General features: G+C 46.7%; 3 protein-coding genes across 3 annotated transcripts in view; all 3 read right to left on the bottom strand.

The window, feature by feature from the left end:
• Positions 1-1,138, bottom strand: part of LOC144108010 (chorion peroxidase-like) — a 135,440-nt gene extending 134,302 nt beyond the window's left edge. Inside the window, exon 1 of the mRNA XM_077641272.1 lies at positions 1,016-1,138. Coding sequence (XP_077497398.1) covers positions 1,016-1,068 — 53 coding nt within the window. The 5' untranslated portion in view covers positions 1,069-1,138. The remainder of the gene's footprint in view (positions 1-1,015) is intronic.
• Positions 1,139-22,413: 21,275 nt separating this feature from the next.
• Positions 22,414-51,825, bottom strand: LOC144106370 (astacin-like metalloprotease toxin 5). Its single transcript, XM_077639150.1, has 6 exons — positions 51,492-51,825; positions 41,020-41,093; positions 39,397-39,469; positions 38,000-38,114; positions 36,732-36,907; positions 22,414-22,897 (listed from the first exon to the last, which is right to left on the bottom strand). Exons 1-6 carry the CDS (start codon positions 51,598-51,600, stop codon positions 22,671-22,673), a joined length of 774 nt encoding a protein of 257 aa, XP_077495276.1. The 5' UTR covers positions 51,601-51,825; the 3' UTR covers positions 22,414-22,670.
• Positions 51,826-57,352: 5,527 nt separating this feature from the next.
• On the bottom strand, positions 57,353-67,942 carry LOC144107962 (astacin-like metalloprotease toxin 5). The gene is made up of 6 exons (XM_077641211.1): positions 67,745-67,942; positions 66,549-66,619; positions 63,883-63,955; positions 60,815-60,929; positions 58,678-58,853; positions 57,353-57,666 (listed from the first exon to the last, which is right to left on the bottom strand). Exons 1-6 carry the CDS (start codon positions 67,851-67,853, stop codon positions 57,443-57,445), a joined length of 768 nt encoding a protein of 255 aa, XP_077497337.1. The 5' UTR covers positions 67,854-67,942; the 3' UTR covers positions 57,353-57,442.
• Between the last annotated feature and the right edge of the window lie 3,786 nt (positions 67,943-71,728).

The raw sequence follows: 71,728 nt of genomic DNA, 5'->3' as shown, positions 1-71,728 counted from the left end.
GACCCCTGCAGGCGCCATCAAGGATATCCATGCCGGGCAAAAAAAAAAAAAGAAAACAGATGAAAACATAGGAGGGCATGCGACAGCAGTGAGGAGGGCGGTTGCAGTGCTTTTACAAATTTACAGCGGCTTCATTCAGCGGTATTTCATGAAGTCAGATGGTTCATCATCGCGCAAGTGGTGGAAGTCATCCTGAATTTAGATAGCTAGCCTCATCTTAAGTTGAAATAATCGACTACTGTGAAGAATATTCATTTTTCTGGTAACGCAAGCGTTCGATTTCAACCCCGCAATAAGTCTACATGCTTATTCCACAAGCGGGTGTCATAAACAACTCACAACCTTGTTCCCTTGCCCACTTCGTACGCAGCAGCGCCAGTAGTTACATCACGTAATGAGAGCGTGGCATTCATTACGAAAAGCCCTGAAGTTCGCAATGAGTGAAGGTAAGAGTAAACGGGGAAGGCACAGGCAAACGTGGATTGACAGTCCCATGGAAGCAACCAACATACGCCCGAGCAAGCATCGGAAGGGAGCCGAAGATAGAAAAACATAAGTTCCATTGATAAGCTTTTGAGGAGCCTGAGGCGATTTAGACCAGGTCGCGAAGAATCGGAGACGAACGCGCGATTAAATAATAACAACCGTCACGTACCGTCACGCTAAGGCACGCGACGCCTACGCCACCTACTCCGTCAACCTTTCACCAGAGCTTTTCCGTTTCGACTTCTTTTCTCCACGCCATCAAGCACCTAGCGTGCTCGAGTGTTAATTCTAGCAACTAAAAGGTAGACTAGCGCCCTCCTGTGGCACGGCATGCAACTAAGTTACCGATGCCGCCATCTTTGCCGGCACCGTAGCCGGCACCCACTGCACGCACTCTTATCAAGACACTGGCAGCAAGAACGCGTGTGAACAGAAATGCAGGCCTCATGAAGGAGGCCAGCTCTCAAATAATGAACAAAGAATAAAGCGGGCGAAGGAGAGGAAATAAGTGGCAGCGTGGTGCACTGACCATTTCATGAGCAGCGTCAGCGCCTGTTCGTCCAAAATCTGCGCCCTGTCCATGAGGACGGAGTCCGGGTGCGCTGGCCGGTTCCGCTGGTGGCGTAGCGCTGGCGCGTAGCGAGGAGCATCCGACGGCATCGCTGCAAAGGACCGCGAAGAGCTTAATTCACTGACGGAACTTGAGCTATGTGAACACTTGGGTAAAACAGAGGTGGCACCACACAAACTGAAAACTTAAATCCTACGCTCCTTGCCATCATATACGACCTTTGCCAAAAAATGTATAGGTCACGCTGTTTGATCCTATGGTCCATGCAGTGGGTCGGGCTCGATTTACATAATTATACTGTCCCGCATCTGGATGCGGTGTTAAAACGCCCCACTACAAGTCTTAGAAGCAGACCGCGTGTGTTGTACATTTTGAACAACAGCTGAAAGTGATTATTTATTTATTTGATACTGTCAATCCCATCAGGGATCCATCGTAACAGTCAGGGCATTAAAAAGTACAATAAGATGCAAACGTAGAAACGAGGATTAATCAAAGTACATATCGAAGCATTACACAAAATTATACCTCACTAAGCTCTATGACATACCATTTAATAGCCGCTAGTTCCTTGAAGAGCTCTCCCAGACTGGACTCACTAGATAAGGTTCTAGCGTTAAACGTTGCCAGGTTCAGATTCCAATGGCGGCCTGTCCGGAGCCAGAGATTCTTGGCACTCTCCACTGTGTCACAGTTGCTCTGCAGCCGTTGGAGAGTGAGGGCCGAGGATTAATTGGTTTAGACATATAGGAAGTCGTGGCCAAGTTCTACACCACGGTGGCCAAATCCTATTCCGCTGAGGGAGTGTGTTGTTGATTCTGGTTACCGAGGTCATGCATCCAGGTCCGGTTGTGCATTTCTACCGACACGAGGAGTTTTTTTTGTTTCTTAAATCCGGTGGAGAACTGCGCGGCACCGGGATTCTAACCCCTTTTCTTGCTCGCAAGGCGGATGCTCTACTTATACGCCGTCGAGCGTGTGCATGAAATACTAAAACTATCGAATAAACCATTATTAAAATTATAGGTAAAGTTGCTTTCCGCAACGCCTTCGGCAGCAAAACACGCCAAAGAGGGGGCAACGTGGCGTGGAAAAAGAGTACGAGAGAACGAAGACCATCGCCAAACACACTCTTCGATCGTCTTGATCACGCTGTTTGAGAGCGCCAGCGCATTCAGCAGGGGCCCAAGTCCGCGTAACCGAGTCTTCTCCGCGCGCGAAAAGTGATCGAAGATCGCCATTAGGAGAATTGTCAAGTTCAGGGAATCCGCGTGCCTTTCGTTGTATCGAATGACCAGTGAAATTGGAGTTAGATATACTACTCGGTTTTCCTAGACTTTTACACAAGAATTTCGCGAGGACGAGCTGTGAGCTAGATATAGCAAATAATTCGAAATATACGGGTTCAGTATATCCGGGCTCGTTGTATATTCAGGCGAAGAAAAAGACAGCAAAATGCGTATACATATACGTTTTTGAGCACTCTTTTCAGTTACCTAAACAATCGCTTTTCGAGCAGCACTCATCTCCAGGCCAGCGTTCCAGGCACTCGGCGGTAGCTCTGGCGGCGCGTTTCGCTGCAGCCATTGCGTACGGAGCTTGGAAGCCACCACTCGGTATGCATTCCTCTCTCTCACCGTACTCTCCTACTTCCACTATAGCCACCCTCTAGTTAGGTATTCGTTATGTCTCGCCCTACCCTCCTCCTTCAACGGCAACCGCCTTCGGGTTATGCATTCCTTCGCTCTCGCTACACACTCCATCCACGACAGGTGACCCTTCGGTGGATCCCTGGTCACATGGGAATTCCCGGCAATGAGCTGGCTCACCAGCTTTCCTGCGATGCTATTCACCGGGCGCCGCGCATCCCATGAACAAGCCCACTAACGGTGCGCGCAGTGAGGGCTTACAAACTTACTGTCCACAAATGCTACACGCAGCAAAAATTGGACTTCGATTATTTACCACCGCCACACCCGACGTTATCGATCCGTGAAGCTCGCATTCATCGCCGAATACAATTTCATCTGCTTCATACAGCAGCCAAACTTTATTTGTACCGGTACACTTTCACACCTCAGAGCCCAAACTGTCCACCCACATTGCAGATATAGAACACTGCCTTACACAGTGCCACTCAGCCTTCAGTCCCCTGCCTATCCCCCCTACCCACCGTGACCCATGTGGCTCGCCTCCCAGGACCTGAACCGGCCACACGCCCTCGTCACCTTGGCCCAGCACCCTTTATACACCCGACATAGAGGCTATTATAATAAACCTGTTGCACCACCTCCACCACCTTCCATAGCAACCTCATTGCGGGAGGCTCCCGGGGCAGGCACCCTCCGGTTACGCGCTACTACTATGACGCAAAATCCAAGGAACACCTGTCGCTGCAAATGAACTATTCGCACACCCGTAGTCGAAAGTTGCATTGAGGGTTGTCTGATGGGTAGGTTGAAGCGCCCATCAGGTTTGCCGCTCTTCAGTCACTGTGAGCGCTTGGCTTAGCGTCTTACAAATAGTCAGTACCTCGAATTAACATGGCTGAAGAATACGTGCGCTCTAATGATTTTGTTTTTAGTGGTATTTGGAGGATGAGGCTCGTGTTCCGCCTTCCAGGGTAAAACTATCGCAATTATCATTTCGTCCTTGGAGGGAGAGAACCGTGATGCAGTTCTTTTAAATCTGTAATTTCGACGAGGATATGCCAAGTCGTACTTAAGAAACAATAGCCTACAAACCATTTCCATAAAGGATTACTTTCCTTAGCATAAAAGGAGGTTGTCTTGCGCTGGCACTGAGAAGCGGGCATGTTTGGAAGTGACGGTGTAGTCACAGGTTTAATTAAATTGATATATGTGCGATGTGTTGATTATTAGTGCAGTTTATTGGCTCGTTTCAGCAACACGAATCCCTGGAAGCGGCAACGGCGATGCTTATCTCCATATTGATTTGACTTGCAGTTACACAGCACCGTGCGAATACGATGAAGACGAGTCAAAGGCTTTGCTGACTAATACCTCACGTAGCATTTTTGTTTTAGAAGGAAACGTAGAAATCGCGAGCTATTCAGGGTGCAAAGCTGGGCTGCTGGCTGGCAGCAATCCTGAGTTGCCCACAACGATGACTTTTATGTATCCATTACAAAATCTATATAGTGAACTCTGCGGGTTGGCCTGGCAACTCTTGCGTGTTACCTATAGCTGCCGCCTTAATAAATAAGACGAATTATCTAGTTCATGAGAACATTCGCTGGACCCTGACCAACACATCAGTCTTTGGCCTGACCTACTGCGACGTGAAGCATTATGAAGCTTGCAGTGTCTTCTGTGGTTCGGTGTTGATTTCATTATTTGTACGGTCTCCTGTCTTGCCTGTGGTGAGTGTGGCCATGACAAGGTGATGGAGCGTGTGATTTGTGTATATGCCATGCTTCCTGGAGGCAAAAGCCGATGACAAACAGGCTTGATACTCGCCCACTTATGGGCAATGCTATTTTAGAGCAGTGGCCTCAACTATTTTCACCCCTGCGGGCTTGTCAGCCACTGCCCTGCATCCTGACTGCATGATGCTTGCGCGCAGGGTTTAACACTCACGCACGATTTTTGCGTCCGTCATTCGAGGCCATAATTACTATATTGTATCCTCCTGTTTTTTTTCTTTCCACAGTGGATATTAGAGGTTTCTCGCTATTCTTCCAGTCGTCGTATGTCCACCCCAGAAAACGTGTCGAGAAGCTTCAGATGAGCTAAGCCAGCCTCAGAATAGTCTGCCAGTATATGCCACAGATGCCAATGCTGAGCCTTCCGGTTTTGCCGCAGTATTATCCTGTACTGAGAAGTCAATTCACGAACTGCCAATAAATACCATTCACAGGACTCCGAAGATGCAGTCTCCCATTAAATTATTGCTACTGAGTCTACTTACATCTGTTGTTAATGGCAGAAGTCACAAAGACGACGAGTATCATTGCGCATGGTGCTGATTTTTCATTTCAATTTCTCGCTTGCGTAAGCGATCGTGAAACATAATTTTCCGTCGGCGCCACCTCCGCGAGCACGTGACGGCTGGCTCGGAGCCTCGACCCGACACCATCGTCTCCCCTCCCTCCTTCCTCTCTTCATAGTGCCGTCTGGACGCCGTTTTTGTTTTTTGAGATGTTCTCAAGTGAGTGCGCGGCGCATGTAGCCAGCAGCTACAACGGCGGGATGGGCACTGGCAGAGAGTGGTGCGCGAGCGCGGTGAGCGGCTGTGTTCGGGACTGTGCGAACCCTTGACAATTAATGTGCGCCGACAAGAGTTGAGTTGCATACGTAATATATAGCCCTTGTTTATTTTCAATACATTGTGTGCGCATCGAGCGTTCTTACAAGCTGCCCCCTCCCGTTCTTTGCCATCTCTAACACTTGCGCCAAACTACCTTGGCCAATAGTCGCATCTGAAAGTACTGTTACGTTTCGCCTACAACGCGCGGTATAGCCGGCGCGGATGCAACGGACGCCGGGGCTTCGTTCAAAGTGGCGGTCATTTTGGGCCCGTTCATCGCTGCCGCAACGCCTCCCGCCAAACGCGTCCAGGCAGGTTTCAATGCCACGTGTCGTCGTGTGTGCGTGTGTGTGTGTGTGTGCATGTTGGTGCCCACGCTTGTCAAAGCGCGGCAGCCGGGGAGAGGAGCTCCCCAACTGGGAGGCGAGGAGGTCTGACCGGCGCCGGCCCGGCGGACGCGCCCGTCACGTCTGTACATGTCCGTGCGTCGCCGTCTTGTGCGACTCATCCCAAGCCGTTCCTTCTTGCCCTCGACTCCGAAGGTATAAAAAGACAGCTGCGCCGGACCCCAAAGAGAGACTTCGATTTCTTCCTTCGAGTAACGTGGTCGCCCTGACCGGCTGCTCTTTTGCGATGCCAGAATAAACAAGTTGTTCTGTTGCCAGTCGACTCATCCTTTGCCGGGACCTTCGGATGTTTCCAGCTGTGCCCCAGGCCGCCAGGCCAACGCTACCCTTGGGGCTTGCAACCCTTTTGCAACAACTGGTTGCCAGCGGTGAGATCGCGACAACGGAGGCCAGCAGCGAAGATATGCGGTCAACTGTATGCTGAGCAGCTCAACGACCATCCGGGAGCAGTGCGACGAGCCCTGTGTGATGACTGGTTGCCTGCAGCGGAACGACTGCGCTGAATTCTTGGCTGCGAGGTTTGGTGAGTGCGGGACTTTCTTCTTCTGAGTTTTGCCAGGCTTTTGTTAGTGTCAGAAACAGAGCTGGTAATTGTGGTTGTCGTTGCTGCCGGGTTAGTTTGTGGCAAGACAATAGTAGGCAGTAGAGAAAGCAGCATTCGGAGCAGCCATGGATTTGAAGTCGTTGCGCAAACCGAAATTGCTGGAGCTTGCAAGAGAGTTGGGTCTGGATGTCTCAGACAAACTCAGAAAACGAGAACTGCTAAGGGCTATTCTTGAGTTGGAGGCTGAGGATGACGAGCTGTCGGAATGCCTTGAGACTCAAAGCAAAAAGAGGAGCGCGAACGTAAAGAGCAAAAAGAGAAAGACGAGCGCGAACGTAAAGAGCAAAAAGAGGAGCGCGAACGTAAAGAGCAAAAAGAGAAAGACGAGCGCGAACGTAAAGAGCAAAAAGAGAAAGAAGAGCGCGCTTTGGAAATGAAGCGTCTCGAGGTAGAGATGGAACGCGCTCGTAATGGAAGTCAGGCACACGGTGCAGGAGAACGAGTATCGTTCAAAATGAATGACCTGATGCGGCCGTTTAAGCTTGGAGAGGACATTGGTTTGTTCCTGGTTAACTTTGAGCGAACGTGCGAGAAGCAGGGGTTCTCTCGGGAAACGTGGCCACAGCGCTTGCTCACTTTGTTACCCGGCGAGGCGGCCGACGTAGTCGCTCGCTTGAAGAGAGAGGAGGCAGAGGATTTCGACCAAGTGAAATCGAGTCTGCTAAAAAAGTACAGGCTGTCAGCGGAGGCGTTCCGTCGGAAGTTTCGGGAAAATGAAAAAGGCAGAAGTGAGTCATATACAGAGTTTGCCTACAGGCTTATGTCAAACATGCAGGAGTGGCTGAAAGAAGAGAAAGCGTTTGGTGACCACGAGAAAATTCTGCAGTGTTTCGGGCTAGAACAGTTTTATAGTCGGTTACCTGAGAACGTGCGGTACTGGGTCTTGGATAGGCCAGACGTTAGTACAGTGGCTAAAGCCGCCGAGCTAGCCGAGGAGTTTGTGACGCGTCGGGCTCGTGGAGCAAAGGACGGTCAAAAGGGTGAATTTGGCTCCAAGTCTGAGAGGCCGAAGTTCACACCCATGAGAGCAAGAGGGGACACACGTAGTGCGGATGCGAGTGAAAGCAGTCCGACCGAACGTAAGGAGACGGCGGCAGCCGAAGCCGAACGCAGAAAGCGGTTCGAGAGGAGGCAAGCGCGCGTGTGTTATACGTGCCAGAAGCCGGGTCACTTTTCGGCGCAGTGTCCAGAAACAAAAAGAGAAGTCGTGTGTTTGTCATTATGTAGCACTGACGAGAACATGAAGCTTCTCGAGCCTTACATGCGAGACTTCCTCGTGAACGGGAAAGAGTGCCGAGTGCTTCGTGATTCCGCAGCTACAATGGATGTAGTTCACCCCTCTTACGTAGAACCCGATATGTTCACGGGCGAGTGCGCATGGATCAAGCAAGCCGTGGAAGCTCATAGCGTGTGTCTGCCCGTAGCAAAAGTGCTTATTGAAGGACCTTTCGGAGCACTTGAGACGGAGGCCGTAGTGTCTTCTATGCTGCCCCCCCAGTACCCGTACCTATTTTCGAACAGGTCCGATCACCTCCTGCGCGAGAAGGGGCTTTTGTTTGGTGAGGCTAGCGTTCAGGCCTTAACCAGATCGAGAGTTCGGGAGCTCGCTGCAAAGGCGGTAGTTGCGGGGCCGACGTTGTCGAACAATGAGAAAGGGTCGGAGGCGCAGCAAGCTGATATTCAGAGCACGTCCGAACTGAATAAAATTGAGCCTGTAGCGTTGAAGGCACCAGGTACTGGAGAGGAAATGCCCGACACGGGAAAGTTAGAAGAGCTTCCGGTCGAGCTTCCGGGACTAGGCTCAGTGACGAACAGGGAAGACACTGATCAGGTCATTAGTGACTTAATCATTAAAGCACCGCTGTCGCCTGAGCAGAAAACCGAACTACACCAACTCTTACAAGAGTTTCAAGGTCAGTTCTCTGAGAGGCCTGGTAGGACTTCTGTCCTTACTCATGATATAGAACTTACCTCCCCAGAGCCAGTACGATCCAAGGCGTATCGGGTGTCACCCCGCCAGCGCGATATTATGGAGGCTGAGGTAAAGAAAATGCTACAGCTCGGTGTTATTGAGGCGGGTGAGAGTGATTATACCTCCCCTTTGATTTTAGTTGAGGTACCGGGCAAGGAACCTCGTCCTTGCGTCGACTACCGCAGGCTTAATTCCATCACTAAGGATCAAATTTATCCGATCCCTAACATCGAGGAGCGCCTTGAGAAAGTTAGTAGCGCTCAGTTTATTTCCACCCTAGATCTTGTCAGGGGTTATTGGCAGGTTCCACTTACAGAAGAGGCTAGTAGGTATGCGGCGTTCATTTCACCAATGGGAACATTCCGTCCTAAAGTTTTGAGTTTTGGTTTGAAGAACGCGCCATACTGCTTTTCAAGCCTCATGGACAAAGTGTTGCGGGGACAGGAAGAATTCGCTTTACCGTATTTAGACGACGTAGCGATATTCTCCGCATCCTGGTCTGAGCATATGGCACACTTGCGGGCAGTGCTAACCCGGCTGCGCGAAGCGGGCTTGACAGTCAAGGCTCCCAAGTGCCAATTAGCACAGGCCGAGGTTGTCTACCTCGGTCACGTGATTGGACAGGGTCGTCGCCGGCCCTCTGAAATAAAGGTGGCCGCTGTGCGAGACTTCGCGCAACCGCGTACGAAGACCGATATTCGGTCGTTCTTAGGTGTCGCCGGCTACTATCAGAGGTGCATCCCCAGGTACTCCGATATCGCGGCTCCCCTGACTGATGCTCTAAGAAAAACAGAGCCCCAAACAGTCGTCTGGGGCGAGACAAAGGAAAGAGCTTTTAGCGCCCTAAAGAGCGCCCTAACAAGCCAGCCTGTGCTACGATCGCCAGACTACACAAAAGGGTTCGTTGTTCAGTGCGATGCTAGTGAGCGAGGCATGGGCGTTGTACTGTGCCAACGGGAAAATGGAGAAGTGGAACACCCCGTCCTGTATGCTAGTCGTAAGCTGACCTGTCGTGAGCAGGCGTACAGCGCCACCGAGAAAGAGTGTGCGTGTCTCGTGTGGGCCGTTCAGAAATTGTCATGCTACCTAGCCGGCTCGAGGTTTATCATTGAGACGGATCACTGCCCTCTCCAATGGCTGCAGACCACCTCTCCCAAAAATGGCCGCCTCCTGCGCTGGAGCCTCGCTTTGCAACAATATTCCTTTGAGGTGCGTTACAAAAAGGGGAGTCTCAACGGTAACGCCGATGGCTTAAGTCGAAGCCCCTAACGTAGGAATCCGCCTCAAAGTTGTTTGTTACTGATGTTTTCTTCCTGAGGCAGGATTTTTAACATATTGCTTTTGTTTAGTGTTTCTAAGTGATTATGTGCTTTCTAGTGCAATTTTCCAATTTGTGGACGCGTTCTGAGTGCTGCTTGACTACTGTAAGGAACTAGGCAGTAGTATAAAAGGGGAAAGAGCCTGGCAGAGCTTAGTGAGGGTGGTCTCGTGCTTGCTGACTGAGCGGTTGCGTTTCGGCGTAGTTCTAACGCTTGCTGGGAACGAGCACAAAAATGGCAACTCTCCCGAAGTCACTTTGCAGTGTCCTGTGTGATCCTGAACTTGAGAACGAGGCCTTCTCTGTGCGCTACGCTCAAGCAACGTCGAGGGACGACCGGTTTCGATTACGAGCATCATCGAGCGACATCCCTCCGGACAGCGGATGCAGTCCCCTGACCATCGGGATCTCCTTCTCCCGGCGGGGCGGTCTGTTACGTTTCGCCTACAACGCGCGGTATAGCCGGCGCGGATGCAACGGACGCCGGGGCTTCGTTCAAAGTGGCGGTCATTTTGGGCCCGTTCATCGCTGCCGCAACGCCTCCCGCCAAACGCGTCCAGGCAGGTTTCAATGCCACGTGTCGTCGTGTGTGCGTGTGTGAGTGTGTGCATGTTGGTGCCCACGCTTGTCAAAGCGCGGCAGCCGGGGAGAGGAGCTCCCCAACTGGGAGGCGAGGAGGTCTGACCGGCGCCGGCCCGGCGGACGCGCCCGTCACGTCTGTACATGTCCGTGCGTCGCCGTCTTGTGCGACTCATCCCAAGCCCTTCCTTCTTGCCCTTGACTCCGAGGGCATAAAAAGACAGCTGCGCCGGACGCCAGAGAGACTTCGATTTCTTCCTTCGAGTAACGTGGTCGCCCTGACCGGCTGCTCTTTTGCGATGCCAGAATAAACAAGTTGTTCTGTTGCCAGTCGACTCATCCTTTGCCGGGACCTTCGGATGTTTCCAGCTTTGCCCCAGGCCGCCAGGCCAACGCTACCCTTGGGCCTTGCAACCCTTTTGCAACAGTACCAACTCTCCCTTGTTTTCCGGCTACTGTCACACTTTTGAGGCAGCTTGGAGGTCCATGTTGGTAAAATCAACAGTAGATACGGGCTGCGATTTTACTACCGCAGCTCAGTTCTAAGCAAGCAAGTGATGCACTATGATACAATGAAATTTGCATTTCATATTTTGTTTCATAAATTTTTATACACTGAATAGGCTGAGGCGAGTTTCTGTCATCTCTTTTGCATCTACCCCTCCACCAGCCTACACCCCTCCTCTGCATCCTGTTTTTTAATGATGTGTTCCCACACACTTGGATTGCTTGGCTATAAGTGGCACATTCTGTAGAGTACCCCGAACCACAGTTCCACCTTTTCCTTGCTGGAAAACGCTCAAATTGCGCCTACGACAAACGATGCTGCTGTTTAACTATATATCTTTTCCAGAAGGACGTATCTCCTGGAGGGTGCGACGTTATGGCACGTAGCGAGCAGAGTGGGTTAAGGAAAAATGCGACTCAATAATGACAAGGTGATTAAATAGGCATGCGCAGGGCATGTAATACGAACGAAAGATGATCGGCGGTTCCTGGGGGGCAACTAAGGGGGATCCAAAAGAAAGCGGAGAGTGTAGCAGGAGGCCGCAGAGTCGGGTGGACGGATTAGATTAGAAAGTTTGCAGGGATAATGTGGCTGCAGCTGGCACAGAACAGGGCCAATGGAAGAAATTTGAGAGGAGCTTTAGATCTGAAGTGGAGGTATATTCGGGCTATTGCTGATGCTGTTATTAAATAACGGCAACCTGAATGACACTTCGAAGATACCAGCTGAAGATTCTGTCGTGTGCGCTTTCTTTCTGGTTCCGATCATAATCCAATGTGTTTATGGGACTGTCCCAATGTAAAGTAGGTTTTAACCACAGGAATAATTGTACTTATAAGCATCCACCCTAGAGCAGTCATATGGCTATGAAGGAATGCAAACTGACATAGTTCACGCTTCGAGTGGGTGACTAATTCGGCATCGCCCTATCATTTGCTAGCCACCATCCTTGTTAGCTTATTCGGTGGAGAACTGCCTCGGAAATTCAGTGGTTCTGAGTTCGAGCCTGGACCAGGCGGAATGGGTCCTGAGCTGCGAAGCTTGTGAGGAAGCTTTTCTCTGTGCATGCAAATGAGTAATTCCTCGCTTGATTGTTTCAGTCATGCCGTTCGCGTTGTGTAATATACAGGTCACGCTTGTTTTGAAACAAGTTATAATGAACAAAACGGAAAGCGGGGGCTAGGAGGATATTTCGCTTGGAACGCGTTTGTCACTGGTGCTGAACAATGGGATGAAGTACGCGCAAAGTGCGCTAGAGCAACTCACTCAGGTACTCGCTAGTTCGAGACGTCCCCGCAGATGCCGCTTGGTATGCGTCGTCGATTTGCTTCACAGTTAGGGTAAGCTCCTCACCGTCGCCATCACACCAGATACGACACGAGAGCGCACACAAAATTAACACTGAAAAATGAAACTTGGCACTTGCCCCAGCCCCCATCTTCCTTGAACGAGGGGTAGACCCGGAGTTCGGAGGGGTAGACCGGGAGGGGTAGGCCCTGAGCATTCAAGCGTACACGCGGCCTTCGTGAGAGTTTCTGAGTTAGTAGTGCAGGCCTCACAGCGGAATTCCACGGGCTGCGGTTTTTATGCTGGGTGCTTTTTCCTGGACGTGTGAGGGGCCATCTCTCCGGTACCGTGCAGCACATGGCAAAGCAGGAAGGGAAGGAAACCGAATATGGCGCATGCGCAGAACGAAATAGTCCATCAGGATGACCGCCTAGAAAATTTGTCCTCTTCGATCACAGTGAGTGAGTGATGTAGCATTCGAAGTTGTTTGCAACTGCACATCCTCTTCGATAGTTTCAAGATGGGGATCGTTCGGTTAACCGATGCGGTTGTTGGCGCAGCAACACAGTATTCAAGCCCTCCTAGGGACCCTCCTGTTGGTCAGATTTTAGCTTGTGGTGTACTGCCCGTAACTCTTTTTCAGGGACTGTAGAAGGCACGTCCACTTCTTTGTTTTAAGCTGACGGCCGAGACGCGTGTACGCGAAAATGTGTGGAGCTGGCACTATGACAACGATGTACACGGGCGCCACCGAAGCACGCTGTACGTTTCATCACCTGTGTCTGTTCTGCTGCGGCTCGAGTGATTTAAAACCATGTTACTAAACGCTCGTGGCAAAACCTTCTCCCCGGTTTGAGTCCAAAGCGTTTACACGTGTCTGCGGGTAACCGGAGATACTGCCCCCCAGGGCTGATAAAAGTAGGGTTAAGGCATTGAGCTTGACGTTCGCCCATGCAAGGGTAAGGGACTTGTAAACAGCCGGCGTGACCATCTTTTTGTTTTTTTGGAAAGAGCGGGGAGAAGGTGAGAACGTGATGTATACAAGCAAATCTTGTTTACAGGGAAAGACTACTTCACAAATACCAATAGGAGGGCATTTTATGGCATCTACAGCTGGTGAAGCGAGCCTTTGAAACCGACAGGCCCACCTTAAGCCCCCCCCCCGCAAAAATAGAGATGAAGCGCACAGAGGCAACATTTTAACACGATAGCGTTAAAGGCCCCGTTAACCGGAAAATCAGCCGTCGGCGATTCCGGCGTTTTGAGCGATAGATTGGGTGGCGTATGGTGGCCCAGGTGGCCACCCACCGGAGAAGCAACCTAGGTGGGCTACCTTGGTCACCTGACCTTGTGGCGCCACCACAACGAGCCCCCGGATTGTGAGCGAACTGACCACCATGGCTGGTGGCTGTTAAATTAATGATTGATCGCGAGAGGTTGCTCGGGAATGGCAACTTGTGTCGCACAAGGTCGACCCACCGGTGGCATCATCTGCCACCGCAGGGCAGTGGCGCATCCCTTAACCGCTGCACCATTGCGCAATGTGTGGTATGAGGGCTCTCAGAAACCTATAAATGCAAAGTTCACAATGACCAGTTTCACATATGTGGGCGTTAACTCATTAAAGCTACCGCGTCATATCCTTAGGGCGGAGGTTAAGTGTCCCCTTCACTCTTATTGTCGTTACCCCAGCTCTTTTGGCGAATCGGGTGGTGTCATGGCGGGTAACCCAGGTTCATGATAAACTGTATTGCACCCACTACACTGGTGTAGAGAAATACAACTTATTGAAGTTTATCTTTATATCCATTATGTGCTAGGCATCCGCAATAGAGCAATGAGAGCCTTTGTATAAACGGATAAACCGACGAGTATACAGTATATTCAACTAAGCTTGGGGACATGGTGTGTCATTACGAGGAATGGCTAATGAAGTCGTCCTCGAGTATACCTAACCTTCAAAAGGACGTCAGTAGGTCCCGAATCGAGGCTACGGGGCATACTGGAAGCCTACAGCAAGCTGGGCATGAAAAGCCAGGCTAAGCGATACGCATTGCGAAGGCTTGGGGGATGCTTGAAGCTGCGAGTAAGTGCGCATATCACGTTCTGCGCACTTGACACCGGAAGAGCCGCTTAACACGAAGAGCTCAGCTGCACGCGTCATGCGCCCGAGGCACGTGCTCGGCATTCTTCTCTTTGATAAGTGGCCCGTGACGCCTTTGCTTCTGCGGTTTAGCGCCACGTGCAGACATCCACCTAGTAGAAGATATAAAGAAACGAAAGGAACAAACACAGCAAAATGCGTCAGGTTGCTTGGTTTTTGACACTTCGCATTCGCTAGTACGTATGGCGGTCATACGAGGGCAAAATATCTGAAAGTAATTATCTTTCTGCCAGCGTCTTTGCTGAGTATGGAGGCTGAGTATTTGTACCGCGATGTCTCTCTCGTTGTATGAACCCCTATTACTTCCGGTCGTAAATTAGAAGCATCGACATTATGATTTACATTGCATCGCATAGCGTTGCTGTGTACACGGTTGCCAGCGCCAACTTTTCTCTCCTCCCCAAATGCACTCCTACTTCCAATTGACGCTGATATGAGGAGAGCGCGCCAAACGACTTAGATATGGTGGTTCTTGTCTGGAGTGGTCGGCGCCAGACTTTCATAAAGATTGAGTTGTTCAGTTCATAAACTGCAGCAGCACATTCTGGAGCTTCCCGAGGTAGCGAGCGTACCTTTTTGTGATTAGAATATTAATAAGCTGTTATTACTTATTACTAATAATATTAGTGGCTTCAATCAATGATGCTGCAGTTAGACTCCCTTGAGTACGAGTCACGTATGTGAGTCTGTTTAGCACGTCGCATTTGTACACGGGCCACCTTGTACAGTCCTACACTCTTGTGCCGTTTAATGCACGAGGCTAGCAGGAGCGGGGGTTGCTGCCGAGAAATATTTTTACTCGGAGCTAAGCAGAGGGCTAACGTGGCCTACTTGTCCCCTCGTTTATCCGCTTGGGTTTTCTGCAGAAGCCATTAGTAACTAATCGAAATAATGCTGTGTAAATCTTAAAGGTAACAACACTGGACCTCTACATTATCACCCGCAAGTTAAATAGCGACGTTTTAAACTACTTTCATGAGAAACTGAAGAATTCACTCATTGTAGAATTGTAGAATTGGAGACTTCATAGTGGACGTTTTTGCGTTACAAGTTCTAACTCCCCCTCCCCCTCCCCGCAAAAAGCAGCGTTGCTTTTATGGAATTGATGTAGCCGGGCCATGCTACAGACAAAAACTTCTCACACCATATATACCAGCATTTGCCAATCTGCCCTACTCAGCTCTCGTATATAATACCTCCGCACTCAGACACATACAGCAAACTATAGTTTTATGCATTCTTCACGAAAACACCAGCATCTGTCAATATACAATCAGCACCTCTCATATAGGATAATCTCATATATGGGGGTTAGATATTTTTAATGTTTGCATATTTTTATGCAAAAAACTGAAATGAACGTCGATGTGGTTTATGCAGGTGGATTGCACAGCAAAATGGACAATATTGTTACGTGAAGGCAAGCCGGTGAAGAGAGGACTAAATGACAGCGATGGAATGATTTAATGGCGGTGGGCCTAGCGCGAGCGCATCCGTGCCGCGCCACTGCCCACTTTGTCGTCTTCTAGCGCGTGACAATATGCGCATTCTTTGTCAAAAGCATACAGCCCAAGGGGTCCGCTTCTGAGCCCTGCAACGCGGCTCCTCTTGCATATGCAGGTAGCCTAATTTCACGAAAGCGGGAGGAACTCAAGTCTACAACCCTCCCACGCTCACGACTGTCAAATGTGGTTAAGAGCCCCGATACACGGCTTGGAAGCAAATCTCTTGGGCTGTATATTTTTGACAAAGACTGTACGTTATAGCGCTAAATGATTTCACGATTTATAATCTAAAATGCCAAATCAAATTGTTATTTTTGATTTTAGGAGCCAGATTATACTGCGAAGCTCTTGGCCGGCAACGTCGAAGGTGAGTGAAGTTTTCTAATTTTATTTATCGGCAATGTGGTTCGAAACATCGGTCGTCAAATTACGTATTTCAAATCTCGTTGAGTTGTCTTTCGTGCGTTGCATTATTATAGAAGGCTGCCTCTGCGTGCCCTATCGGCAGCGAAATCGCGTTATAGCTGCTTTTACGTCGTAAAATACGAAACGGCGTCTGTATCTGCTGCATCAGAAATTCGAGCGGCACCATTTTATAAATGTACAAAAGCGGGGAAGCGAACTCAGCGGGCTTTCAGGTCCATAATTTGACGTTCGATATTTACAACTACATTGCCGATAAAGGAAATTGAAAAAAATGAACTTACATTCGACGTTGCCGGCCGTCAAATCCTTATTATGTTCTGGCCCTCGGAAAAAAATAAAACTTTGAATAGTTAATTTTAGTTAATGAATCGTCGAATCCTTACCTGTATCACTTCCATAATGTCTGCCTTAATGTACAATCCACTTGCACAGACCTCATCGACCTATACTTTTAAAATAAGCTGTACATGCTTAAAAAGTCCCCCGGTATATATGATGTTCTCTATATACACCTCCCATATATGATGATTGTCGATTTTAATGATATAAGGGCCAAACTTGACGGAAACTTACAAGGACTAAACTACGTCTTTAGCTATGGTCAGCGAGCAACCGTACCAATCTAGCATCACCCTGAACCCATGTTGGGTATACGTTGTGAGTATAGGTATCAGTGATTGTGGGCGCGCCATGCTGCTTAAGTTAAGGACACCGCAGCGAGCCACGAAAAGAAAAATGATAGGTGTAAGGTTAAGACACCAGAAGCGGGCAGAATGGGTGAGGGAACAAACTTGGGTTAATGACATCCTAGTCGAAATCAAGAGAAAGAAATGGGCTTGGGCAGGGCATGTAATGCGAAGGCAAGATAACCGCTGGTCCTTAAGGGTAACGGAGTGGATTCCAAGAGAAGGAAAGCGTAGCAGGGGGCGGCAGAAGGTTAGGTGGGCGGATGAGATTAGGAAGTTCGGAGGCAAAGGGTGGGCGCAGCCGGCAAAAGACCGTGTTAATTGGAGATACATGGGAGATTCCTTTGCCCTGCAGTGGGTGTAGTCAGGCTGATGATGATGATGCGTTGCTTGCTGATCCATGAAGTGGAGGTGGTAAAGCGTGCTGATATATGTGCTCCTGTAGCTGCACATGTATCTTTTAAACTTCACCATGGCGCTAACTTGTTATTTTGAAGGGTGATACCATACGGCTGCGTGGTGTTGAATATCCTACTGGACTGGAATCTAAGCCATAAACACCCCGTCCCCTCACCCCCTCCCAGTTGTCATCATCAGACTGACTACGCCCACTGCAGGGCAAAGGCCTCTCCCATGTCTCTCCAAATAACCCTGTCTTTTGCAAGCTGCGGCCACCGTATCCCTGCAGACTTCTTAATGTAATCCGCCCACGTAACCTTCTGCCGCCCCCTGCTACGCTTGCCTTCTCTCGGAATCCACTCCGTTACCCTTAAGGAATAGCGGTTATCTTGCCTTCAATTCTTCTCATGACAGAGCCCAGCATGGCAGGTGAATTACAGGATAAAAAATAGCAAGCCGAATATCGACACCTTTGCACTGGCGTTGGGATATTATGCGTGATGTGATCTTCTGCTGAATTTAACATGTTTTTGTATTGATCGTGGTAGATTTCGGCACATCCTCGGAAGGCGGAATGTGCCCCCGCACTGCATCATATGCGTTATGGTCCTTGAAAGGCAGCGAACTGGGACGCGCGGCGTAGCAAACCTATTTCTGAAAAATTTGAACGAGAAGGGTCATCTCAAAAAGTGATGGACACATGAAGTGAAATGTCTCTTGTACGAACTAATCACTTCAGTAAACTTCTACAAAACCTCCCTCCGAAAGGTCTTTGTATCCGATGCGGATTAGTTTAAGCTGGGCGAACTTCAATATGCGGCAACTTTGAGTCCAGCAAGACACTCAGCAAAGCGCTCTTTCCAGGTCATAATGAATTTTTTCGTCTGACATCTGCTTTGTTTTGTTCCAGAAACTTCACTCGCCACGTGGCTCAGTGATTAGGGCGCTCGGCTACTGATCCGGAGTTCCCGGGTTCGAACCCGACAGCAGCGGCAGCGTTTTTATGGAGGAAAAACGCTAAGGCGCGCGTGCGTTGTGCGATGTCAGTGCACGTTAAGGATCCCCAGGTGGTCGAAATTATTCCGGGTCCCTCCACTACGGCACCTCTTTCTTCCTTTCTTACTTCACTCCCTTCTTTATCCCTTCCCTTACGGCGCGGTTCAGGTGTCCTCCGATATATGAGACAGATACTGCGCCATTTCCTTTTCCCCAAAACCAATTATTTTTATTATTAATTATTATTCCAGAAACTTCAGACGCAGCGATACCGACAGTCAGTTCGCAAAATTTCATTGCGCTTTAGTTTATCTTCAAACCGCGGCACGCTACATCTGTTTTTATGAGGCGTGGCTGTACTGCTGGCCCGTAGCTTTATCAGTACCCAGACGTTTTGGCTAGTGCCACTGCTCGCATTTTAGTCAGTTTATGAAGAAAAAGAAAGAAAAAACATTAGGAAGGGGGGTGAATGGCCCTCATCAACTTCGCGCAATTTAGCTTTGGTCACGGGATCTCTCCGCATCCTCAAAAAAAGTCACGCCGCTGTATGGAGCTCCTTTCTTCGTGACTAGGGCCGGAATCCTCGATTAGAACGTGTATTGCATGTGAACACCACTATGTTTCTCTATTACGTCTCGGCTGAAATAGATCGAATAGGGATACTTAATTATCAACTGTGACGTCACTAGACGTGAACCATCTAAAGCAATTTACGAATCTTATCACACGTTTCTATTCCGAGATGGCGTGTTTACACAGACCGAACTATAACACTGAGGCTAGGGATGAAAAAGTATTAACGCGAAGGTAGGGGAAAAAGCATAACAAAGAAAGCATAATACGAGACATAGTATAACTGAAGACAAGTAAAATTATGCTACAGGCCTCAGATTGCCAATACGCCAGCTTAGCCTGCAAGATTTTGTACAAGCATTAAGCGCGAAGCTCGTATGCTTGAATTCTTCGTTCTTTTAGCTTAATTTCGTATGAAATTTTACAGTTTCTTGCGATTTTTGTCTGTGTTTTGTTGAAAAAGCGTTGCTGTTACTTTTTTCGTGCCTACGCGCTGTGACAGTGCGCTGCGCGTCTCCGGAGGGTCGCTATATCCGGCGACATCTTCCCTTTGTGGGGCCTCGGAGGCGCTTGAGCAAGAGACTGCATGGCGCGAGGAATCGTAGGGTGTCGGTTGGCGAGAGCTCATTAGGGGTCTGAAGGGTGACAGCCTGGCCGTCATCTTAGAGAAGAAAGGCCTCATGCATGAAGGATTATCATTTGATGCTTCATACAACACACTCTCCGTTTTGTGAAGATTCCCTATGCCTGTTTTCCCTGAAACAGCCTGCTTTATTGTTTGTTTATTATAGCTTGCTAATTTGATCCTGTTGTATACGTTGTTCAATGTTAAGTTCAAATAAATATTAAAAACTCACGTGGTTTCTCTTTTCTTTTTGTAAGTAACAATATTCTATTGCGTGATGTCAGTTAGCGACAAATTCTAATTTTGGCTATGTCTGATGGCAGAGCTTTTATTATTTGTTTACTTTCTTGTCTCGTATGAACGCATTCTAGTGTTAATGACGTCCGCAGATAATTGCCAACTTTAGGGAGTAGGGCTTCGTCAAGGTGCTACTTGTGCAGCTTTTTGTCCCAGCAATCTTCTTTCTCGTAAAGAAAGTGAATAAACTTCAAGCTTCAACAAGTGTTCAACTGGTCAAGCACACCCCCGCAGGAGTGACAATGGCGCCGGCAAGAGGAGGAGAAAAGGCCCGAGCCGGTGGGAAAATGAGGTGGAAGACGGTGAGTGGCACTGAGAGGAGGGCGAGGGATTGCCCTAATGGAAGGGAACAGAATGGAGGAAAAGCCACTCAGGGGGGGGGGGGGGGGGGGGGAGGGGTGACGAGCGATTCCCGAGACAACAGCGCTGGCGGGTCGGTCCTCCGGCGACCGAAGCTCCCACGTCATTGGAGACAGAGAACGAACAAGGTGCGCTCCGCAGCTCCTCCGTTCCTTGTGACGAGTACTCCGGCGCCAACGCAGCAGCATGTGAGCTTGGGCACGAACGAACAGCCTCTGCATCACGGAGTCGCATACCCAGCAATTCTGGACCAAAGCATTTTTGAGCGGGGAACCGTTTTTGAACGCGATTATTTCATATTATGTAAGATTGAAGTATTACAATCAATAATAATAATAATTGGTTTTTGGGGAAAGGAAATGCCCCGGTATCTGTCTCATATATCATTGGACACCTGAACCGCGCCGTAAGGAAAGGGATAAAGGAGGGAGTGAAAGCAGAAAGGAAGGAAGAGGTGCCGTAGTGGAGGCATCCGGAATAATTTCGACCACCTGGGGATCTTTAACGTGCACTGACATCACACAGCACACGGGCGCCTTGCGTTTTGCCTAGATAAAAACGCAGCCGCCGCGGTCAAATAACAATCAATATATGAGCAGGTCACCCGACGGCAGTCCTGTATTTTTTTTTCTATTCACGTTCTTGCTATCGTTCAATGCGTTCCCCAATGGTTTTCTATGGCAGCCTTAACTGTTCGATGCGATCGATGGAAACACTGTAAAAGAAAGATTTTGCTACATATGAGAATAAGGGACCATTACCTTCAATAATTTCCACAACAATGTTTTACAATTTTCATATTTTCAAAATCGTTGCCCGAGAAAGCTGGACATGAATATATCTGCTTTGTTCCAAGTCTAGAGCTCTCTAGTTGCCTCTACGTCCGGTGTGGACCCGAGAAGTATGTGGGGTCGTCACAGCGCCTTTTCTGGTATATTCTGAGGATATTCACATCATTGGTCAAGGGTCTTCGGGCAACCTGGCTACCTTTTAGCCGCGAAGTCGAGCCTTATCGGCAGCCCCCGAAAACAGAGGCCTTGAAGCTGAGGTCGAGGATCCTCCTCAAGTGACATGTTTACATCTTCAGAGGCGTCATATTTAAGTGTTCCACTAGGGAGAGAGAGAGAGAAAGAACGAGGGAAAGGATTAAGCGCGAAGGACCACCAGAAGAGGTTGGGAGCTTTTCAATGGAAGATTAAAGCGAGGGTATATGTAAAGGGGATATAGAATGTTAATGTAAGGATAAGGGTGAACGCGAGTATGGATGTACTTCGCGCGGCTGAGCCATAATCTGCGCTCCTGGAAATTTCGTTCTGTTGGAATGCATTATGAGTAGCGTTCTGGCGTCTTCGGTTTAAACAGAAAATGGAACGACCAAATTAATTAAACTTCTGAAATTCGATTTTTTCGCCAAAAAAAATGTTAGTATCCTCGACATGCACGTCGCAGCTGGTCGGCAACCAAACTGGAGTAATTTTCTCAAAGAAGGAAATTAACGAAGTGTGAGCCAGGGAAGCCCAGGTGAGACGGCGTACCGCCGGATTATGTAGCGCAGTTCCGTGTTTCCAGCTATAGCTCCGCTACATTACCCACCTCTGAACACTGGGAGGCTTAACCTCGTCGCTAAAAGACGTCTTCTAGCGTGGCGCTTTTCATTGTCATCACTCGTATAGGGCAGCTGCTTGGTTAAGTAGGTCTCTCGCGGCATGTAAAGACACTCGAAGCCATGCATGCTCAACCGTTACGAGAAAGTGTCATGCACTGGTTATCGCGATAGTTAAGTGGCAGTGGCATTGCTGCGTGTTGACAGCAGCAATGCAACTCGCTCAGCCTCACTTAACCAGAGACAACATTGCAGCCCACCATTAAGAAGTCAGCTTCAACTGGCGTTTTTCCTTACTGGTGCCATTATCTAACCTCCGTGACTTTTTCATTGACGACAACATTTTCTTCTGAAAGCACAGCTATGCGCTCATAGATGGCTTATATCAGTAGTTAACGAGCATTGACGAGTTAATCACTCGTAAATCGAATGTTCCGGCTCCCAGAAAAAGGCACGACTAACTTTAAGTGACTTTTTGCCGCACGTAAATACCTCATAGTCTCATCGAAAAAAAACCCCGGCAATTCCTTCGTAGGGAAATAAGATTCACGAAAAATACCCCGAAAACTGCGTCCGGAAATAAAAGCCGTAAAAAATTCGTCAAATTTTCAGAAAACAAAACCCGGAAAGTACAACCCATAATTACGCGGCACTTCTTAAAAAGCGGTTTCACTAAACGCCTGAAAATCCAGCCATGTGTCTGGAAGACTACTGATAAAATATGCACTTGTCCAACCATGTCGCAACAGCGATCTGAGAGCAGAGCTGGTGAAAAAAAAAATTCAAAACTTTACTTTATTTGGAGGAGGGGTGAGGGAACTGAAGGATAATACAGTACAAAAGGGACGTATTAGAATGCGCTCAGTACAGCCTTGTTCCAGAAAATTCCTTGTTCGTTTGCAGTCGCAATTGGTTGACCGATCGCATTAGAGACTATAGAGCGCCGCCTTCATGGCTCCTGGAAGTTTCCTTCTACTGCCACACATTAAGCGGTTTTTAGTAAAAAGCGGCGAAGCGAAACTAATGTACCAGACATCATTGTCTACACTTGTAGAGCACGTTAATCCGGTTGGCGTCGCTGTCGCTGAGCCCCGGCTTGTCGTACACCTCTGTCAGCAAGCTGCCATCCTTGCCCAGCATGGTGATCAGACCCGGCGCACTGGCGAACGCGTGAGAACCGTACAGCATGACGGAGTCCCTGTCGAAGGGCGAGATCAGCCGGTTCTCCCAGGGTTCCAGCTTGTCAAACTGCTTCCTGCTTCCTGCGCCCAAGAAAACACGCGACTTTGATGAAGGGCTTGGTGAAGGGTTCGATGAAGGGCGGCGAAAACAAATAGAATTACGGTCACAGTTATTCCCATCTTTGAATGTACATAGTTCGCGATGAGAATATATATATATATATATATATATATATATATATATATATATATATATATATATATATATATATATATATATATATATATATATATATATATATATATATATATATATATATATATATATATAAAGCTTCGTGTACCTTCATTTTACTTGCATTGTATCTCGGGTGATTGTAACTGAGTTTCCTGTACATAGAAATGTGGAGTAGTTTTTGTGAAATAACGTAACTTGACGCAAATGTGCGATGTAGATGCTTTGTGACTATTTCTTTTGTGTTTGTGGGTGCGCTCTTCCACTGTTGTTGTGATCAGCTGCTGGGCTATACACCCCGGCAGAGGGCGAAAGGTGGCTCTCAAGCTGCAACAACGCAGCTTTTTGCATTGCGTCCTTTCTCCTTTGTTGCTGATGTAACCTTGGGAGAGTTAACAAAATATATCATTCATTCAAGCTACTGAACCTCAGAGGGACCCTAAGGACAGATTGTAGTCGGGCATGGGCGCTTTCAGTCGTCGCCTGTATACTGTATTTTGACTGCGTGACTGTGACCTTGGCCGTGAGCTTGACCGTGTTGTGACTGTGGTTTTGTCTTGTTTTGTTTTGAGTCTGTTTTTACTTCCCTGATTTGGGTCGTAGTCTGGACTGTGTGCTTTGTCTGTGAAACAGTCGGGCACCTACTTTGTGACTACCCTCGTTTTGAACGAGACCCTGCCTTCATGGCTGCTACACTCTGCCGCTTATAGACTCTCTTCCTCTTACAGAAACCAAGATTCTGGGGTCTTGGACAAAACCATCATCAAAAAGGATAGCGGCGAAAGTGCTCCTGAAGTTGTTTAAGTACTCGGGGTTGAGTTCCCTACTATAAACCTTGAAGCTTTAAGTGTGCGCCCTCTGTCCCCTTGTCATAGTGGCCGATGGACAGTGAGAAACTCATTTCGTTGCCGCTCTTTCTACCATTTTTTTCCTCTCTGTTCCCCTTCCCACGTGTAGGGTAGCCTACTGGGCATCGCCTGGTTAACCTCCCTGCATTTCCGCTCTTCTGTTTCTCTCTTTTTCTGTCTCTTGTTGTCTCATTTTTCTTTTTCGTGGGACTGCACTCTGTGCTTTCTCTATGATTGTTACTGAGACCATGACTATACTGTGACTTTGGTTTTCTCATTTTTTTTTCTTCTGGGCTGCACTCTCTGCTTTGTCTGTCTGCCTTTGAGTGTAACTTTGACTGTGATGGGAATTTTGTTTCCTCTTCTTTTGAGGTTTGTTTTTGTTTTTACTGCTCTTATTTTCCCTGTAAACTGTTTTTTACCTCTTTAGACCATTTAGCTCTTGATTATTTATCTTGAATTGGCGTTAAACTTGGCAAAGCGTTACTTTTCCGGGCCAGGGCCCCTGTCTCTTTCTTTTGTGTTGTTTTATTTTACATTCTCTGAGAGGAACAATAAAAAGTTAAAAGTGCCTCCAGTACACCAGAGGATTTGGACGATAGAGAGGCCACTCTGATCAAAACTGACCTTTTATAAGCTAGAAAAGAGAAAAAAATTCCGGTGTCGCCATAGTCGGCAGATAATCAAGTAAACTATTTGCATCGGCGCCAAATTGTTGTGACGGATTCCACAGTATGTGTCACACCACCATTCACTTCAAGACAGCGGCAGCCGGTCCTTCTGAGTGTGTACGTCGCGAACCTAAATCCTGTGGCGGGAAAATTTAACAATTCAATTTTGTAGGCCATACGTGTTCTTTCTCTTTGCCTTCCTAATAAAAGTTCACATACCTAGCAAAAGACAGGGAATGAATTTTTACTGAGAAAAATAACTGAACAGAATTGCCCTAAGAGTGTCTTTAATTTCTTTTCTCGAGAAATAAATTACGAAGTAAACCACGCACAAAAGCGCCTCTTGGAAAAGTAGCATCAGTGCTGCTTTTACCACAGTGCGGTTTTAACGGGAAGTGGCTGCTGATAAGACTCTAGCAATGTAGCTTGGTGCCGTTCATAGTCCGCAGCAAGCGTTTGTGGGACGCGGGTGCACGGAAGAAAATTTGTTCTGGCCAAGTCCAGTCCTGCAATGTCAGGTATGAGGGGGCGTGCATGCTGCCTAAGCGGATGTCAATACTCGGCGACTTGCCGCCGAGTCACTGCTAAAGCAAATTTGTTCCCTCGCACAAATATCCCGCCATCTTTCGTTATTGCCGGCAAGTGGGCTATCAGAATGGGTCGCAGTGAGAGTCGAAAGGAATGAATAAGGGCGTTGGTTGTGGCATTATAACCGGACAAATCTCTTGATTGGATTCTATAGAGAGGCTTTAGACGCTGTATAAATAAACAGCAACTTATCGTGGTCTATTCAGGCATGACTCTCAGCTACATAACATGCGTTAAATCAGAAGCTTAAGTGACGTAGCACGCGAAGATAGAAAGCGTGTTTGCTGATGAAACGGAATTCATTAATTTTTAATTGATTACGTCTTTATTAATCACCCACATATTTGCCCTTTTTGCCTTATTTTGTTCCATATTTAAAGCGACGAATAGCAGGCGGCCGCATACGGACCGACATGCAGCGTCTTTCTTTTGAATCGACTCTATTCTCCAACATGGCAAGACACGCGTGAAATAACAACGTTTGTAATGCTGCTGACTTTTGCAGACTGAAGGCACTGTGCCACTTGACCGTGACATTGAGCTTGTCTAGTAAAGGATTAGAACGAATGAAGAGTACAGTACGGCACGAGAGGGGTCAAGAAGCAGTTGTTTCCGCGGAAAAGCCCGATGGCTCCTTGTGTAAGACTATGGGACCCCTTTTCTACATGCGATCGCAAAAGGGCTTTGGATTGACTTGCTTTTAAAGTTACTCTCTTTGTAATTGATTTGCACAGCTATGGAAAATATTTATTGGCCTTTAGTGGTTCGATAAGTGTTTCAGTGAAGGCAAAAGTTGGGAGAGTTGGACAGCGTTCATGATGAAAAATAGCGCTAAAGGAACACGAGGGACACGTGTCGTTTCCCTTTCTGTCTCCCGTGTTCTTTTTGCACTATTTTTCATCATGTTTGAGTGAAGTTGCGCTGCGGTGAACCTCTGCGCATGTTACTTAGATTGATTTAGTTTACCAATTCCGATACAGGTTTGTTGTAAAGAGATTAATCCACTGCTAATTTTGAACCCACGATCTGAAATATCGATGCTGAAACTGGCGAAAAGCGCATGCACGAACTACATCTTCTCTGGATAGGCTCCGCACCTATTCTAGCCGGTCCACGAGCGCAGTTGAAAATGTTCAGAGGTTGAAAAGGATTTTGAGGATTTTTTTCCTCTCTTGGAGTTCAAATTTCCCGCGCGAAAGACCTGTAGGTTTGTATGGGCACTGGACAAGACTACTAGCGCCATCTGTCGTTGCTAATTAGAAATGAAGCCGAAAACAGCCACTTTCAAGATGGACGCCGCCACATTCTACGGCACCGCCCGCTGGTAAGTGCTTTACGAAGCAAATGTTTCTGGACTTTTATTGATATAGGGAGGAAAGTGCGCGGGTTTTCTATACTTGTAAAGACATAAGGAACATGTTAAAACCGTCAAATCTAGTGGATCTTCATTAAAACGTTAGAAAATTCAGCGCGAACTTTTGTGTACACAGTTGTGTACGGCGTGCCTCTATCGGCACAAACCGAACGATGGCGTCTCTGGTACTTCAGGTTTTTAATAATAGAACTTTTGGTGTTTCGCATTTCAGACGTGCGAGATCATGGGAGACAACGAAGGAGACTCACTGATGACTCGGCAGAAAGACTGCTATCCAGAATTGGCGATGGGAACACGCCAGATATTGGACTTTCCGACGACGAGGAAGAAGAAGGGAATCCAAATCAATCTGTGAGTGGCGGTATGACCGCGAATGTGATTCTGTCGTGTTTCCCTGGGTAATTATAAAATAAATTTTGTTTGGCAGGCGGTCGTCAGAGGCAATGAAGCTGGTCCATCTGGAGCAGCTCAGCGTCTTGCTCCTGTGCTCGATCATGATGACCAAAAAAATGTCGCCGGCCGACAAAAGAAGAGGGCTGTTTGGACCACCGCGAAATTCGAGCCGCCCGACACCACATTTAATTCCACTGGCCGTGATGTCAGTGGTGTGATTGAACCGTGTGAGTACTTCTTCAGGTACTTTACAGATGAACTGTTTGAAGAGATTGCACGTTGCACCAACATCTACGCGCTTCAGACTTCAGGAGCCATCCTTGGAACAACACCGGAAGAAATCAAAACGCTCTTCGGAATGTTATTGATAATGGGAACACAAAAATTCCCACGCATTAGAATGTACTGGAGTCCTGCAACACAAATTTCAAGCGTCTGGGGAGCAATGAGCGTAAATAGATTTTTCAGGCTCCGATCTGCATTACATGTTACAGAGCCAGACCCAGATCACACTGGAACTGACAAGTTCTGGAAAGTGCGACCGCTTCTTGATGCTGTCAGGAAGAGATGCCTTGAACTGCCTCCTGCTGAAAAAAACAGCATTGATGAGCAAATGATTCCGTTTACAGGGAGGGTCGTGGCAAAGCAATTTGTCCGCAACAAACCTAACCCCGAAGGCGTGAAAGTGTTTGTTCGCTGCAGCTCCAGTGGTGTCGCACATGATTTTGAGTTTTATCAGGGAAAAGGCACCGGTACCTCCGTGGAGCACAAGCACCTAGGACTTGGTGGCTCCACTGTGATGAGGTTGACTGAGCACCTCCCAAATCTAAAAAAAAACTTCAAATGTTACTTTGATAATTATTTCACTTCAATGCCACTGCTTCAAGAGCTGAAGGAAATTGGTATTTGGGCCATTGGCACCATCCGCAGCAATAGGCTGCAAGGATGTCCACTAAAATCTGAGAAAGCACTTAAAAAAGAGGGACGCGGCAGTATGGATGCCAATGTCACCAAAAGTGGTGACATCACAGTTGTCAGGTGGCAGGACAATGACATTGTGAATGTTGCGTCGACATTCGTGGGTGTTGGGGAACCAACAAATGTGAAACGGTGGAGCGAGTCATCAAAGAAACATGTTGACATACCGTGCCCTGAAATTATCAGCCAGTACAATGAATCGATGGGCGGAGTTGACAAGATGGATTTTTTGCTGTCATTGTACCCGTTAGAACAAAGAAGTGGCGAGTACGCGTCATCTCTCATTTCACGTCATTCGCACTGGTAAATGGCTGGCAAGAATACCTGACTGACGCGAATGACAACTGCATCCCACGCAGGAAAATTCTGGACTTGCTGGCATTTCAGAACGATGTTGGATTGACATTGATAATGTGCAACAAGAGTGGTGCCAGAAAACGCGGTCGTCCAAGCAAAGATACGAAGGAGCCCCCAAGGAAGGTGCACAATGCTGAGCCGCGGCCCGTAAATGCCGTCCGGTATGATGGGATGCACCACTGGCCAGCACACACAGGCAATAACTTCGCGCAGCGTTGCAAGCTAGAAGGCTGCAATTCAAGAACGCGAGTCCGATGCCGGAAATGCAACGTGTTCCTGTGCCTTTCAGCAACAAATGACTGCTTCTACGCATTCCACAACAAGAGAGCTTCGAGCTTCCTTTTTCGAATGCGATTTCTATGCAAAATAAACAAATGCGTTGTCTGAGACTCGAAATGCAACCTCGCCTCGTTTGTACTGGCTGAGTCACAATGTACACATATGTGTACACGTGCTAAAATTCAGGAAGAAGAGAAAAAAATTTATTTCTTTGCTTTATTTTCATTTTCGGAACATCCTATAGTAGAAAAAGTGCGTGCAATAATTTTCTTGCACTTCGCTTTAATTTGTGACTGAAGGGGATATGGAAACAATCTGTAGACTTTAGTCGTTTTCGAACATATGAGAGGACATATGTTCTGTTAAGCACTCCCTGCCGCCCTCTGCTCCACAGCCTTCATTTCTGCCTGCCCAGAAATGCAAAGTAATTTTGTTTATTCGTGCATTCGCTTACAACTACACGGTGACTATGTAAAATTTCTTGCTTATAATGAATTGGAAAGGTTGCTGCAGCAAATAGGGAGCAATCAGTTGACAGGGAGGTAAAACAAAATGATGCTTACAGGATATAGGTCGTTTTTATAGAGGATAGAAGTCTGCAGGGCACATGAAAAGAGATTACAGGTGTATAGGTCGCTTATGGGACACAAGTCTGCAGGACACAGTAAAAGTGGCCATAGAGGCATAGGTCGCTTATGGGACATAAGTCTGCAAGACACATTAGAAGTGGCTATAGAGGCATACATCGCTTAGTGGATAGAAGTCTGCAGGACACATGAAAAGAAGCTGTAGATGTATAGGTGGCTTATGGGATAGAAGTCTGCAAGACGCATGAAAGTGGCTATCGGTACATAAGTTTATGTATACAATTGGTTTTGGAGGAAAGCAAATGGCGCAGTATCTGTCTCATATATCATTGGGCACCTGAACTGCGCCGTAAGGAAAGGGATAAAGGAGGCAGTGAAAGAACAAAAGGAAGAAGGAGGTGCCGTAGTGGAGGGCTCCGGTAGAATTTCGACCACCTGGGGATCTTTAACGTGCACTGACACCTCACAGCCCACGGGCGCCTTAGCGTTTTGCCTCCATAAAAACGCAGCCGCCGCAGTCGGGTTCGAACCCGGGAACTCCGCATCAGTAGCCGAGCGCCCTAACCACTGATGCACCGCTGCGGGTTACATAAGTTTCCTGGGGGATAGAAGTCTGCAGGACACATGAAAAGCGGCTATAGGTGCATAGGTCGCTTAGAAGACAAAAGTCTTCAGCAGTCAAAAGTGTCTGTAGGAGCATAGGCCGCTTAAGTTACAGGAGTCTGCAGGAAGCATGAAAAGTGACTATAGGTGCATAGGTCGCTTCGGGAACAGAAGTCTGCAGGACACGTGAAAAGTGGTTATGCGTACATAGTTCACCTAGGGGACAGAAGTCTGCAGGACACATGAAAAGTAGCTACAGATGCATAGGTCGCTTGTCTGCCACTGATTATTTCATATAACTATAAGTTATACTTCATATAACTATGACTATATAAGTGGAGGCTGCTGTGCCTCTATTGGAACCCGGTGGGTCGGCAGCAGCCGCCCAGAGGAAGCGCCTGCACCGCCAGAGTGACTCGAGCAGCCAGGGCACTGTTGTGTACTCGGTGCCAAGTGAAGACTCCTCGTCCTCGGCCGACGACGGTTTCATGCCGGTTGTTGGCAAGAAGGCCAAGCACAGACTGCGTAGACAAGCCGAATCGTCCTCATCGAGCACGTCAACGGTGTCCTCATCGAGCACGCCAACGATCATCACGGCGCGAAGTTCCTCAGCGCATACAGCCTTGTTTGTGCCGTTGAACTCAACGGACAACTTGAACCTACTGAACAAGCAAGCCATCTCTATTTATCTGGAGAGCCTTGTACCGGGAGGCATAAAAGATGTCAGAATCAACCCGTTCAAAAACGTCATTGCCATTGATGTGGTGCAGCGAAGTTCACTAGAGAATTTAACCGCAATCACAAAACTCGGCAACATCAGTGTACGCCCCCTTATTCTCCAGGACAGCGGCACTACGGCTGGCGTAATCTACCACGTCGACATCGCCATCTGTGATGCAGATTTACCCATGTTGATCAAGCCGGCAACCAACGGCATTTCCATCATTCAAGTTCAGCGGTTAGGAAGATCTACATGCATCAAGCTGACCTTCAAGGGTGACTGCATACCATCGTACGTGAAGGTTGGGCACTTTAGTCATCCAGTTCGACCTTTTGTGCATAAGCCACTTCAATGCAGGAAGTGCATGAGGATCGGCCACGTGAGCGGCGTCTGCACCAACTCCATCGTGTGCCCGCGATGCTCCGAGTAACACAGCGGTGATGTTTGCCGCGCGACTACCTTGAAGTGCGCCAACTGCCAAGGCCCTCATGAATCTTCCTCGAAAGACTGCCCCCGTCTAAAGACCGAGCGGGTGGTACTACGACGACGTCGTTCGCGCCGCCGAAGGTCGTCAAAGAAAGCAGTCACATTTGACAATAATGCCCCAAACACAACTGCAGCTTGTCCGCCTCCACCAAAAACCGTACCAAATCAAGGGAGCCTGGCGCTTGGTGAAGCTGGACCTGCTGCCTCAGATGCAACTTGGCCACCACTGCCAAAGCCTTCTACGCCTACTGCGTCAGGGATGTTGGCGCACTCAGGGCAGTGGGCAGCGCCTACGACTGATCCAGCCAACAGGCACGATCAAGGCCATGGCCCAGATATGCAAGTTATTGCAATGATAACGTCACTAATGAATGCCATGCGTGTTCTGCTTTCCAGCCTACGCACGCCAGCAGCAAAAAGCGCACTCCAAGTGCTGGACGCGCTACATCCAGTTCTTGCGGCTCTCCGGTAGACGGCATCATGGCCCCTTCGGACCTGTCTTTTCAAAAGAAAGTCAAGCAAGCTTTCATTTTCCAATGGAATGATCGTGGGCTCCAGTCCCGGATTTCCGATTTACGGCACTACGTCTACGAGAATCACTTCCCCATTCTTGATTTGTGAACCGAAGACCCGGCAATTTTGCGAATATCCGGTTACGAAGCATTTTCATCACCCACGTGCAACAGATCCAGCAAAGTCATCGTCTACATTCGACGTGAACTTACATATGTGCAACATTCAGTTCCTCCGAACGAAGACAATCAGTACCTTTGCCTGACAGTGAAGAGCCGAGACCTGACGTTTACGCTACTGGCGGTGTACTTGGCGCCATCAAGTCGTTTCGACGCCAGAAGGTTGAGTGGTTTGATGGCAGCTACACCTGCTCCGTGGGTTATTATGGGTGACTTCAATGCTCATCACACCATGTGGGGAGGCGTTAGGATGGACGTTAGGGGAAGACAGCTTGTGTCCTTCGCCTCTGACCATGACCTCCAGTGCCTGAATGACGGAAGCCCGACCTATATACGAGGGGTGACTTATAGCAGCTGCTTGGACTTGACTTTCGTTTCAAAGTGCCTTAACAACAGCGTCCGGTGGTTTCCGGATGTAGAAACCCATGGCAGCGGCCATATCCCAACCTATCTGATTATTACCGGCCATTCCACATTTTCCCCAGCCACGTGTAGGCAGCACATTGACTGGACAGTTTTTAAATTACTTATGGAGGCTGCTTGCGCAGAGGGCTTCTCTACCGGTCTTGAACAAAAAATTAAGGAGGCCGTGGAACACGGCACCTGCCCCTTTAACCCTGTCGCTAACTACACCGATTTTGACTTCGAATTGCAGCGACTGCGATCACAACGGCGCAGGACAGAGCGCAGATACTGACGCACAAAGTCGCGCCTAGACCTAAGAGATGCTAGGCGCATACAGAAGGAGATTCAGCGCAGAATTCAGGCACTGCAAACACAACGGTGGAGGACATTTTGCCAAACACTTGATCCACAGAAGCCTTTGTCACGCGTTTGGAGTGTAATTCGGGGTCTTCGCACGTACCCTCAACAGCGCTACCCGTTCAAATCCGTAACGTTCCACCAAAGGCGCAGTGTGGTTGAGGTAGCCGAAGATTTCTGCGCAAGAATAACAGGCCCTCCGAATCCAGGCGCAACGCTGCACTGCAACAATGTTCCACCCTCACGGGATTCTCGGATGCATGCACTATTCTCCATGGAAGAACTTGATGCTGCGCTGGCTTGTTGTAGAAGGTCATCATCACCAGGGCCCGATGGTGTGACGTACTCCGCACTTGGCAACCTTGGCCAAGAAGCTCGACGGGCTCTTTTGGACACTTATAACAAGTCATGGACTGCTGGCATAGTTCCCCATGATTGGAAGACCAGTCGTCTGGTTCCACTTCTTAATCCGGAGAAATCACCGCTCGACCTTTCATCATACTGTCCAATTGCACTCGCGAGCTGCGTCGGCAAAGTCATGGAAAGAATGCTGCTCACACGAGTGGAATGGTACTTGGAGCGATATCAGATTTATCCAACCTTCATGTCTGGGTTCCGACGGGGCCGCTCTTCTATCGACAACGTGGTTGACCTTGTAACGTCGGTGCACCACAGCAAAAGTTTGAAAAGATTGACCGTGGCATTGTTTTTGGATATCAAGGGCGCGTACGACAACGTAACGCATCAGTTCATTTTGGACGCAATGGAAGCTGCTGAGATCGGAGGCCACACTTTCAGCTGGATACGCAGCTATTTATCAGAGAGGTCGTTTTTTGTCCTGACTGCGGACGGACCAACGTCCTTACACCGAAATTCGCGCGGAGTCCCTCAGGGTGGAGTGCTGAGCCCAGTTCTCTTCAACCTTGCTCTTATCGGCCTGGTCGACGTATTGCCACAATCTGCTCAGATCTCGGTATATGCAGACGACATCTGTATTTGGGCATCAGGGGTGACCCGTCCTCAAGTTCGTGCAAGACTTCAAAAAGCGGCATCGATATTGACATCTTATCTTCGCTTGCAGGGCCTGAACATTTCAACCGAAAAGTGTTCACTTGTGGCGTTCACACGCAAAATAATGTCACGTTACACCATTCGCATCAATGGCGAAGGCATTCCCTATGAGAGAAGCCACAGATTCCTTGGTGTTGTCATCGACAGGCACCTCTCGTGGAGTCCACATATCTACGACATGAGAAAGAGACTAATTTTGATTGTCCACGTCCTCTCCTTCCTCGGGGGAAAGTCCTGGGGCGCATCAGTGCGCTCGATGCTACAACTGCACCGTTCCCTATTTCTGGGCTACATGCGGTAGTCTTCCGATATTCAGTTCCATTAGAAAAACAAATATCAAGACTCTTAAAAGTGTGCAAGCGCAAGCTCTCCGTATCTGTCTTGGACTGCCTAAATGTGCATCAACAGCAGCAACTGTTCTTGTTGCCCGGGAACATCCTGTTACTACATACATTGCTGTTAACACCATGAGAACACATGGTCGGCACCTCACACGGGTTCCCTGTCATCACCTCGCAACACTCCCAATAATTAGGCCGCGTACTGCATTCGCCAAAGTCATTGAAGCCCATCGCGCATATCTTCCATCGCAGTTCACCCTGCGTCAAGACCGAGCTCACCCTTATAGAGTCTTCATGAACCTCGGGTTCACCTCTATATTCCTGGCATTACAAAGAAAGCTGGTGTATCACTGCCCGCTCTCAAACAACTGACATTGAATCACCTGCATTCTTACCAGAGTCACCGCATACATATCTACACAGATGGATCAGTTCACTCGACCAGTTCTGCGGGGTCAGTGGTGATACCGGCCAGATCCATCTTCATGAAAGTGAAGACGACCTATCCAACATCTTCATCTGGTGCGGAACTCGCAGCCTTACGGGCTGCGGTAGAGTTCATCAGTCAAGAACCTCCACATGACTGGACGGTTTTCACCGACTCTAAAGCAGCCCTTCAAGCCCTGCAAGCTGCGCTATCCGCGGGTCGCAGAAGCAACTTGTCGCTGAGATCCGTCTACTGTACCACAGCATCGTTTCCAAAGGTCATGATATCATTTTTCAATGGCTTCCAGGACACTGTGGTATTAACGGCAATCACCAGGCCGATGCGTCTGCGCGTTCTGCTCACAACGACGGACTTCCATTGAGGATCCCAATATCGAGACCTGACGCTGCGTGTGGGCTTCGCCCTTTGGCGCTGGAGCTCACACTTTCAGCGTGGAACACGGGAGAGTTTTGCAACCTCCGCCTCAAGGCAATGGACCCTGAACTGCGCCTTCGTCTTCCACGTAACTTAGAACGTCGCGACGCAACACTGTTATGCCGTTTATGGATCGGTGTTGCATTTACCAATTACTATGCTTTCCGGATGGGGATGGCCGACAGCCCTGCCTGTGAGAGCTGTGGTTGTGAGGAGACCATCGCTCATCTTCTCTGTGAGTGCCCTGCATTTGCGAGTGCAAGACATACACTGTGTTGTGCCCTGGACCGCCTCGATCCTCACCCATTAACAGAGCAAAAGATCCTCGGTCCGTGGCCACAGCAGTCGACTGCCCTCAAGGCATACAAGGCACTCTTTGCCTACTTGAGAGCGACTGGATTGAGTGACAAATTGTGACAGAGTTGTGCGTGTGTGTGTTATGCCTTTTTTCCCTTCTCTCTTCCTCCTTTTAGTTCCCTAATCCCTCTTCCCCAGTGCAGGGTAGCCAACCGGAACCCCTTTCTGGTTAACATCCCTGCCTTTCCCTCCTCCTCTTTATCTATCTATCTATCTATCTATCTATCTATCTATCTATCTATCTATCTATCTATCTATCTATCTATCTATCTATCTATCTATCTATCTATCTATCTATCTATCTATCTATCTATCTATCTATCTATCTATCTATCTATCTATCTATCTATCTATCTATCTATCTATCTATCTATCTATCTATCTATCTATCTATCTATCTATCTATCTATCTATCTATCTATCTATCTATCTATCTATCTATCTATCTATCTATCTATCTATCTATCTATCTATCTATCTATCTATCTATCTATCTATCTATCTATCTATCTATCTATCTATCTATCTATCTATCTATCTATCTATCTATCTATCTATCTATCTATCTATCTATCTATCTATCTATCTATCTATCTATCTATCTATCTATCTATCTATCTATCTATCTATCTATCTATCTATCTATCTATCTATCTATCTATCTATCTATCTATCTATCTATCTATCTATCTATCTATCTATCTATCTATCTATCTATCTATCTATCTATCTATCTATCTATCTATCTATCTATCTATCTATCTATCTATCTATCTATCTATCTATCTATCTATCTATCTATCTATCTATCTATCTATCTATCTATCTATCTATCTATCTATCTATCTATCTATCTATCTATCTATCTATCTATCTATCTATCTATCTATCTATCTATCTATCTATCTATCTATCTATCTATCTATCTATCTATCTATCTATCTATCTATCTATCTATCTATCTATCTATCTATCTATCTATCTATCTATCTATCTATCTATCTATCTATCTATCTATCTATCTATCTATCTATCTATCTATCTATCTATCTATCTATCTATCTATCTATCTATCTATCTATCTATCTATCTATCTATCTATCTATCTATCTATCTATCTATCTATCTATCTATCTATCTATCTATCTATCTATCTATCTATCTATCTATCTATCTATCTATCTATCTATCTATCTATCTATCTATCTATCTATCTATCTATCTATCTATCTATCTATCTATCTATCTATCTATCTATCTATCTATCTATCTATCTATCTATCTATCTATCTATCTATCTATCTATCTATCTATCTATCTATCTATCTATCTATCTATCTATCTATCTATCTATCTATCTATCACACTTTACAGCTCGTAAGTCCGACTGGCTAATAACAGAGATATCAGCTTCAGCTGCAGTTGTAGAGCCTCTAGCGCTGTGTTGTGTGCGTCTTTCTTTGTCTCTTGTCCCGTTTTTCGGTACACTCACCATGGATTACAGATGATGTACGCGAATAGTTCTGGTGTGCATGATGTGAGACAGGAAGTTGTCTTGCCGCATGTTCTTGTAGTTCCATGTGGGACAAATAGGGGATACGCTCATGGGGACAGGAGAGATGAGGTTGAGAAGCATCATCGCCACTTCTTCAATTCAAATAACGACGAAAGGTCCGGGAGCTTTCCGTTCAGCGAAATACGCGCCTTACCTTCTTTGGCGTTTTGGGTGAATACTTGGATGTAGTTGTCCCTGTCGGAGCGCGAGTGCTCGTGGTAGAAGCCCACGGCGTGGAGCAGTTCGTGTACCATGGTCCCCTTGTAGATGCAACCGTGACCCAGGGAAACCGGCTGTGGTCCCCTTTGGTGGCCGATGGCCGAGTAGCACCTGCGAACGGAGGGAACAGCCAGCGCGATGCGTATACTCAGCTGGCACTGCGTTCGGCCCTGAATGCATGTTCTGTACTGGTGTGGGGGAGATCTGAAATGACTCTACCTTCATGTGTGGCATTGCTTGACATCTTGCTGTATAGGTAGCATAGGCGACAAGAATAACTGTATCCAGTGGACGGGGTTTATATTTGTCTAATTTTTGTACATCTCTAATTTCTACGTGTGTAACTCTTGGCCACAGTGCAAAAGTCACTTGAAGAAATTAGAATCAGTGCGGGCGTCTATTAGTCCCTAACAAAAAAAAGCATTATTTACAACCTTAGAAGAGGGATCATTCCACGTCTCCACATTTGAGCTGCCATGCTTGTGCTTCACGGGTTAATGATATCGTAGTAGAAATCAAGAAGAAGAAATGGGCTTGGACAGCGCATCTAATGGGAAGGCGAGATAACCGCTGGTCCTTAAGGGTAACGGAGTGGATTCCGGGAGAAGGCAAGCGTAGCAGGGGGCCGCAGAAGGTTAGGTGGGCGGATGATGTTAAGAAGTTTGCAGGGATACGGTGGTCGCAGCTGGCAAAGGACAGAATTAATTGGAGATACATGGGAGATGATTTTGCCCTGCATTGGGAGTAGTCAGACTGATGATGGTGATGACACAATCAAGAGGTGCTACTGTAGCATAAATCCCCATACTACCTTTATGATTCCTCTCTTTCCTTCATTCCCATCTGTGACCAGTTGATTTGTATCGACACCATAAATGCCACCACGTTGAAAGGCAGGGGCACGGAGAATGTTTGCGGCTTTATATAATCAGGGTATCGCATCCTGCTCTGACGTGCACTGTGTAAGCTGTACTTTGACCGCTGTAACCGCGCCAGGGACGTGGCGTGCAAAGCATTTATGCGTTTCCCTCGAAAAACCTTAGCAGCGAAAAGTCCCTTTTGGTAATGAACACCTGCATCTGCCATACAGATGCCACAAGCAGTACTTAATAAACTTAACAAGATGACACTCAAACACAGGCTGCGTCAGCAGCTAAGCGTTGAAGGCCTCGATCCTTGAGAACCAATGCCACGGCAGTTTACCCGGATCCTCGGAAGATGGTGACGTAGTCCCGCTCTGTGGTGCGCCTCACGAAACGCAGGCAGCTCTTGGTTTCTATCTCGGCCATTGCTTCCCGGAGTAGAGCGGTGTATTGACCTGCGAAAGAGTGTTGTTGGTTGAACATTCATAACTGGCGGCGAAGGTGGTTCTTACATGCGGCGACGTTTGACAAATACGCCGCAATGGTATGTCATCGAAACGACCCTAAAATCTCGGCACGTTTTTAACCTGCTTCACAGATGCTGAGCGACTATTTGCGCTTCGTTCTACGGCGATATTTGCGCTGATTATTTTGGGCTGTTAAAACGTGCTTCTTGCTTCCTTTAGTTCGTCCTGATCAGAAGTACAAGGAGTGAGGTTTTCATTATGCCCTCCAACCTCCAGCCACGTGGTATGTGTGCACTACTGATGAAAATTTACAATGCCCCCCCCCCCCCCCGCTCCCCCCAACACTCACTTGTACCGCACGCACCTCCTCTATGCCTTCCTCCTTTCACCCTTGAATTCTTCAAATAACGGCACCTCTCTCTGACCGGTTGAAGACGCTACGTCTCCTTGATAGGTATACGCTCTCTGAATGGCTGAAGAATATGCTATCAAGTCTGAATAATAGTGTAGATGGTATGCTGACTACAGGGTTGCAGGCTCGCAAAATATCCCTGCTGGCCACTGGCCCCTATAAACTCTGAGCGCTCCTGAACATCAAACTGGTATTAGATTTGCCAGAGGTCACTGCAGATCAAAAACTAAACCCAACACTTCGCTAACAAGAGCCAAAAAGACACTCTCCAGGCCAACCAAATGAACACTCTCATCGCTTCTACACGCCAATTTGAAGTATTCCCTTCTCTCTTTGCACAAAAGGCCCTTATCTCATGGAATGCAGGTATAGCTATACATGTGGCAGTCTCGATGCCGCACCTAAACGGCATTAGTGGGCCCATGGCTTGCGGGAACATAACAGTCGCGAAGATTATTGTCGCTTGGAAAGCAGAACTCGCAGATTAACTCTTGTAGACTCGTTAATGAGACGGTACGCTGTTGTACTGTATGCTTGCACCCCTACTTGATGATTCTGCATTGCACTCACGTGAAAGTGGCTAAGTCCCTCTTACATCGAGTAGCACCTGCGTCCATGGTCGCAGCTGCTCAACACTTAGGCTGAATTTTTTTCAGAAGATATTTACACTTTTCTCAGCCATTCTGTGTGAGATCTGCCAAGTTGTGGTCATGTAGAATAGATGACATCGCGCGGCTATCATGTCTTCGATGTGAATCCTTCTCACGAATTCGTGTAGCTGCCTTACTGCTTCATGTGAAACGACCAGATTTTTGTCCGGTCTTGACACAGCGCAATGGCGCGAAACGTTTCACTCACCAAGGCTGGACTCGACGACGAAAGGTACGATTCCACCGGGCCACAGCAAAAACTTGTGGGTCACAACAGTGCGCTGGGCAGAAGAAAAATAGCGTCAGAAATACGTACAGTGCTTCTTAAAAGTTTTCATGCCGTGTTCATAAAGCCCCCCCCCCCCCCCCCCACACACACACACACAAAAAACGGCGACTAAGCCGTGTGACGAGACTCTTACGGTGCTTCTGGCGCCCTGAGCAGTTCAGGCCGTGTATGTGAATAGTTCTTACAGGTAAGCATTTTAGGGCGCCGAGGGCGTACGCTAGTCCGGTGTTGAATTCTGGGGCCGTATTTTATAAGGATCTATCACCTCTTTTACATGCCATTTGACGTGCCGTCAACGCGATGGCAGCATCATACGAAAGCAACAAGGGGCCAATCACAGATCAATCACAAACGTGCGGCCCATCACGCCGGACACTTCGGTCCACCCTTGGCTGCGATGTTTAGCCAATGCTGGGCTCCGGTCGCCAACCAGCCAGTTTTCTGGTCGCTTCCCACGGGCGCTTAAAAGATGCGGCAACGCCACCTAATAGCAATGACCAATGCCAGAGGACCAAATGGAACCGTAATGGCAAACAGAAAATGAATTATTCTAGAATACGGCTTCTATACGCTTAGTTGCCGCACAAAAGTAGACTACGCCCACACTGTAGTATCCGTGGTGCTATCGCAGTCTTGCAGGCGCACGCATCAAAAGCTCTTTTCTAACACCAGTCCAAGAGTTCAGTCTATGGCCGGCCACCTGTGGCCATCACATGCACATTCACTTTTGGCATACTGTATATAAGCATCAGTGTGGGATCCGAGGGGTTAATTATTTAGTCACCATTACATAATCAATAAATCATGTTGCAGTTAATCATGTTGCATGGCTGTTAATCCAGTTAGGCAATTAAATTCCGTGCGTCTTAATAGGCGTCTGTTCCGTGCGTCTTAATAGGCATCTGTCCGCATTTATGCCTAAGAAAATAGGATTTGAAAAAGAAACCTATTTTTCCCCCTACTCGATTGAAACCCGCAACGTGAAGAGCGAAACTCCATCAAAATCTTCTGGAAGAGAATGGCGGTGCAACATTGCCTCAGAGACCCGTGTACAAATTGTTCTTGACGTCATCGCAGCTTATGTGTGATGACGGCCGCTGGCGGCGTTACCTGCATTTAGCCTCCGATCTTTCCTGCAGCCTAATAACCATTATTTTGCTTTATTAGCATATATTGGTTATTACAGTGAATTCTTGCAATAGGTGAAAAAAAATTGCGTTCATAAACATTTTTCTCGTTGAAAGGTGCTTCTGTCCAGTATTGTTAGGTACGGCTTCAAACTGCGTCTGTTTCCGTGTCTTCGAATATATACCTGGACAAGGTTGTGCAGATTAGCTGGGAATTGAATTTTTGCGGTTTAATCATTGTTGCGCATGTTGTCACTTGCTTCCAAAGCAATACGAGACCGAACATTTGTTCGGCTACCTAACGACCATTAAAAACAGAAACGCAGAGGCCTAGTAGACAGTCCACAATACCGCGACGGCATTCTGCTACAGTAAGAAAGTCAAAACGGGCGTTTTTGCTGGGTAAAAAGCTTACGTCATCCGAGTCGTTTCTGGGCGGCAGGACGATGTCTCCCTCGAAAAGCCCTGCTGCCTCCAGGGCTTGGTTGCCTGCGCAGACACGAGATAGAGACAGTGGGGCAACATGTCCAGCCGCCATCTTCATCAGTGTATACGTGTGCTACACGAGCACTTTCCAATGGCATCTGAGTCGAATGACATTCGAGACTTGGAATGGCAATTGGACTCGACGGACTTCCGCGGCGCTACACGACTTTCCAAACGCATTCGAAAGCTCACGCTCGTTTTCAGTGTACAACGACGGCGATGACGGCGGCGGTCACTGCGGTCACACTAGTGCGACAACGACACTGTCACGGTCAACATGAGCATATGATTGTAGTGGGACAAGTTTTCTAGGCCAACGACATAGACGAATCCGACCGGCGGACGGTCAGCCTTGATGTCCTCGGCAGGCCGGCGGCTGAGCGAAAACACGCTGATGAGGCGACGGTGTGAATATATTCGCCCTTCTACCTTATCCATATTGTTAATAAGCGAAGCGAACGGGTATATTTCACATGTGCAAGTTATAAGCGCTTGCCATATTAATTATAATCGACGGCGACTCCCTTCCCTTCCGCAAGACTAGGCCTAGTGAGTCCGCATGGTTTAAGTCTGTGATTTCGGCTGTTGTGAAGAGCGAATTCACAAGTTTTAGCGAATGCAAATGATCAAAGAGTGTAGTCTTGACAACAGCGACCTGAAATCGACTATTGTTTACACCTCAGGGCGCGCATATGATGAACGGGAAGCGCCAGTGTGACCCAGACCGCCGAGCACTGCTCTGCGGCCAGCAGCAGTGGTCGCCGTTGCTATTTTGTGGATAACAAGTTATGCCTTTTCAATTACCGCGAACGGTCCCCAATCATACTTCTGGATAAAGTAGGTTAAAATAAAGTACTGGTCACGCCAGAAGAATTCGGGACAATAAGCGACAAGCGCCGGTCGTACGCGATGTTAGCAGCCTGGCTGTCAAGTGTTTCTCAGGCGAGCGATCGTATAGGCGCTTCCCACAGAGTGTCGCACTGCGTTAACAAGCCCAGCCACAACCAGTACAAAGAAGAAGAGATTATTTAATAGAACTGAAGCGCGTAATGCATTTTATGTCACGCAAACGAGTGCTAGCGGTTCGTACGCAGCGATGTAAACAAAAGTATAAGTGCCGTCGTCCTCATCGGCGCACTCCGGGGGAAATTTCATGCTCACGCGGTAAATGTTCATTGGTGCACTATTATCTCCAAGCACTCCTTTAGACAGAACACTTCCTATTTTCTATACAAAGAGCAGAAGAAAAGCGAGCAGTCCGCGGGTATCGAAATCAACAGCCACAGAGCCAAAAGCAGTCGCGCGGCTGTGGGCGGGGCGAAGCGATGGCGGCGGCAACGCCTATTGGTCGGTTGGGGCTGTGTTTACCTTTGGAAGACATTTCAAAATCTTGAATGTCTCCGCGGAGATCCGTCGACTCGAATGTCATCCGAACCGAATGCCGTTGAGAAACTTCGTGTAGCAGCGCAACTTCGGCAACTTCGTGTAGCAGGGTTATTAATATCCCTGCAATTACCCGGAACTGTTGCCAGCTGTGACCACCTTGTCCCGCCAACTTTCTAACCTCCTCCACCCAACTGATGTTCTGCCACCTCTTGCGACGTTTGCCGTCTCATGGAATCAATTCCGTTACGTTCCCAGTGCTACAACCTCTTATTCAACAGTATTAATGCGCTCGACAATATTCTAAACGTACCGCAATACACTGTAGCGTTACATACCTTCCATAATGTATTTCACGCACAAGAGAGCGGAGCCTACTCAGGTTCCTGAATGGGAATACCCTCCACGACTATGTATAGCATATGGTAAGGAACAACTTACGCCTTATGGTAAATTCTCAAATAAAAAAAGGAACAGCACAAAACGACTTGCCGTACTCAGCGAGCAGATCACAGAAAAGGGCAGGATAAACTCTGTGTTCTTACTTGACGCGCCCAGCGAGTCGCAGGAGCCAATTACGCGTCAATAACAACTATAACGGAAGTAACGAATGATAACTAGTGTGAAATTTTTCGGAAATACCTCGACAAAAGCGTTGGCCCCCTGCAAAAGAATACGCTTGCCCTTGCGGCTGCATAACATATTATTGTGCGAAATGTCTCGCATCAGAAGATTCAGAAGCGTTCCAGTCACATGGTTTAATCCTTTCGCAGTCACTTGCACGCTATTCTCAACCACTTATCTGGCCATCGGGAGAATTAAGGCATGTGCAGAATAACTCGGGGTGCTGGGGCAGTGATGTTTACAATTAGACGCATTCGAAAAGTGTTTGAAGCAGATGCATTAGTGTGAGTAGAACTTGTTCGCAAAGTAGGCTGACGCATTTCCGCAAATAACAGATGTGCAGCAACGATAATTCTGTTTCCTACTCATATGCAAACTCTCATCTGACATGTACTGTACACATTGTGATATGCAACAAGTGAGGACATTGTAAAGAAGGTGATTAAGCATGAAACTAATTGGAAGATGCCAAGTAAAGAACCAGTGTAGTATATAGACGCTCGCAGTGTAGACGTTATTGTTTTTTAGGTAGGCGGGAAGAAGAAGGGTAGGTGACGGGGTGCTTGCCAAATTTTAGGCACGCGCTATTCGCGCATTTATGGCAGTGCCATTATTGAAGTTAAAATAAACAAAATAATCAAAACACAGCGGCAGGAACCCCTAAAATCAGCTGCATTAAGAGGAGACGTCATTATGGCCAGGATTTAAACGAAGCTCTAGGCGATATTTTAATGTGGTCCGGCAAATTTTCCGGGTGGCAACTGACCTCTTCACCTATACCCGTGGGGCCGCCATTGCTGGGAAGAGGTGGAAAGACTGTGTGGACGAGGTTTTAGGTCTGCAGAAGCTCAAGAGGGAGGGGCTAATGATAGACTGGAGAGGACATGTATGATTCTGCGATCCATATAAATATGGGACAAAGGTGCGAAAAGTTATAAACTATTTGTCCTTGTTTTTACCAACAAGGAAAAGTGGAAATTTCTCTTGTGTACCAGTATCACGCATTGCAGGTTTCCCGAGTGCTTCGTGAGAATAACGTGATGCCTGAAGGAGACGAATTGAAATGATGAAGAACGAACATGCGCAGAACTTTTTTAGGACGCTGAGCTGAAGAAACCGTTAGAAAATGATACAGCAAAGTGGTGCATAAACAACTTCCCACTAAAAAATGCGGTCTCCCAGAACACACACAACATTCTGGGAGAAAAATTCTGAAAACTGGTAAATTGTAAGATTCTGTTATCGAAATATTGAATGTATTCGTCCGTTCTTCTGATATTTAGCAAAATCTTTATATTAAAATGCTTCCATCGACCGTATCGAACAGTTAAGAGACTGTCATAGAAAACCAATGGGGAAGGCTTTTGACTATAACAAAGACGTATGTTTGCGTGTATGAGCACTGCTTTGGCAAAATTGTTTATTCTGAGCAGGGAACGGCATAGCGAAAAGTGGCTGCTTAGTTTACTTCGGCACTTAAATCATTTAGATCAAATTGAAAGCAGATAAATCACAGGGTTTCTGTCTCTTCTTAATAAGCATTGTTTCTGCACTCTAATTTACGTGAATTTGTGAAAAAAAACCTTCCCAAGCATGTTTCCACGCCTGTGCTACGCATTTTCAGGGCAGCATAGGATGGATGGATGGATACGGCTGAACCCTTTACATCGGGCGGTGGCTCAAGCCACCTAGCCATGTCTTGTGAAATTTTACTCCTGTCTTGCTTTTAGCCACCAATCAGATAACCTTCGCTTGGTTACTTCTAACCTCTTAAAATCCACTTTCCCTTCACTATCCCTAAACCCCAATGCCTTGGGGTTTAGGGATAGCACGCATGGAACGAACGCGCCCTCTCGTGGTGAGAAACAAAAACACTTGTGCGTGGCCATGACGTCAAAGCGCGGGCTGTTCGTTTAACTGTGAAGTTAAAAAAAGATCTGGAGCATGAATACAGTCCACTGTCAACCGAGGGAAGTCAGTTTACTTAGCATAGTTTAGCACTAAAAGACACCGCCATGTGTCAACCGACACGTCTTCTGATGGCCGCCGGTTCGTTTCAAACCTGCTTCTATCATTGGATGGGCTGCGTTTATATAGCTGTAGTCGGTACGCATGGCTTAAGCAGCAATTCTCATTGTTATGCGGTTTCCTCGAAACATATTGGGCTACCACCACTACCACTTCGAGTTGAGCGATCCGGCCTTATCCTGCAATCTGCCAGGCGTGCTGGCTAGAGGTATGTTGGCTCTAGGGGCGGATATTCGGGTGTCTATTGGAGGGGGCGACTGGTGCCGGTGGTCCTGTTTTCGCAATGCATTTTTGGGACTTTTCGTGCAAAAAAAAATTGTCTTTTTCATCGCAAATTCTTGGGCATTGTGGTGATGCACCTTCCCCCCGTCGCTGGCCGGGCCGGAGTTTGAGACCCGCATCCTGGAGCAATTTATGTTCAACGGGAAGTTTGTGGGAAATCTATGTAGTTTCATTTGTAGCCGTAAGGCCGTGTTTGGGTTATACTAATTAATTATTACTGCATTATTTCAAACCTACTCCACACTGCGGTCTACCGTAAACACAATGTAGTAATTGGAGCTTCAAGTGCAAATTAGATACCCGCATGAAAGCGGCTGTCCAGAATAGCTGCAGACCACAGTGAGAAATAAATGCGCGATGCTTTCATAGAAAATCGACGCAGGATTGAACAAGTAAGAAATTAAGGAGTTGAGCTAATGCCGTGCGTTTAACCCACAACCTCGAAAAGATACCAAACAGGTGTCAAGATCATATGCTGCTATCTGCGCTCATAAAACCAAGGTGCTATTCGCCTTATCCAAGGAATCAAGAAAGAATGCGAAGTTAAGAAAAAAGTTTGCCATATGCAAAGTACACAATATTGAGATCACAAATTTTCTTTTAGCTCATCAAGTGCTATACGTCATTCGAAGACGGGCGGAATGTCTTGTTGAAGTCATGAGAAGTCTTAACGATTCCGGGTAGCTTTCTTGATGACTTGATGAGGACTGCATGTTCATCCTCATTGCATCTAAACAGAACCTTGCCCAAACAGTGCTAAACGAAACTGATATTATTTTAGTGTGGCCACTACCTTGCTTCCTGGAGACGTGTGCGCGTCTTTTTGGTCAGGTTTCTCTGAAGAAGTACACCCGACTTCACATCTCTGAGCTTGGCATGGCTTTGTAGGCAAGCTTATTTGACGACTGCCGCGCGAAACGCACGAAGACGCCAAGTGTTTTGTCCTGTTTAGATCGCGACCGATAAACTGCAGCGAGGTCATTGTCCGCGTTTAACAATAACCGTAATAACGGAGCGTTCATATCAATAATATTAGTCTTTCAAACATGTCTGAACTGTTTATTTCCCAATTATCCGCATTTAGTATTTGCCAATGTTTTTTTTTTAACTTTAGGAGGAAAAGTGTTTTTACGTTTTTGAGTGACGTATAAACATGTTTGAACCTGCCCTCTTTCTTATGTATATCCATAGCAACCGAACAAAGTGTACTTACCAAGCACTCGCAAATATAATCTTGTTTAAACTTTCTTTATCATAGTGTAAATAAGACTGCGTAATCAATAATGCGCAAAAATAACGCATTACGTCAACCCTGTAGTTTGTAAAGTCTGTTATAAGTAAACATTAAAAACATGTTTGAACCTGCCCTCTTTCTTATGTATATCCATAGCAATTGAACAAAGTGTACTTACCAAGCCTAGCATGTTAGCATGTTATTTTCTGATTCGTTGACAACACTAATATGTTATTGTTACTTTCATATTTTTTTCTATTTTTCTTACCTCTACATTTTGATTTTGTTAGTGTATTTTCGGCTTAGGCAAATGCTGCTGATGTAGTTAAGAAAGTTATGAACAAGGGCCCAAGCTGCACTAAGGAGCCTTTACCCTGGCTCCTTTTCATTGTGCTGCAATAAAAAAAAAAGATTCAATGCACGGTTGTTAGCTTTTCTATAGAAACGGCCAAATCATCTTTTCTCTGCCACTTATTCGTGCTCCCAGTTAGTTACTCGCATTCACGCATGTTCCACAGCTTTTATTCTTTATTGGTTTTAAGCTTTCGTACAGTGAAAATATTGATTGCCGATTAAACAACTGGTAATACAGCAAAACTAGCGCTAGCTCGCATGAGATGATAGAGATTTAGAATAGGGGATCCAAACTTAGCTTCCCCATATTCTCGCGGCATATGGTGGTCTTGCGCTGTGCGCTCACGAGAGCCTCAGCATAGGGGGCCGGCCGCGTCGACCGCATCTGCATAGCGTAAGAGCTCGCAAAGCTATTCTGGCTTTAAAGTGAGGCACAGAGCTATAAATCTAGCAGATATAATTTTGTTTAAACTTTTTCTTTTTTGACAGTATAAATAAAGCTGCGTAATCAATAATGTGCAAAAACAACATATTACCCCAAACCTCTAGTAATAAGTGAGAATTATAAACATGTTTGAACCTCCCCGCTTTCTTATGTATATCCATAGCAACCGAACAAAGTGTACTGACAGAGCCTAGCAGCTGTCCCAGTCCAGAAGCAGTCTTAAAATTTGTGGTGTTTTATCGCTAAAATTCTGTGTTGTGCCCAGCTCGAGACAAATTAAAAGCTTCGTGCACCATTCAGTTGCCTGCGAACGTCACATGCAGTAAAACGGGAAAGACGAATTGCTGCTGAGGCGAACGGCCCCCGCTTCGAGGGACGCCGTCATATTGTCAGACCCTATCTAGGGGGTCGCCAGCTCCCTTAAGGACACAGGGGATGTTTAGATTCTACGCATGCGCACTGGCCTCCGCTATTCCCCTAACCGCCAAAGCGATAGGTCACCCTGTTCCAAATCTCTCTAATGATTGCGCAGAGAGCGATGTAGCCCGCTAGCGACACCCGTGAGGTGTACCTGCCGTTCCCCTAACAGTTAGGAAGGAAGTGCTAATGGGAGCGAAATGCGAGGGGCATTCGTCCTGAAGGACATAGCCGCATCATGACGATTTGGGTTAAGCGCGCAGTATTCGGCGTGAAGACGGGAAACAGTACAGCTCGACGAGGCGAGCACCTGAGGATTATGCGCATAGACACAACAATATTTGAATCTTGCCACTAGGAATGAAATGTATTACTTTCATTTTGAAATTATTTAGCTGTTGCCGTGGTAGCGCATTATTAAAGCAACAACACGGCTAGAAACCACATAAAAGGCGCTCTGGAAACCAATGTTTCTTGACTTCTGTCTCTTCCAGCCTGGAATGGTTGCAGAAAGAGCTCATAGACACACAGATTCTATCTACCCTCCTCCCCCGGCCCAAAGTGCCAAAATTTAGTTATTAAAGGGCCTCTGAAAGGGGCTCGCATTTAAGTTGCGGCATGCTTAGTACACCGCTTTGCAGAAATCCCCCAGCAAGATTTTTTTTAAATGCGCGGTGTGGAAGTTGAGTTATATGCAGTAAAAATGTGAACTTCGCGCCTTTTCCTCTCCTCTCGTCACTTTTCGCAAGCCGAAACGCCGGCGCTCCTTCGCTGGCCCCGCCTACTCGGCTCTACCGCTGCCTCAGCTGTCGGCCGACTTGCACGGGGATTCCCCGCGCGGGGAGGAGGAGCCTCCGGACCCGCCGGAGTGGCGGCGTCCATGGCAGCTGCGTGACGTCTGAAAGACTCGGCGCGCGAGCCAGTGATAACCACTGGCTGCTGACGTCACTTGCACAACATGACGTCGCATGCCAGGTTTCGCGCGAAAGGCCGGCATCGCTGGTCGGCACGAGCTGCGAATCGGGAATTTATAAAAGTACACTGTAAACATTAAGCTAAAGTTTGAGGCCTCGTACGCGGCATGGACGCTCGGTGGCGTGTACTCTACATAATGCAAGCATTTCATAACTAACCACGAACACCCGTTTCAGGTGAGCTTTAACAATTGGCCATATATGAAACTTTCTGCTTTAAGCAATTGCAGTATTATTAGTCGCAAAATAATGTACTTAAATGAAAGATGAAGATTGGTGTTCTAGTAATCCTCCCCCCCCCCCTCCAAAAAAAAAGGACTTTAAAAAATTGCCGGTGGTTTAGCTCTGGTTAAACCTGGAGGGACGCGATAGCTACAGCTGGCCGAGTGGCAATTGGTCACGTGATCAACCACGTGTCGAACCACGTGATCAGCCACGGCGCCGCGCCGCCGGAAACTGCTCCGCACCACGTGAACAACCACGTGACAGCGTGGCGGCGCAGTCACAGGTTGGCGGCGCCGCCACGTTGAAGGCTCGAAGTGCTAGCGTAATGTAGCTATCGCTAAAAAAAAAAAAAACCGAAACGTTCCAAAGAACCCAGTCTGAAATCCCTATTTAGTCATACGTTGTGCATGGCAGTGATATTGTTGAAGAAAGGTATCACTGATCTTAACGCTCTTTTGTAGTGATAGCTACATTACGGTAGCATTTCGAGCCTTCAGTGTGGCGGTGCGTAGCGGTGGCGGCGCCGCCACGCTGTCACGTGGTTGGTAACGTGGTGCGGAGCAGTGTCCGGCGGCGCGGCCCCATGGCTGATCACACGGTTGGTCACGTGACCAAGTTCCACTCGGCCAGCTGTAGCTATCGGGTCACTCCAGGCTTAAACAAAGCTAAACTACCACCAATTTTTTTTCTTAATTTGGCTACAACATGTCATTGCCTGCAAAATATTGCTCATGAAATCTTTCCTTTGTTTTAATATCCCTTTTTACTTTGGTTAATTTTTTTTCACTTCTGATAAGCTGATGAATTTTAATCGCGGAAGGGCAGCTCAGCCAAAGAGGACCATGGTAGAGGGTGTTTCTCTCTACACATGGGGGTAGAGGGCAGAAGTCAACGACCTCCTTTCTATTCACCTAGCCAAGCTCAGTCCCGAGGAAACTTGTACTTATTGGAAAACCGGCGGGTGCTCGGTGGGACTCGGAATCAAACCTCTCACCTCCCCTTCGAGGGGCTTGTTTATCGTCTTGCTTTTGCATGAGCTTCGACACGTGCATATGTTTACCAAACCTGGAGCTTGCATTCATTAGCAATATGAAAAGCGCTTACTTACTACCATAGTATATAAGCTAATTACTCCGTCAAGCGAATTTTTTCTCCTTTTCCAGTGCTTTTGATTACCGAAAATGATTGGTTTTATGGTGTTTAACATTACAAATCGACTCAGGCTATGAGGACCGCAGTAACAGAAGGCTCCGGATAATTTCGACCACCTGGGGTTCTTTAACGCGCACTGACATCGCACAGTACACGGGCCTCTAGAATTTCGCCTCCATCGAAAGGCGACCACCGCTGCTGGGATCGACCCCGCGTCTTTCGGGTCAGCAGCCGAGTGCCATAACCACTGAGCCACCGCAGCTGCATTACCGCAGATTAGCGTTCGACGCTATTATTATTCTAGAAATGTCAACATTTTGCTGAAATTGGCAAACAGCAGCTCTACTGTCAAAGAAAAACATTTTATACCTTTCGTGCCAGGAGTAGCGAGAAAATTCCTTATCCGCGAGCCATTGCTAACGACAACTTCTGTAATCTTGAATTAACCAAATGCCTTTGAACGACGCATGAAAAAAAGAAGCAGCTGCGGATGATCAACATGACATCGTCTCAATATCAGGTTATGCAAAAATGAAGCATTCAACGTAGCCAGATGAAAAGCACTTAGGTCCATAACAAAGGGCGCTAATTTATCTAAATGTCAAGAGCACCTAGCTAGCTTTCAATTCGCAGTAGTGACAATGAGAATGCGAGCGCCCGCCGTCATCCGATGGATATGGCCGCAAGTAGTTGCGCCCCAATGCACTTCCGAAACAGAGTGAAAAGAAACCCCCGATCTTCTTGCATTGCATGTTGCCTTGCAGAAGAGATTTTGTGGAAGGCACTGCTGGGAGTATGGTTCGAATAGCCGCCGTGCATGAAGTATAGTGACTCAATAACTGAGCACTAGGCCTCGAGGGGACCCTGTGTTTGTCACCCTGGAAAGATGATGCGCCAGCTAGTCAGTGGTAGTCATGCGTGCCATGTCGGAGCAGAAGGGTGTATATAGGTGTATCCAACCCTACGCATGCTCAGAGCGCCTTGTCTATAACGCTTGCGAAACTCGCTACGGAATCCACGAATCAAAATGTGGTGCTCTGAATGGGCCGCTATTTGGAGTTTAGCAGATTGTCGTGCCAAATGCGGCATTGAAACAAACTGCTTAATTGCACAAAACACGGGCTCAGAGCGCTACCACTAGGTGTGTGCAAGACCCATAGAAGGTGCTGCACTTTGTTTATCTCCACCAGGTGGTCCGAGAAGTAGCCGGGTTTTGGAACGAAATTCACAACAGATACAATCAAAGAGCGCTGGTCCTTAGTATGTGAGATGCATGCTCATACCTGGATGCGGCCACTGCACGACTCGCTGAGTCACAGGTGCTGTCAACGCCGTCCATAAAGAGGATGACAGCAACAATACCAGAAACCGCAGAGACGATCCGGAACGCATGCTTCCAAACACACGGCCAGCGCTGTAGCTACACAATGAGTCGTCCGTCGGCGTCAGATATCCTGTGGAGTTCGCCGCAAGATGAACTTCGAGCACCGCGATTAGATAGATGCGAGTTCGCCGAGGCCAGCGAGTCCACGTATACTTCCCCAGATGTGTCTGCTACACGCGCCCCATCTCACTTGCGATGGACTTCGGTGCAGTGTGTCTACACGACCAGGTGTATTTTTATCTTGCGAGTGAAACTACCTGTTCCGCCGTCAGGATTTTGTGGAGGGGGCCATATTACAATGGGCGCCGATGACGTGTGCTGCGAGAGATAAGCTTATCAATGTGGGCGGAAACCCAGGACTTGTCGTCACGAATCGGTATCGCAAGGGCAGGGATATGCTGTGTTGCTGCAATTGTATGAAGTGTCGTGAACGTTGACCTTAGGCTTCCTTTTTACTATGAAGTGAGATAAAGGTGACGCGCGCGCGAAGAGTTTGTTTTTTGTGGTTGGCAGGACAAGAGGTGCGGAAAATTTTCTGGTCAAAAATACTCGCATTCCAAAAATACTTGTTATGGGCCTCTTCCTGTTCTTGCCCACGGAACTTTTGGCAGTTTTTTAATGCTGCTGTTACTGCAACAACGCTCTGGCGGGCATGAGTTTCTGCTGGTATATAGTTTAAACGAGCCTGCACGCGGAGACATCGAGTTTCGGCACTATTTCTCCTCCCAAGAAAAAATATAAAACCCAGATTTTATGATATTACCTGTAATGAGCTTCCTTTATAAGGAGACTGTTTCTTTCCTTGCATGGAGCACAGGCTTAGACATGTATTCATGCTACAGGTGCCTGCACCGAACATGACGAGTATCGCGATTTCTTACCAGGCATTGCTCAAGTTTCCCTGGAACGCAGACTAGAAAAAAAAATGAAACTGGCTTGCCATAGTAAAATGTAGTTTCATTTCCTTCGAGTATCTGTTCAATGTTTTCCTTCTGCTGTATGAAATAGTTCTTCATTACTATAACGCTAACGCGACACGTAGATGAAGATACAAGGCACGCAAACATTTGGCGCTCTTTGCGCAAACATTTATCTCCTTAGAAATCAGAAATGCACCAACTGGCTCAAAGAAAATGCTTTACTTATTTGCAGTTGGTAAAATAGGCCCAGTTATCGCAGTTAAACATAAAATATATGCCGCTAGCTTAAACTGAAGTAGGATAGATTTTGCGGAGTCATACGAGGAATCAATACGGAGTCATACGTCCGATAAATATGATTTTTGAAGAACTGACCTTTTGGCCATTTTTGCCATTTGAAAGTAAGAACTTTTCACTGCATATCATGCGAGGGGCATTTCATTTCCTTTTCCCACTTTTACAGCTGAAGCTGTTCAAGGGTAACTTAAGAAGCACAAGGGAAACTCAATAAGAAGTTTTACCAGTGGAAATTGTAGGTAAATCATGCGAAGTCCCTTAGGATAGCATTTGAAATGGTGACGTAACCGCCGGTAAGACCAGCGGGACGTTCAAGCTTCTCCACAGTGCCCAACGCCGGGGAGGGGCGCGCGGGGGGGGGGGGGGGGGGTGCAGTGCCGGTAGATTTACAGCTCAGGAACAGTTTATTTGAAGGAAGAAAACCAGCCCCATCGAATGCAATGCTTCCGGAGCGTTGTTTGGTCGCATCCGGCGACACACGGTCAGTTGTGGGCGAAGGCAGCTGAAATTCGAGAGCTCTCTGTGACGACGCGTCGCCGAGCTCCTCCACACACCTCTTTTGTGTTGAGGAGAAGTTTAATGTTTCTTCGGTGATCACTTCATCATTTGAATTGTTGGCGAAAAAAAAAAGTTAGTATGCAGCTATCTAAACCCATATAAATCTGAATCTTCGTATATCGTGGAATCTTTAAAAAGTTACGCAGCTGCCTTTTAAGGGCACGTGCCATGGTTCTTTGGAGTCAGCGTTATTACGGCGCCACTCTGATTGGTCCGCATGCAGTCACGTAACGCATGACGCCACCGCATGATGCCACAAAAAACGCGTCATGGAACCACCTCATGCTGTGTTGTCCTTACACAGTGAGGTCACGGATGGTAGCATAGAGGAGTCATGCGCACTGTACCAGGGAAGAAGACAGATATTAATAAGCACAGGTTATCGACCTAATAATGCAAATATATTGGCAAAGACCGGTACTACAAAGGTCCTGAGTGAAACGATCAATTTCAAATATTTGGCCGTTTAACTGTGCTGCTGTGTTAACCCCCGGAAGTAGTTGTCGTTGAACCTAGTTATACATACTGATAACAGCCGTGTGAGTTTTTTTAGCATCCTTCGTGAATGATATTCTGGATGATTCAGGGCCTACAATTAATTTTTGATAGGAATTCATACAAAGCTATCTCTACAACATTTGCAACGCTGTTGTAGAGCGTTCAGTGTTCTGATGTTACATTTCAGTCTAACAGCACTGAAAGCAGTCTGCAAACATTCCGAAATGCAATCATTATTGACACTTTCAAATCAGTAAACCACTGTGGTTACGAAAGATGACTTCCTTAACATTTGCGATCACCGGTAGCATGCCAGGAATCATTTCATAGTCTGAAGTTTATTGGAAAAAACACACAAGGTTAAATAGCTCACAAAAGGCAGCCAGCAGCGCATGCGCCTACCCCCAGAATGACAAAACGAATCACTGTATTGAACTAAGATACCGAATTTCACGGAAAGAGTTATATAGGCCAAAGTGGTAAATGTGTAAACAGACGGCTACGCCAACATAATTCGTCTTTAAATGGGGCTCCTTCCTCTAATTTGGCCCCGCATTACAGAGACTGCGAACTTAACAATTCTAACCCGTTGGAAAAAAATGTATGTGTACCTCTGCTAAATAGTACAAAAATTCTGTATAGGCATTCCAGTCAGCTAACAAGGGAATTATCTGAGGCATTTCATATTCACAAAAACTCCGACATGTGCGTCAGTACACCATCTGTTGTCATCCATGATTGTGAAATTCGGTATCTTAATTCAACACGGTGATTCGTTTTGTCATTCTGAGGGTAGGCGCATCCGCTGCTGGCTGCCTTGTGTGAGCTATTTAACCTTGTGTGTTTTTTCCAATAAACTTCAGTTGATAGTAGCGCTTGTCCTTCGTTTTCATTATCTTGGTGTCCCCCGTAGCAGCTCTTTCGAAAGTTTTAAAATGATGTACCAACTCGCTCAATTGTCCGTGTTACTTCATAATCTGCTATGTTGGCCTTCGTGCGAACGGAGTAAGTGAATATTTTATTTCGTGGAAATACATAGCGCGAACACGATTTCTACGCATACATAATTTTTTTTAAATTTTGAACGAGAACGTTCTGTAGTATCTTGCCACACTTCATGTTTCAACACTGCCATGCGGTGTTAAAACTTTCCCAGGTACGGCATTTTTATTCACCTTCCAAGCGTACCAACTCATAAACCGCAACTTTTATAGTTGATAGTTACACCACACGGCCGTTTTTCAAAATACAAAGTTGAACAATTTTACAAAAGGAAAGAACAGGAAACTGAATCCGAAACTCCATACGTCGCCAGGTACTATATTTTATGTGAGCCAGCGATGACGTCAGAAACATTAGTATAAAAACGCTGGCACGCGTGTGGATTGCCTGAAGTAGCGACTGAAAGCAATCAACTTTTCGTAAAATACCTGAGGTGTCCTAATACATGCCTCAGAACTTTGTTACTCAAGCAGGGAGAGCGTATTAACGTCGGGGAGTGCTTGGGGCGTTGAAAATTCAGTGTTGCCCGTAGAAGTAATCTAACTTAGGCCATGGGAACCGCTAACTTTAAGATTTATTTGCGCCGGAATAGCCGGTCGCACGGCTACGAAACTTGGTGGAAGTAATTAGAAATGACAGAAAACCTGTAAGATAATTTTCACTTGAATATCCTAACCTTGAAATAATCCCAGAGCTGCCCTTTAATGCGGAGCTACTTTAAATGCAGAGATACTTTATGCGGTGCCTTGATTAGAGAATCTAAGAACGTAAATTTAGCTAATAGCTAAATTACTATTTATTTTGTTTTTTCTCTGACCTGTAACTTACTTTCTGACCTTTTTATTTTCAGTAAGATTTCGTTCTCTCTTCATCCCTCCTTCTTCTGGATGAGTTTGCTGTTAGTAGAGACATGTTCCGTGCGTCACTACTGAGGGCTCCGAAGGTACCCTTCTTGAATAATTCAGTCATACCAGTATGGTTTGCCTTACGCCTAAGGTTTTCATAGCAAGCGTAGTGGCGAACTTTCAACTCATGTTATCCCGTTGCATGATACAATGCAACCTAATTGGGGTGCTAACGTTCTCAAAAGAAGACAGTATGAAAACAGACCACTTAATAGAGCGATCGGCTCGCGGATTGCGAGATGTTTTAATCTGAGACAATCTGATAATGATATTAAACTGAATTTATTATGACGGTTAGGCTGCATGACAGTACTCTGAGCAACATTTTTAAACTGAGAAAATTGCTGACCGAAAGCCGCTTCGGATTCTTCTTAGGCCTGAGGAAAACTGTGCGAGCGGAAGAAATTACGGTTGCAAATTTATGCCTATATTTTGATGATGTTATAGGCTCCCTTATTGAAGCGGGCTTCTCAGCCGAAAATAATGTGTAACCATTGGAAACTCATTTCGCAAGTAGACTACATAACTTCAAGAGCAGTTTTATTGACATTTGCCGCAAATGGTCCTGCCAGTGTCCCAGAGCCTTTTTTCGGTTCATTTTTTTTCGTCTACGGCAAAACGAAATTAAAACCGAATGAAAATTTAGCCGCTGATCTTCCTCGTTAGATACGAACGCGAAAGCTAACGTTAGGGGGCATTGCCTGCCTCCAACAAACGCTGCCAATGTGAGAGAAATGTACCGATATTTCATGCTACAGGCATGCTCATGCAGCCAAGTTACTTTTTTCAGGTTCTATATAGCTGGACTAGCCGTGTCGCCCACAACACTGCATGAAGTAGAAGATGCCGTGGTAAGCGTGTACCGCACTCGAAAAAGCAACACTGGAAGAGGACTACGGCGCAGAAAAAGACAGAACGTGAAAGCAGCAGGAAAGAAGGAAAGTGAGAAAGATGCGTTTATTGAAAGTAAAGTGGAGATGTAGGCTGGGGGGGGGGGGGGGGGAATGTCCCTGGAATTGCACTCCTCTCTTCGCGGAAGGCGGCAGGAATGAGGGCGGAAAAGAGGAAAGTGATGGTACGTAAAAATGTCTTGACTTCGTCCTCGTCGTGAACGGCAATTACGAAACTGACCTCGTAGGAAACGGATTCGGCCACATTATATAGCCTCGTTTGCAATCAGAATTTTATTCCGGAGAGGATGCCCCAAAGGAAGCCTGCTACTGGCGTTTCCGCAATAAGTATTGTTCTTCACTTAAAAAAGAATATATTTTTCAATCGATACACGTTAATACCTAAACTCCTTTTTCAGTAGAGCTCGGGAACATTACTTCGTAAAGCGTTTTTCGGATTTATTGCTGTGATTTTTATACGCCATCGAGCCCGGGCTTTCATGCCGACTCCAGATAAAGAAATGTCCTGCAGGCTTCTCCAGTCCGGATGTCACATACAGTTCCTGCACATAAGAAAGGGGCTAGACAAAGCCAAAAATAATTCCGACGAAGTGCGGCCTCTTAACACGCAGGCAGGGATTAGACGTCACGCTCTTCAGCTAGAAAAACTTCACGCGCTACAAAAGCGAATACTGTTAGTAATCGCCATCAGCATTTAATTTTTCTTATTCAAAAGAGCAACTAGCGTAGAATTCGCTATGTCCCAGCTGAGGACCATCATCATGGACACTGGTAGAGGATGCGGATGCGGCGGGCGTCGCTGTCGCTGAGGCCTGGTTTGTCCGGGACTTCCCTCAGGCGGCTGCCGTCCCTGGCCAGCATGGTGTACAGTCCCGGAGCTCTGCTGCCCGCGTACGAGCCGTACAGCATGATCGAGTCTTTGTCGAACGGGGTCAGCAGGCGGTGCTGCCACGGCTGCATCTTCTCGAAGTTGAAGGCGTACTCTGCGCCCAAATGACATGGCCTCCAGGAGTGACCTTCGGGGCTTCCTGCTAACATGTACGCTAGAACTGGCAGGACCTGAGAATTTTCCATTTCAGATCACCTGTTTTTTTTTTTCAGCCTGACTACTCATTGCTACTATCAGTTTAAAGAAACAAGTTGCTTGTCGAACATGTTATTTTTCCTGAAGCAGATCGCCTGCTAAGATTTGCTTTAAAGGCGTGCTGCGTCACCTTGTACTACTTAGGTTTGTTCATGAATTGTAGCTTTGTTGCACGACGTTTTGAGAACTTTTGCCACTTTTTAAAAGCGAGGCTTGTCTACACTCCTTCTTCTCACTTTCTTCCATATCCCCTTTCCCTTTCTCATTATGCCTAATGGCAAACATCTCGAATAAATAACAAAAAGATTATACCATTGTTTACTGCATTTTATTTTTTAGTTATCACGACGCCCACGTTTTTCTCATCTCACTTTGTTCGCGTTGTCACCGCCATTATTGACAAATGACAGTAGCACTTGCACCAAAACAACTCAGTCTAAATGCAATTTCCAAGGAGGAGTGATACATGCCGTCTGTGAGTAGTTGCATTTCCGTACAACTGCATTACTACTCCGCGCTAAAGTACACGTGCGCCGAGAAACGCTAAACGGAACAATGCCCTGATTATCCTCCAACAGCGAGGTTAATCAGAACAGTGCTCGAGTTACCTTTCTGCAGTGTAGACAATGATGCGATGATATAAAGGACAAAGAGAAGAGAGAGGAAGATAACAGTGAATGATGTTATGTACAGACCTGTTCGCAATAAGAATGGCATGCAACAACTTACAACTCTATGCACACAGTTCAGAACCTCTTCAAGCTCTGTACTATGGCGAATGATGGCTTTTATTTTCTTGCGACAACAAGAGGCAGCAAACTGATGTAAAGCATGTGCAACTTCTTTAAGAAAAACCGCTCGATTCTAACGGTCGTCCCCATGCCTTGCTGCAGGCGCAGGTACTACATACCTGGTACGACGTTCTGCCTGAAGACGACAATGTACTGGTCCCGGTCGGAGCGCGAGTGCTCGTGGAAGAAGCCCGCCGCGTGTAGGAGCTCGTGTACCACGGTGCCTTTGTTCAGGCAGCCGGTGCCCAGGGACAGCTGCTGCTGGCTACCTTGCCGACCGACGGCCGAGTAGCACCTGCACGCGAATTGCAAGCAAGCATGCTTCTAATCTATGTTGCGCGACTAAAGCAGCTTTGATTTTTTTCAACATCATCACTCCAACAGGCGGCACAAAGGAGAATGCGCACAAACATTCAGTAAAGTAATCTCAAACTGGGACATGACTAATTCGACGAAGGACGCTTGTCTTCTGTTTCGGTTCCGCATGGTGTTTCTCGTATGTGCAACTAACCAAGGGTGCCCCATCCAAAAATGTTCATAGACAGTGTATAGATTGTACGCTGTTCACTGAAAACTTGAAAAAGGCGAGACGAATTTCGCTCGCCATGGCAAATAAAAGAGGAAAACGGGAGCGGTTGGCAAGTGGCAAGGAAACGGGAAGTTTTTTTTTCGGTGTTCACTGGAACGTGCAAACATCCCGACCGCATGCGATGAATAAGGAACCTCTTTTATACGATTTTCATTTACTCGCCCAACACATGGCACATTTGTTATAAATGTCCTTTTTTTCTGTATGGCTCGCCAAAGATGCGGAGTAAAAGGTAATGCAAATGACAACGTCTCGTATCGCGCTCCCAGTCCTTCACTTCCAGCTGAAGTGGTAGTGTTCAATAATCCTCAATATCGATTAACAAAGAATATTTTTGGAAAAGGAGGTTAAAGGATGTGTTTGCGTTGTTGCGCCTTTGCTGCGTCATTAAGTCGTTATTTTGTCCTGTGTCAGTGCACGCTGGGCGAAATACAAGTGTGAAATATTCCTTTTGTGACCCTTAAAAAACTATACAACAGTTTTTGAACATCACAAAGTGCCTCGCCCACTCCTTATATAATGTCGCGCATTCGTCGTGTAGCGTGTTTACGCGTATATGCATCGAATATGTTATTTGTTAGACACCTTCAAGCGTCACATGAATGTAACGCAAGAACTACTGCGAGCAATAACAGTATCAAATGACGTCAAAACAAAGCCAGGCAAATAAAATTGTCTTAAAAATATAAGCCACACGATTACACTGGGGGTCCTAATTTTGGATCGTTCTAGGAGTCCCGAAAAAAGAAGGGAAGGTGCAAAGGGGTGAATGGTAATTTTCGATTACCGATAATGTTGCTTCTAAAAAAATCTGGTTGTTGGAAACTCATGAGCTCGCTACCTTCAACACCGAACGCAAACCGCTCCTTGGCGAGTGGTGTTTGAGAATCCCATTGATGCCATTCCCGCAGTTTCCATTCAGGTGCAGCTCCTGCAAGCTGTCCGAATGTCAAGCATTTTGAAGACTTTTTTGAGATACCAATGGTATGACGTCACCCCACTTTCTCTCTCCTGTCTTCCTCTTTTTCAGCAGTGGGACAACACTGGCATCCACCATCGTTAGATTTTGACAGAATAAAATGTTGTTCGGAGCAGGACAGTTCCAGGGTCGCTATGGGACTCCCACGCTCACATTTAGAGCAAGCAACGTAAATAGATAGATAGATAAAGAGGAGGAGGGAAAGGCAGGGATGTTAACCAGAAAGGGGTTCCGGTTGGCTACCCTGCACTGGGGAAGAGAGATTAGGGAACTAAAAGGAGGAAGAGAGAAGGGAAAAAAGGCATAACACACACACGCACAACTCTGTCACAATCTGTCACTCAATCCAGTCGCTCTCAAGTAGGCAAAGAGTGCCTTGTATGCCTTGAGGGCAGTCGACTGCTGTGGCCACGGACCGAGGATCTTTTGCTCTGTTAATGGGCGAGGATCGAGGCGGTCCAGGGCACAACACAGTGTATGTCTTGCACTCGCAAATGCACAAGCAACGTAAGTGTGCACCGTTTTGCATGGACCTGTTACCAGTTATACATTGGGGTCTAGTTGCACAGTAACGCCCTGCCCCACGTCTTGACAATTAGAGCTGAGTCGGCGTCCAAGCCGCGCGGTGAGTGCGTGGCAGTGCATGACGCCGAGTTGAGGGCCCACAGCGCTCGGGGCACACGCTTACCCTCTTCCCGGAAAAATGTGGACGTAGTCCCGCTGCGTTGTGCGGCTCACAAAGCGCAGACAGCTCTTCGCCTGGATTGAAGCCACCGCCTGCCTAATTAGTGGCATCCCGTGCGCTGAAAGAAGAAACGAGTGAGTGTTTAACATGGTTTGGAGATGGCATGTCGGGAAGGCATGACTTTGAGAAACTCTGCTGTATTTTCTTTTTTTGCATAATAGCCTCCATTGTCATAACTATGGAAAACAGTCTCTGGAAACCTCTCTTGTGTGTCGACTGGATGCAATTGCGTGAGTTGCTGTCTTGAAATTACGATTATCTTGTGGGATTGCCAACCTCTCCTTACCACCAACGGCCGTCGGAACAAAATATCCCCCTAGGCGCCAAGGGTGGCTTACAGTTGCCACACGATCCTGAGAGACACACTACTACACGCTAGGCGCGATAATAGACCCTCGCCGACAGTAAGCTCATGCCCTCGACCCAGATGTAACACCTGCAGCTATTTACAAAGCGATAGTACGGTTACCAGCATCGCAAGCGACCTTATCTTTTACGTAAAAACTAGCTTTACCTGCGCGTCGTCTAATGTTATCTGCAGGCTGCAATTCACCTGTCAGAAGCAATGATTAGGCGAAACAGGACAATTCATGAGCGCCAAAACGGATGGACACTGTGCTGACATAGAGCAGAACCTACTCAAGGCAGTTTCGGAACATTTTAATCAACATGGGGAGCTCACTCGGCCACATGATACCTTATTAAACAAAGTTATTGAAAACGCAGCGTACATCCCATACATACTTCACAAATAGTATATTGCCAGACACAAAACACCTATGCACAACAGATGGAAGAACACTGTAGAGAATATTTGCAACATCTCGTAGGGACTTGCCCATCTTACTCGCGAGGGAGAAACAAAATGCACCACATAACATATGACGACAGGGCCACCCTAGCAGACCACATACGATCAATCTCCGCAGCACAACATGCCATCGCGGCATACGGTTGTGAAAGCGGCCTGCTTCGAGTAGTGTAAGAGAGGACGTTGAATTACAACGCGCAGCTGTGAAGGCTGTAAAAGTTGCCTCCGCACATACACCGCCATTTCTCCTAATTACTCAACAGCTGCTGAAAGCCACTCCTCCCTCGCAATAAAGGCTTCATTCATTCATTCATTCATTCATTCATTCATTCATTCATTCATTCATTCATTCATTCATTCATTCATTCATTCATTCATTCATTCATTCATTCAACATGGTAATAACTTAAGTGCGATGAACTTAGACTAATAATTTCGCAATCAGGCTTCAATTCTGCAATTGACTGAAATTACAGAGAGGCTTTCCTATTTTGCAATCAGGCTTGAAATCTATAAGTGAAAATCCAAGCTTCTAAAACATCGCAATAAACGGAGGTAAATGTCTCCAAAGAAAACTCAGAAAATATCTCAGGTAACTTCATCGCGGACGGAATCCATTAACAACGTTTCGCATCTGGCCAAAGGCAGGGTGAAAACACCAAAAAGCAAATATACTCGGCACCTGCCTTCCATGTGCTTGTTGGTTCTTTCGTCCTTTTTTCTTTTATTTTTATGTACTTTCTCGTTCTGCTCAGCGCCTTCTGCTCAGCATGTTTTGCTTCCCCAATCCTTCACCCCCTTCTTCCTTTTTGCTTCCTTCTTTCTTGAGGAATTCCATAAAATGAAATTCGCCTTTCTATCCTCTTTTCCCGTTCTCCTCTCCGCTTGTGGCTCTCCTGCAATCCTCTCCACTCTACTTACCCCCCCCCCCCCCCACCGTTTTTCTTCGTTGTAGGGTAGGCCTCATTTAACCTGCGAATGAAATCAAATAAAATCTTTATTTCATGTTAACCAAGAACATGGGACGATGAGAAAAGAAAAAGGCTGCTGTATTAAGCAGCTCGAGTTCCAAACCCGCGTCAAATACAAGGACAGGAGCGGTGTACACAGTAAAAAGTACTATATGCAAAAACAGCTTTTGAAGTATGCAGTCTAGATATTCACGCTTTCCTGAGCACGCACAACTGAATTTAGAGAATTCTACAAGAAAGACCTGACCAATAATTACCGCATTTGCAAAGATAAAGACAAGTCTTCTTGTCGAGGCATTGAGTAGCCCGGACTGAGGACCCCTCTCGACTCTTGTTCATTTAGTTTCTTGTGTTTTTGTGTGCTCTGAAAAGCCCATGAGTCATACTTTGAACTCATTATTTCAATGTTTATTGTAGAGGTTTCGCTTGCTCTGTGCAGCATTTCAAGGTTATTCATTCGCTGACTAGAGTTGCGGAATGCTTTTTTTTTTGCAGCTGTACTGTGATGAAGCTCATTGTACACTTCTTTCAGCTTAATGCTTGCAATAATGATTTTTGTAGCTTTTTGTTTGAAAACGAGTTTGTTGCGTCACCAGAGCGTATAAATTCAAGTGTAAAACAGGCAGAGAAGCCGCGGAAGATAACTTGAACACAAGAAACAATAGACAACATGAATATGAGTAAAATAAGGAAGAATTACATATCAACAGATTGGGTAGTAACTAGAATAAGCTAAATGATCTGTATTTAATTGAAAACGCGAAATGCAGTTCAGAAATTAAGGTAAGCATTTAGGTCAATCAACTTAATTTTTTTATTTCAGATGCCCTCATGGCCCACAGAGCATTACTGAGACAATAAATATAGCCCACGACCACGTATAAACAAATTGCATGCAACCACACAGCTTTCCTTCAATTTTCAAATGGAAAATAAAGTTCTATTTAGCTGTTTATTTGGCTTTATCATGCTGTAAGCCTCGTGTGTAGACAAATTTATTGTCTTTTCAGACAGATCTCTGCTAAAAAGTGAACCTTCGAGGTGGAATGCGGACTGGTGAAAGCAATATAACTTATCGTTTATCGATAACTGTTGTACACGTTCATGCAAAAAACAACGCGCTCAGCTATTAATCTGACAAAGTTAGTCAGTGTTCCCGCCGCTTCCTGAGCTTTACCTTGCCAGACACTGCTCGGTGTTCCTAAATCAGCGCGATTGAGTTCACTCACCAAGATTTGGGTGGATGACGACAGGGATGATCCCTTGGGGCCACAGCTGGTAGGTGCCAGGTACCACTGCCCGCTGCACATGCGTACATGTGGCCCGTGAGCCAAGAAATGCTTGAGTAGGGTTTTCTGTGGGCTTGTGCAGTAAAGTATCTACTGCCGTCCCGCTATGAATACTGAGGGATTGGGGATAGAAGGGGTATTAACATCAACAAGTTTTAGTGACATTAAATGGAGTCGGACACAAAGAACTGAAATTAAATTCAGGAGAGTGCAGCGAGCTATGGAAAGAAAAACGGTAGATGTAAAGTTAAGAGAAAGGAACATAAGCAGAGTGTGTTAGGGAACAAACGCGAGTTAATGAGATCATAGTCGAAATTAAGAGGAAGAAATGGGCTCGGGTAGGACATGTAATGGGAATGCAAGATGACCGTTGGTCCCTAAGTGTAACGGAGTGCATTCCAAAAGAAGGCAAGCGTAGCAGGGGGCGGCAGAAAGTTACGTGTTCTAAGCCAAGGCGGACAGTTAGTAGGGTGGATGAAATATTTGTTTTCTGTCTTGATTAAGCAAATAAAAAATATTGAAGTCATTTTTGTTACTGTAATTGTGTTCTGCTGTTCGAGATGCGCCTTATATGTGTATGCATTTCAGTATACCATCACTGCTTCTGTAACTGCGCAGAGGAGGTTGGGACCTTTGTCAGGCTCTCTATGTCGTTATTTCCAGTCTCCTTTCATTGTGTCGAGAAATAAAGCTCTTTCAATATATGTAGAAAGTTGGCAGTGATAAGGGGTCGCAGCTGGCACAGGAGAGCGTTAATTGGAGAGATATGGCAGAAGCTTTTCTCTTGCAGTTGGCATAATTAGGATGACGACGATGACAAGAAGTCTTGCTCCACAGCAACGACCTAACGATAAGCCGAATCCAATTCCCAATAAAAGGTCTCGCAGAAGCAATATTAGGATAACACACGCCGCGGTCGCTAAGGGGTTTTGGCATTTGACGGCTGGAGAAAAATTAACAGCTGTGACACCCGTTCTGAGGCAAATCCGGTGCTTTGCGAAAGAGCCCCGCGTATTTGATTGGTTGGTTTATGGGGCTTTAACGTCCCAAAGCGACTCAGGTTATGAGAGACGTCGTAGTGAAGGCCCCCGGAAATTTCGACCACCTGGGGTTCTTTAACGTGCACTGACGACGCACAGTAAACGGGCCTCTCGAATTTCGCCTCCATCGAAATTCGACCGCCGCGGTCGGGATCGAACCGGCGTCTTTCGGGCCGGCAGCCGAGCGCCGTAACCACTCAGCCACCGCGGCGGCTGCGTATTTGATTGGAGGCGTAGACTGGGTTCGCATATTTTGTTCAGAATGACCCAATTAGAACGATGCGCCGGAGGAAGCGCGTCAGAGCTTCGCATTCTGGACTGGCTAGCTGCGGAAGACGAATAAGCAAAGTCTGTCCGGGGTAAGGAGTTCGTTTGTTTCAGTTCTGCGTGGAATTCGGCATCGTTGTGCCGTGAAATGTGGGTGTGGTGGAGAAAGCAAGCTGCGTTCATCTCTCTTGTGTTCGTTGTGCTTGTAGAGCTGTGCACAACTCTGCATTCAGTTACTGTCATACCGATACAGCGCACGCAATAGGGGGGTGGGGGGGGGTGGTACAATGTAATGCGAGGTTTGTAGATAGAGCGGCCTCGCCAGTACTGTTTTTGTACGACGGACAATCAGTGCGGCTACAAATTAAATTGAGGTCAAAGAGGATGACCTCGCCCACACTACCGTTGTACCGCTGACATCCAGAAACGCCGGATAGACCTAGAGCTGTTCATTACTTTGACGGAATCACTGGACGGCATATCTCAAGTCAGCGTCACCCTTTGCTGGGTATCTGACAGCCAGGGGATCAAGGGAAATGAGTTGGTTCAGCACCTAGCGCATGACAGAAATGAACGGGATCTGTCAATCCCCTGGCGTAATGGGGACCAACGCAGAACTCTACACGCATAAGGTAAACGAACATATCGATTGTGTACTAGTGGACAGCACCTTGCTTCCCCCACCGCACCCCCATTTCGCCACAAAAAATACGGAATTCTTTGTTGAACCCAAACCAACTTACTCCTTGCCCAGCGCAGACTTTACCTATTCGGCTTCCTCAACGACCAGATTTGCGCCAGTTGTGCTCATGACATCGCAGGCAACATGGCATCGTATCCCCCATCTACAAAACAGATGCTCTAAAGCAACAAAAGAGCGATAAAGAGCAGCGAAAATTATGAAGAAATATCCGATGGCGTAAATTTCTCTCATAGTCGTTAGTTTAGCTTCAAGCTAAACTAAATTTTTACGCTTGTTATAACGAAGTCGAAAGTGCCCGCTATTTCTTCATTATACCCGTCGCTCGTTGTAGTAGCACGAGACCTTCCATGGTATCAAATGTCGCATATCAAAGGGCTTTTCTTACACGGTGGATGTCCAAGACAAGGTAGCTATAGTGGCCTGACATCGAAGTTTATTTTGTTCGAGGGTGAAATTTGAATGCTGCCGAATTGTTCGTATTACAGCGCCTGCTTCGCTTGAAATAAGTATAGGTATAGCCAATGCTCTGCTTGCAGCCAGCATGGAAAGCGTGGCCCTAGACCAACGTAATAGTAAGCTGCAAAGGAGGAGCTCACGTCTTCTGAGTGGTTTCCCGGAAAGAGCATATCGCCTTCGAAGAACTCCATGCCATCTGGTGCGAGGTTTGCTGCGTAATAGAAAACACAAAAGAGGTTAGAAAATCTAGCTCGCGTGTTGTGAAAAAATAGGCCCTTTCCGCATTCTTATAGTCTTCCGTGGTCGCTTACTCATTGCATTCGAAGTGGTAGCTGCACTGCAGGTTATTCGGTTTTCTGCGATTCAAGAGTGCTTTTCTGGGTACAAACTGAGCTACAAGCGGGTCGCCTACGAACTGTAAAGGCTAAGGCGTGCTGTAGTTGTCCGCTGGAGGTGATGAAGGTGTTGAAGATGCATAAAAATTGAAATGCGAACTACAGAAACTACAACTAACCAATGCTTTTCACATGATGAATGCAGGAAAGAGCCAGGAACTTACGATACACACGAACTGCATTCGTACGGTAACGTTTGTGATCATTTCTCTATTCCCTGTTTTTCGACCAATCAGGGGATCACAGTGCGTCCTTTGTAATATAAAGGGCAGCAATATTTCGTAGTTCAGCTTCACGGATAATAAAAAAAAGCTCACTTTTCTAGCCAGAACATTGCGCTGATTTCTCTCCGAGACAAGAAATATTTTGATTTTCATGCGCACAAACGCAGAAAAGAGAATTTGTACAACTACATCATCCGGGAGTGACCACCCTCTACATTGTAGCGAGATGGCACAGCATACATGCTCTATACCGCAGTATCCCGGAAAATTGTGGAAGCGGTGCTTTGTTGCACGACCGATACTGGAACGAGCTTAAGAGGCGTTCAACAAAGAGCGAGAAAAAAAGTATCGTAAAGTGAGTTAAAAGGACGGCCCTACATCTGCTACCTTGGCATCCCCCCCCCCCCCCAATCTTTGTTAATTAATGCGCTCCACGTACCAATTCATACAAGTTTTATAGCAACATTAGAACTAATGTGATTTGAGGAAGAACATCAGGATCAGAACTATCGGCGTCGCCACTCAGTAATGCTGATATCCGCGAATTATAAGAAAATTATTGAGCAGCTACGGACCACGCTCCATGAGGTGATGCTTATGAATTCTGCGCCCTAGTATCATGAAACGTGAGTTTCGGAACAATTCTTCTCAATATATCTTTCCGGCACCAAAAAACGCAAGAAACGCTCGACAACGCAGCAACGCAGGTGATGTTACCAGGGTTTGGCCAGAGAGCTGGCTGCAACGGTAAGGCCATGGTCGTAGCTTCCCATAACGCTGACGCTAGACATAGTGACAGAAGGCTTGGCCCAGCTGGAAATCTCATGTCGGTGGTCCGTTCCACTCCTTGTTGAGTTCAATACCGCTGTATCGACAAATGGGTGTTGAGGTCGGTGCCGTTCTAACCGGGGCTGCATCGACTGCTGCATTATATCACCACCTGTCTGTGACATATCAACTGCAAACAAAATGAGTGGTTTACATAAAGCACATTCCCCGCTCAGCCAATGAAAACACTAGATACAATTGTAATGGCGCTTACCGGACAGTCCCATACTTAGAAAAGCGGGCACTCTTCCATTGTTTTCGTGGTGAAACATACTTTGACCTTCCGGCTGTCTATCTGCAACCGGACGCTTTATCTGTCGGACGAATCATGGCTTGTTTGCAAAGAAACGATAGTTATTGTCCTCATGGAAGAGTTAGTTGCGCAAGACGGATGTCATTGTACTGCTGTTACACTTGAAACCTAAATTTATTACTTGTCTTTTAGAACCCCGTACAAAGAGGCCAAGTTCAAAGTTTATTACAGACAGCCAGAGTGTGGTTGCTTAAGAGGAGGAAGGCAAATAGTGAATAAAGTGCTTGACAAGCAGCCTTCCCTTCTCTTGCACAAATCCGCAGGGCGTGTATTCAATTACAAAGTGACACAGCCATGCTAAGGCTAACAAATAAGTAGCCATATGACGCACGCAAAATAACTACATCGAGTAAAAGCAAATAGGTTGATATCACAGTTAACACATCGTGGAAGTTAAAAAAAATAGTAGGATTTTAACGTAGGTAAACCAAGTAGACGGGCGAAAGCATGTGTTTAGCCTGTGTGTCTCGTGGTGTTGCATTTCCGGGTCGTCGACACGTACGTCTGGCGACCAGATTGAACTCAAGCTCTGATCTACGTTAAGCTTATCTGATCTGCTCGCTTCGCAGATGGAGGTTGATGAATATGACGGTATGCAATGCACAGCGTGAGAGTGGGTTGCAGTTTAGCACGAGGCATGATCGGCTGCAGCAATAGCATAGTTGCTTCAGAGCCTTTATAATTTGAACTGACTTGAATGCGAGACTCGAGGCTTGTACACAAAGGAAATTGCTACTGTTAAGTGTCACATTCAATAGTTCGATGCGAAGCGCTTTCGGACGGCCTGTGTACGGCCTCGCAGCAATCGTATATGCTTTTGCGCTTCAAGGAACCAACTAGACAGGCTTTGCTTGATGAGCATCGCCACGTGGCTTCCAAGCGAGCCTCTGAGCTCAACTGTTGTGGTGTCCTGGTCACAAGCACAGATCCAATAGTTAATGAGTTTACAAATCACCACGCGTTTCTTTTTGCTGCCACTGCAAGCCAGGTTGTTGATGTTCATGTTGCGCTCTGGCTTTCTACGATTACTCCGCTTTCTGAAGATGAGCGCACGGCAATAAGTGGTCCTCTAACCTTGGGTGAATTGGAAGACGCAATTGACCGATTGCCACTATTGAAAACACCGGGACCTGACGACCTCTCAGGGAAACTTTACAATACATGTAAACCTCTTTTATCCCCTATCATCCTCCAAATTTTTGAGAACAGTATTGATGTGGGATTTTTGCCACCGTCATTTACCAAAATCCACATTGACATAATATCAAAAACTGATGATAAGGAAAACTACGATTTGCAGATGGCCACAGACCGATAACGCTTTCTAATGTTGATTGTACGATTTTCGCTAAAGTACTGTCAAATCGGCTACAGCTTGCAATGTCTACTTTGATTGGACCTCATCAAACATGTGGCTTGAGGGGATGGGCAATACAATCTAATCTATATGTTGCGCGCATGGTGCTGCAGTATTCAGTGACACTCACTAACAACTAGTACTACTACAGATTGACCTGGCAAAGGCGTTCGATCGAGTGTGCCATTCATTTTTTTCTTTTAAATCACGTCAAAATTGGTTCAATTTCTTCTTCTGGGATATGCCTTTGTTACAAAAAATATGCCACGCGCTTGATTGTAAATGGCTGTCTCTCACAACCTGTCTGCATTCATTCAGTCATATGTGAAACAAGGTTGCCCACTGTCCTTGCTCCTGTTCACACTAAACTTTGCATAAGTGCTACAAACAGTACAGCCTTCAATGGTTCCCGTATTGTGGGTCACGAACTGAAGGTATTAGCTTATGCTAATACTTTCATTTGACGAGGTTATTCGTTTAATGGCGGACTTTGGTCCAATGTGGGGAGCTCAGGCTAATCGTGCTGAGAGTTGCGGTCTCTCGTTTGGAGTGTGGGGATCGACACCTGCTGAATATGCTTGCATGCAATGGACGTGTAGGCACCCCAAATACTTTGGCGTCAATCTGAGTGGCTATAAGCAATGTGAACATTAGTGAAAGGCCTCGTACCAGATCTTCAGCGCTATGCTCAGACATTTGTCCCTCATGGTCTCTCATTTGCTGACAGGGCAACCGCATGCCATCTGATTTTGCCTTTAAAATTTATTACGTGCTCCAAACTATTAATTGCAAAAGACTCTATATCAAGCGTTTTCACAGGGTTTTCGCCACGTTTGTGTGGGATTCGTGTTTTCAATCTATGAGGCGTGACAGCATTTTCCGGCCTGTAAGTGCAGGCGGCCTTGGTTTAGTGCACCTGTACGTTCTGCAAATAGTTTCGCGTTTCATGTCTTTCCGGCACGCTACACACACCAATAGAGCAGGCGTACTTCAAGTTATTTTAGTTCATGTTTTAGCGAACCTCAATGTATCTTTCGATGTTTCTGATCGACCATGCTTGTGGCGCTTCATGCATGAGGAACATCTGGCTGTCCGTTTCAACCTAATTTCCTGTTTTCAACGTCGAGGAAACGGTTGTACAAATATTTAATCTGTATGCTCTTCCTTCCACTCATTCACCGTTGTATGCATTTTGGTTACCGGAACATGACGCCCTCAAATGAGCGCGTAAAATGTCCCCCCCCCCCCCCCCCCCCCGCCCTGCACCGAGACATTTTTCTATAAGCTCCGTAGTGAGACATTGCCCGTTAGAGCATGGTTAGAAAAAAAGGGCATTTTTGTGACCACGGTTAATTGCCACCATTGTGATGCCCCAGAAACGATTGAGCATTGTTCCATCGATTGCAAAGATGCAGTGCACATTTGGGGTATCTTGCAACGAAGATTGAAAAAAAAAATACTTAATTTGACATGCCAATGTGTGCGGCACCTCACTGCGTTGCCATTTGTCGTTGAACCTTTAGACATATTCTTTCTGATTAGATCACAGAGCCTCTGGAAAACGCGCATAATGGACCGACATTGTGAAGCTGTGGTTTCTGCAAGAGACTACTTCAGCAGAATGATTGTTCAAATAAAGGAATTATATGCCTAGACTGAATTTGAGCCAGAGTGGCAACCACTCCTAGTGTTATAATCTTCATTAACTTGTTTATAGTGCGTCGTGGCTTAGGTGTGACGTATTATGATGTAATAGTGATGTGCCCCTGTGCCGCGTCTTTTCTCGTGCTTGGTTGTTTAGGTATGTGTCGTATTATGCCTTGTATTGATTTGCGATTGTTTTATTCATGGTTTGTACATAGTTCATGTGCATAGAACATTGCTTCACTGTAATAAATACCATGTTTACAAAAACCAGCGATAAGGTACTGCTCTCATGTAGTGGCCAGCGAAGCTGATCTGTTCGCGCCGCCGCGAGTTCGAATCACATGTCGTGGCAATATTTATTTATTTATTTGAAGTCAAGGCTTAAGCCATGGGCCCGGCTTTTGCAGCTTTCGCACTAAAATGCACGGTATATGTAGTTAATACAGAAACATGTTACAAATATATTATTAGAGCAGGCATGCGATAAAGTTTCTAACATTTTTTTATTCAGCAGCCACACATAAGTGGGCGCAAGAAACTAAGCATGCCCTTTGAG

Source organism: Amblyomma americanum, chromosome 10, assembly GCF_052857255.1.
Source record: "Amblyomma americanum isolate KBUSLIRL-KWMA chromosome 10, ASM5285725v1, whole genome shotgun sequence".
In the NCBI taxonomy this organism is placed as follows: domain Eukaryota; kingdom Metazoa; phylum Arthropoda; class Arachnida; order Ixodida; family Ixodidae; genus Amblyomma; species Amblyomma americanum.
Note: the sequence above shows the minus strand (reverse complement) of the source record. Positions and strands in the feature narration are given on the sequence as shown.

Excerpts from the sequence above, each read along its gene's own strand:
- LOC144106370 (XM_077639150.1), bottom strand. The coding sequence starts at position 51,600 with ATGCGTTCCGGATCGTCTCTGCGGTTTCTGGTATTGTTGCTGTCATCC. Across the intron at positions 38,115-39,396 it reads CGTCGTCGAGTCCAGCCTTG|GTCAATACACCGCTCTACTC; the intron begins GTGAGTGAAACG and ends ACTCTTTCGCAG. Across the intron at positions 36,908-37,999 it reads ACCATCTTCCGAGGATCCGG|GTGCTACTCGGCCATCGGCC; the intron begins GTAAACTGCCGT and ends CTCCGTTCGCAG.
- LOC144107962 (XM_077641211.1), bottom strand. The coding sequence starts at position 67,853 with ATGAGATTTCCAGCTGGGCCAAGCCTTCTGTCACTATGTCTAGCGTCA. Across the intron at positions 58,854-60,814 it reads CACATTTTTCCGGGAAGAGG|GTGCTACTCGGCCGTCGGTC; the intron begins GTAAGCGTGTGC and ends ATTCGCGTGCAG. Across the intron at positions 57,667-58,677 it reads CAGGCAGAACGTCGTACCAG|AGTACGCCTTCAACTTCGAG; the intron begins GTATGTAGTACC and ends ATTTGGGCGCAG.